At 37.3% G+C, this 72,089-nt stretch overlaps 3 non-coding genes across 3 annotated transcripts; all 3 read left to right on the top strand.

The window, feature by feature from the left end:
- The first annotated feature begins 690 nt into the window (after positions 1 to 690).
- Positions 691 to 797, top strand: LOC136201842 (small nucleolar RNA R71). The gene has a single exon (XR_010674181.1). It is a non-coding gene; the product is annotated as a small nucleolar RNA R71 (small nucleolar RNA).
- A 42,693-nt stretch (positions 798 to 43,490) lies between these two features.
- LOC136201616 (small nucleolar RNA R71) lies at positions 43,491 to 43,597 on the top strand. The gene has a single exon (XR_010673963.1). It is a non-coding gene; the product is annotated as a small nucleolar RNA R71 (small nucleolar RNA).
- A 23,032-nt stretch (positions 43,598 to 66,629) lies between these two features.
- LOC136201833 (small nucleolar RNA R71) lies at positions 66,630 to 66,736 on the top strand. The gene has a single exon (XR_010674172.1). It is a non-coding gene; the product is annotated as a small nucleolar RNA R71 (small nucleolar RNA).
- Positions 66,737 to 72,089: the final 5,353 nt, after the last annotated feature.

Here is a 72,089-nt window from a genome sequence, read left to right on the forward strand (position 1 = left end):
GCGAGTTGTCCAATTTGAATCTCCAAATTATGGATGCTAGATGATTGGTTTTTAATAAGCTGATCGAATTTATTCTCGATCCGTTTAAAACCATCGTCGTGATTACTTATTTTTCCGCTCATCGCATCAATGAATTTGTCGATTTTAGAAGATAAAGTGCTAATTGAATCTCTTGATTGATTTTGATAATTAGTAGTACGATTTTCATTAGCATTAACATTATTATTGTCTCTCCAGTTAAAGTTAGGATGATTTCTCCATCCAGGATTATATGTGTTGGAATAAGGGTTATTATTTTGGTTTTGCCCTTGGACAAAATTTACCTGTTCAATTTCACTCATACCTTCGTAATCCACTTCCGTTTGGATTGGTTGACCATTAGGATCACACGGTGCCATAAACCTATCAATTTTGTGCGACAAGGCAGAAAATTGGGCTTGCAACATCGCTACTGGATCAAGATTCACTATACCTTTAACTGATGATTTAGTTGAGGATGATGGTTTCGCTACTGGTATGTGTCCACGTTCCGCGGGCCACATATTGCTGTTGATTGCCATTTCCTCTAAAAGTTCTCTTGCTTGGGCAGATGTTTTCTTCATGAATAACCCTCCAGACATAGCGTCCAATGAACCTCTAGTTGTAGGATTTAGTCCATTATAAAATGTTTGCATTAAAAGTTCAGCGGGCAATTGGTGGTGTGGGCATAAACGTTGAAGTTCTTTAAAACGTTCCCAAGCCTCATAAAGAGTTTCACTATCATTTTGAGAAAAAGATGTTAACTCTTTAATGACTCTTGCGGTTTTTGCTAAAGGGAAAAATTTTGATAAAAATGCTTGGGCTAATTGCTCCCAAGTCTCAATTGATGCGGCTGGCATAGAAGTTAACCATTATTTGGCTCGATCCTTCAAAGTAAAAGGAAAAAGGCGAAGTTTGATTGCTTCTGCAGTTACATCAGTAATTTTAAAAGTGTCACAAATTTCTAAGAAATTTGTCAAATGGGTATTAGGATTTTCGTTAGGTAACCCGTAAAACGTTACATTATTTTCCAACATATTAAGCAACGCAGGCTTAATTCTTTCAATTTCTGGGTCAATAGGATCTGGTGACATGCCCGAACTTCGAGAACTGCGCATGAACTTGAAATTTCGCACGAACCGAAACTACCTACAAAACAGAATTTGAAAAATAAATATGTTAGTAATTGAAAATAATTAAAAATATAAAATTTTGAATAAGTATGAATACACCTAGATTCGTAATAAAACACGAAAAATTTAAAATTTTGTCAAAAAATTTGGCGTTCCCCGGCAACGGCGCCAAAAAACTTGTTGAGCGATTTCCACAAGTGCACGGTATACGCGTGTAGTAATAAAAGATATCGATCCCACAGGGAACGTTTTTTTAACAAAACTTATTTATAATCGGTTAAATTTACTTTTAGGTTTATAATATGGGAAAATCGTTTTAATCGGTTTTGGTTTTGAAATTGCTAGAATGAGAATTAGATTAGAATGTGAAGATGTTAGAAAATATCTGATTTAAGAATGAATTTGCAAAACAGGAACGTTTTAGTACTTTAGAAAAGTAAACAAGTATATTTGTTTGCATTAAGCAAAGAAAACAACTTTAAACTTTGTACGAATTATAGAGATGAAATAAATGACGGAACCTCTAATTAATTGGCTTTGAACGCGATAAAACCCTTTCGGGATAGTTGCCCTTAATCAAATTAAAACTCTTTCGAGATAATAATTTGCCTAAGTGTTCAACAAAGTTTCCTTGTAAAGATTTTGAATTAAACTACGTTTTAATGAAAACACCAGCAGTCACTTTAGTGGATTGGTTACCATAAGTGCTGCATAAAGATCTATCGAATAGAACAGACTTTATTAGATGAAATATAAATTGATACAAGTTTACAGAGAACATGGAGCATTGAATTCTTCGACGGCGTGCAAGTGAACGGGTTGTCAATCCTTTCCTTGGGTTTCGTTAGAGTTTGTCAGGCTCAGGGACGAATCCTCTACTCAATCTTCTCGTTGAATCGTCGTAATAGAGACTGGGTCGGTCCACTACCAAAATGAAAACTAAACTGGAACAATGTCTAAACGTTACTGAATTTGTTATTATTTAGTAAACAATGTGTGTACATCATATTGCTTTTGAACAGAATCGAAATCTAACTTCTGAATCACTTGATTCGGAATTTCTGCATAAATTCTACACTAATCTCTTTCTTCTACGCATATATCATTATATCTTCAACTTCTCCATCAACTCTTTATTTATAGATGTTGAAGAGTCTTGATTGAAGTGTCGTGTCCGTTGTGAAGGATCGTGTCTGCTGCGAAAGGACGTCTTTATCCACCCGAACGATCGCGTTTCGTCAAAAACGAAAGTGTGTAACTAGGCTTCTAAAATCTCCTACTCGTACCGAGAATATTAAATTCTCTACCGAGAATGGGGGAGCAACAATTTGTACTTCAGACAAAGGGAAGGAGAGGCTGAGGGACGCGTGTCGCGACCGTGAATATTGGGGGCCGCGGTCGCGGCACGGAGCATTTTTCACTTCTTTGGCTCTCGTTCGTGTCCTCGACTTAGCGTTATTAATTTTCGTCGTCTCCGACTCCTTTTGTAGGGCTTTTCTTTTATTTTTTGAGCTCTTTTTACTCCTTTTTGGATTTTACCAAATATTTATGTACCTTGCATGAAAGAAACATATTCGGGAGTAAAAGTATTCTAAATAGTTATAAATATCATAAATTCGTAGCAATATTGATGTAATTATTGATGATATTTTAGGTATATTTTGGGCTTAACAATGCAAAGCAGTACCTTTGGGATGATCCTTACCTATTCAAGGTTTGTGGCGACAACATCATCCGCCGGTGCATTCTAGAGGAGGAGATAACTTTTGTCCTTGCATTCTGTCATTCCAGAGCGGTAGGTGGCCACCATGGCACGGACAGAACTACAGCTAAGGTACTCCAGAGTGGGTTCTATTGGCCCACCATCTTCCATGACGCTTTTAATTTCGTTAAAAATTGTGATAAGTGTCAACGAACAGGTAACATTTCATAGAGACATGCCATGCCTATGAACCCAATTTTAGTCTGTGAAATCTTTGATGTTTGGGGGATAGATTTCATGGGACCTTTCCCGAAATCGTTCAATAATGAATACAGCCTTGTAGCCGTGGACTACGTTTCGAAATGGGTGGAGGCTATAGCCTTGCCTAGTAATGATGCGCGGGTTGTCATACGATTCTTGCAAAAGAATATTTTCACACGGTTCGGCACCCCCCGCACCATTATTAGTGATGGCAGGTCTCACTTTTGCAACCAAGTCTTTAAACAGGTCTTGCATAAATATGGGGTCACTCATAAAGTGGCTACCCCATATCATCCCCAGACTAGTGGCCAAGTAGAAGTATCCAATAGAGAGATCAAAACCATCCTCGAAAAAACAGTAAATTCCTCTAGGCATAACTGGTCACTCAAATTAGATGATGCTTTATGAGCATATAGGACCACGTTTAAGACACCAATTGGTATGTCCCCATTCAGATTAGTTTACGGTAAGACATGTCATCTCCCTGTGGAACTCGAACATAGAGCCTACTGGGCTATCCGTTTTCTAAATTTTGATACGCGAGTTGCAGGTGAGAAACGTTTATTGCAGCTTGATGCTTTGGAAGAGTTCAGGCTCGGTGCTTATGAGAATGCACGGATCTACAAGGAGAGGAAGAAAAGATAGCATGACAAGAGAATCATCAAACGCCATTTTGAGGTAGGGGATAAGGTTTTGCTGTACAATTCCAGGCATAGATTATTCCCTGGCAAGCTGAAGTCAATGTGGTATGGGCCGTTTGAGATCACCCAGTTATTCCCTTCCGGAGCAGTTGAGATCACCGACGGACACAATTCCCCTTTTAAGGTCAACAGTCAGCATCTTAAAATTTATGAAGATGACTTGGGGGCAGTGGAAACACTGTGCTACATAGATGCCCCTTGAGGGAGTTTTCCTATCCTATCTCTTTTCTTTCACTTTATGTTCAATTTCACAAATATGCATTTTTTGGGATTAAATGCATGATTTAGTGTGGGGGAGGAAGCAATAGGATAGGACATTATGTACATGTACCGATTGCATGATTTATACCACTGTTTTTGTGTGTTTTTGTGTGTTATGTTGCATGTTGTAGTTCTGATGTATTTTGCTTGATTGCCGTGTGGTTATTCTTAGTTTGTGTATTTTTAGAGTCTTTCCTGTCTGTTTTCAATTCTTAGGATTTCTGAGATTTTTCTTTTGCTTTCAGTTTTTAGAAATAAAAAAAAGAACCCTAGGCAGTTGAATTTAATGCATCTAGCAAACCTGACATTACAATTGAAATTATGCTTGAAAAGTCTGAACGCTCAAACGAAATTGATGCATGCAAAAACTTTTAAACAACGTTGAGTCTCCAAAGTGTATTATTTGCCTAAGATTGACATGGAATGAGACGGAAGGTGAGGCTAGGATTGATACAAATAACCCATAATTTGTGAGCTAGAGCCATAAAGATCAATATTTTAGACTCATTTTTAGGAACAATTGATCTCTTAGGCGTGGGATTACAATTATTGTCATTATGCTCATAGGAATTGCATCCAATACTGGTTGAATGTTGTTTTATAATTGAACTCGAAGTGATTAGGCAACCTAGGTATAGTCCTTTGTGAACTTGAGCCTATTTCTTGTTTAGCCAAAAACCCTTAATAAATCCACTAGATAAGCCCCTTTGAGCCTAAATATACCCTTTTTCTTTGATTAGCCTTGCTACAAGCCCTTAGCCTTCTTAAATAGACTCAATTTAGTTTGATAAATCCTTAGGCACACATCCTTCAAATTTCCGTTAGCTATCATTGAAAGGTTGTAATTTTAAATAGAAGAATAACCCAGTCGAAATTGACTCTTTGTCCCCTCTATTCAAAAGAAAAGAAAAAAAACATGGTTAGAAACCAAATCAAATAAATTGTTAGAGGAAAGGATAAAAGACATGCTTTAATTGCTTCCCGAACGCTTCATTGAAACACAAAACGACCTTGAGCTTAAACTATCTCACATATTGCGGAAAAAGTGCCCCTTTTTGCAAAAATTCTAACTAGTTGAGTCATTAACTTTTTGCCAAAAATTCCCTTTTTCCTACCCGAAACCTTTAGCCTATGTTACAACCCTTAAAAGACCTATGATCTTGTTTCATTGTAATGAGTAATATCGACCGGATGGATGATGCAATCCCAACATGACCATTTTGTGCAATAAAGTGTTTACCAAAAGAATCATCATTCACACCCAAACACTTGAGTGTTAGAGCGACCACCTGTTTTAACGAAGTGTTGGTCGATAAAACTAATTGGTCAATTTTGGAGACTCGTCTGAGGTTCACTTTGTTTTTAATTGCAACGTGAGTAATCCGAAATTGTAAAGATTATAAGAGTGCAATGGATCCTTGTCTGTGTACGGGAGCTATTTGTTGATTTTTTTCGCTGTTTTGGATTCTGTCTTGCTTGAGGACAAGCAAGATCCAAGTGTGGGGAGGTTGATAGCTCCCTATTTTATAGTGTTTTTAGGATTGTTTTAGATTGTTTTCGCTTTGCTTTCATTCGATTCCGCTATCGTTTTGTGGTTTTTAGTTAAATTCAGCATTTTCTGTTATTTATGGCATTTTCAGTATTTTCAGGGATTTTCAGGACTATTTGAGCATTTCCGAGCCAGACCCGAGCCAATTGGAGCACTTTCGGACTATAAAGGACCTTCGGAGCACTTTTGGGATTCGTCAGGGACCATTAGAGCGTATTTCGGAAGCCCGTCGACCTAAACAGACAAAAGCCGGAGAAAGCTGCCCCATTTGGGATATGTCTCGTCGAGACATTACCTGTCTCGTCGAGACAAGCCCTCGTCTCATCGAGACACAACCTGTCTCGACGAGACGAGGTGGTGTCGATGGTTCCCAAAGGGAACCATCGCGTGGTGTCTCGACGAGACGCTAATTGTCTCGTCGAGACACTTCTTGTCTCAACGAGACGAGACACTGGGAAGCAATTTCCTAGCATCTCCTTACCTCTAGGACGCGAATTTTGTCCTGGAAAATGCCCAAAATAACCCTAATATTGCTAGCACTATAAATAGAAGCTTACATCTTCTTTGTTAGGGTTCCTCCTTCCTTTTTCCTTCTCCTCTCCCCTTTTTCTTTTTCCCTGTATCAGTTTTTCTTATTTTATTTCTTCCATTGTAATTTGTTTATCTTCTTGAAGATTGGTAGAGGGGAGTTCTCTACCCTTTTGTAATCAGAATCAGACAAAACCGGGTTTTAGACTTCTAATTCCTTATTCTGTCTCTTACTTTTACTATTTCAAATTAATGATGATTCAAGTTGATAATCTGTGCTTTAATTATATGGTTGGTCTATTTATGAACTAATCCCCATCTAATCTGGGATGAGGATGAGATTGATTGTGTAACTATGTATGATTAGGGGTTTAGGCTTATGGAATTGTTTCCAATTGATTAGACTATGCATGCTTAATGTCCTAGATTTATCAGGAATATGATTATTGCTAGAATGAGATTCGATGATGATCAACTAGCCTGACATTCATTATGTGGAACCTAATGCCTTGAACCTGACAAATATAGGATTATAGATAGATAGTCACCTGACCAAGGAACTATCTAATCCGAACTAGTATAGTCTGACCTCGCTAGAGACCACTAGGAGTGCAGTCTAGTGGCTGGGCTACGGCTTTAGCCTTAATCACCATAGAACCTAATGATTTGCATGACCTAGGTTATATGCCTAATCAAGCCATCATCCGAATGCATGTGAATAGACTACATGAGACTGGCCATCTTCACGTTGTTAACTTGGTGATTACCGTCAATTATCATTAGGATATAAGCCTGAATCCCTGTAAGTCATACATGGAATCCAATTAAGGGAATCCCCATCTTAGATTGTTTCATCCATTAATTCGAATTCTCCCCTGTCAAGCGCTCTTATCTTTTATTTTAGGAATTTATTTACAAAATCACTCCACAAACTTATTCAACCTTCCGAACAATTACATTGGCTTCCTTAGGTCGACTAGTTGAGATAAATAGTCCTTGTGGTTCGATCTTGTGCTTAGCACTGTATTACTTGTTGCGATAGAATACACTTGTCCTATTAACTGCTATATAATTTACAAGCATCATTGCCCAAGCCCTCTGGATTAAGCAACAATTTGAAGATTTTGGATTAAAGACAAAGACTATTGAAGTCATGTGTGACAATAAAAGCATAATTGATCTATCCAAAAATCCTATCCAGCACAGCAGGATGAAGCATGTCAGCATAAGGCATCACTTCATCAGAGATCACGTACTTATAGAAGACATTAGGTTGATCTATGCACCTTCCGAAGAACAGGTTGCTGATATCTTCACCAAACCTCTGGAACGAGAACAGTTCTGCGCCTTAAGAGAGGCAATAGGTATGTGCAATCGTCTTCAATAAGCTTTGAGCTATAAATGTGCTTCTGAATGAAACTTGTTTGCTTCTGAATAAAATCTGTTTGTATGCTACGTGTCTCTTCCAAGTTGATACCACGTCTCCTAGGTTTTCAAATACATTTAACCTAGCAACTAGGATGGCATCACTCTCATCATTATAGCCAAAATGCATGCGCCGTCATTACATTAATGTCAGAATGTAGGTTATAAGTGGTTCAAATTTTGACCCTTAAACTCTGACCTCTCACCTAACACCATTTTCCTTATAAAAGGAAGAAAAACCCTTCGTCCCCATTTTTATTTAAGTTTTTCTCTCTTCTCTCTCAAATTTCTGGAATCAAAGTTCAACTTCAAGCTTTCTCTTGGAACGAAAATGTCTTCTGCTGGCGAAAGAACTTCCTCTAGCTCATCCGAAAGTATGAGGCATAACTCCTCAGACATTAATCCCTCATCACTTGAGTCACAACAGGTTGATTATGAGGATTCTCCCTCACACGAAACCCAGAACATCCAAGAACACCATGAAAGTGAAACCTAGGAACATCAAGAACATTCAGTTGAGGAAAACCCTAACCAAAATCCTAACAAGAACATTGTGGAAAATGCTTCTGAGCAAGACGCTGAAAAACAAGCTCAAAAGAAGAAGAAGAAGAAAAAGAAGAATCGGAAGGGAAAAGGGCCAGCATATAGTACACCCTTTAGACGGTCTATGAGAATCTGCACCAAATCAAAGATCTAGTAGTAAATGAATCCAGACATTTCACTCCGGACCTTTTGACTACTGTGAAACCCTTCTGTACATGGATCACCCAACAGCAATGGGATAAACTCTTTGCTCTTTCGAGCATCGTTTATCCACATCTGGTTTGAGAATTCTATCTCAACCCGAAGTCTGCTAAAGAAGATTGTGACTATCTCACCAGCAAGGTAAAAAATCAGGAGATAATCATAACTTTGAAAATTCTGGCAGACCTTCTGAATCTGAAGAATGAAGGCACCGAGCTTCGGAAGCTTGGTGATGAAAAGAAGGCTTTCCCAGAGTGATACTGCAAGCATCAAGGCTAGATCGGTGAACTCTTTGCCACCTTCATGACTCAGCCCCTCCGACAATGCCACTACATCATCACAAAATTCCTTTTCCCAAAATCTGGATCAGTAAACTCTGTGTCCAACTTTGAGCAGTGCATAATATGGCACATGGTTGAAAGCAAACTACTGAACATGCTAGTCTTTCTAGTCGGAGCCTTCCGAAGATGCAAAGTTCAGTTGAGCCTTGGCTCACTCATCACCGAGATTCTCCAGCACTACAATGTCAACTTTAAAAAAGAGGAGATTTGTACTGGAAAAGAGATAAACCTTGAGACTTTGAACTAAGTGGTTCACAGCAAGGTTCAAGATGCTGAGACAACTGCCAAGATTCTAGCTAAAGCTGCTGCTAAGAGCAAAAGATCTAAAGGAGAAACCTCTGACGCGACTCCTAAGAAAGAAAGAAAGAGGAGCAAAAGGAAGTCCTCTGAATCAAAACATTCCAAGTCTCCTGGAAAGGAAGCGACAAAGAAGGCTAGAGTCATTACCTCTAAGACTGACTCTGAGCAGGAAACGACTGCTACTGGAAAGCAGAGCTCCGAGGCAATTCCAACCACTGTAAAAACTAGTAAGTCCTCCAAAAGAGCTGGTTCCAAGATTCCGGCTGATGAACAGCCTCCCAAAAAGAAGACTAACAAAGTCCAGGGAATCTCAGCCTCTCCTCTGATGGTTACAATTTCGAAGGATGCACATTTTTTGAAACATCAACAGAAAGGTGAGATATTCGGCAAAGGAACCCCTTTCGTTCCTACTGAAGTAAGCCCTCCTGACCAAAATCTCAGTCCTCCACCATCACCTATCATTCCCCCATCTGAGCCAGCCACTTCTCCTAAATCCAAATCTCCTCCTACTGAGCCAAAGAAATGGTACAAAGTCAAGAGTGCCAAACTTCAAGTCAGCTTTGCTGAACCTAACGCCTCTGACTCAAACTCTGAAGTGGACCCCAGACTCACTTGACCTTACTTTTCCCACCTTTACCCCTTCAGAACCTCTGGCTCCTGAGTCAAAAACAGAAAATCAAGATTTTGTTCCTAATTCTAGGGAACAAGCCACTACTAAAGCCAACAAGGGCCCAACCTCCGAAATTCAAGCCTTTACTCAAGACCCTCAAACTACATCTGAGCAAGCTTCTGAGCACACTGATGCTTAAGACTTTGTACTAGATACAACTCCCATTGTACCTCCAACTTCCTCCGCAAATCCACCAGAACAAACCAAGGCACCTGCTTCTAAGACTATAACAGAACCAATCCAGTCTCAGCCATCCACTAATGAAAACCAACAGCAAGCTTCATCTTCTACTTTCACATACGCAACTGCTGAAGGCCAACATCTTCTGAAAGCTGCCTATGACCTTATCTCTGATATGGCTAAGTCTAAAGCCTCCACTTCCACCTCTGCACCCTCTACTGAGTCAAATACTTTGACTGAAACAATGCAGCTATTGACTGAGCTTAACAACATCAAAACACTCCTCAACACTATAGCTGTTTTGGTCTCCCAGCAAGACAATCATGTCTTTGCTGAAAGAATGGCGACACTCCAACTCTTGATGATCCAACACATGGATCTTCTGGAAGCCAAAATTCAGGATCTGCCTCAGAATGTGCCATCTACTGAACAACTCTCTTCATGCCTTGCCATTGAATTCAAGTAGATGAACTTCGAGCTCAACAAGATCTAGCAGTCTATTGAAACGACTCTGTCCTCTGTTGTTGATAAAATCGCGGAATCCATCTGTCTTCTGAACATCAACAGAATGACAATGGAAACATTGGACCAGAAGGCCTCAACAATCTTCCAACAGAACAATGACACATTTCGTCAAGTTCAGACTTTGGCCAATCAAAATCGTATACTGGATGATGCGTTGCTGAATATCCATCAAAAGTATACGTCTGCTCTTGCTGAGTGCGTTGTCTGGCATACCAAAGCCTTTCAATTCGTCATCACTTGCATGAGCAATTCTGGTGGTGTCCCTCCATCGCAACACCAAAACGGCCAATTATTGTTTGCTAGATTGAACACTAGCTCCAAGAAGCTAACAGAGTACACTCAATAGCTTAATTCCAGACACCTCGGGAGCCACTCAAGCCCTTCAGGCACCTTCCCCATCATTGATGATGGCAAAAGGGGGAGAACGCTAAAGCCAAAGTCTCTGAGGGTGAACACAATTCCAAATCTGACAAGGCCGCAACTTCTGGACAAGCCACTGTGACTTCCTCTCAGTAACAACAAAGTCAACAACAATCTACCAAGTCTAAGCCAAAGTCCAACCCATCCGAGCCAATATCAAACATTGATAGATAGTGACTAGTACTGTTTAAGATTGCTTAGATTGCTGTGCTTATAGACTATTTAGGATTGCTTAGATTGCTTCCATGTCTATTGATTAACTGTCTTATCCTCTAATCTTACTATTGAACTCTGAACTCATTATGCTAACTCATAAGCTATTGACTTAAATCAAACAATACGTGAACTAAAACAAATCAAAGATAAATATGTTAAGTATGATCCTCTGAGCTTTGAACTAAACTCCAAACATTTAATCACATTACCTCCGAGAATCATTCACCCATAAAGCTCTGATACAGACTTTGATACATGAACAATTCAAAGACGTTAACAACAAGACTCCGAACAATGTTTTGACCTAAGTTTTGTTTAGCGTAGGTTATATCTAAGTATCAGCATCCGTCTTTGATATGTTTCACCTCTGATCAAACATGCTTCTGACTCTAAACTTAATTCTTACTATTGAACTCTAACGACTATTTTTCTGTCTAAGTAAAATTATCTTTCAGAAGCTCAACCCTTATGGGGGAGAACTCAGAAGCTAAGTAAGTTCAACAATTATGGGGGAGCTTATTATTGTGTTCCAATTTTATATTTTTGCCAACATCAAAATGGGGGAGTTTGTTGAAACACAATTTCCACATTAATTTTGATTATGGAAAAAATATTACATTAAATTAATATCTCCATAATTAATAACACATTAAATTTAAATATTGATTTATTTATACTAATGTGTTTGTTGAAGTGTTTGATGATTTAAGCATTTAGTTCAAAGTAATTATAAAAGGCCTTAAGCCTTAAAACCAAGCCCATTTCACAAAGGCTTGTGAACAAAGCTCCAACCCAGCAATAAGAAGGATCCAGATGTTGGTGAGCTGTCTCAAAGATAAGATCAATCTGGAAGACAAAGATCAAGCCACGTTGGACAGAATCAACCACGATGTACAAGATAAAGAGTTGACTTCTGCGCAACTGACAATGCCTTACCAGACAAAGAAAGATTCAGAACCAACAAACGGTTTGTCTCTTGGTCAACCTGAGAACTTTGCCTGATTTGGTTAGACCAAACAGTCTGCCTCCGACCAACTCTGATGCACATCGCAATATACAAAACCAATGGTAAAAGATAGAAGACTATTGGCTGTTGTCACTAGCTTCTGAGGAGTGAAAATGATAGTTGAACGTTTCCCTCTCAACGGTTATTTTGAATTTCGAAATGATCTCAGCCTCAAGTGTCAACTATAAAAGGCCTCTCATTTGCAACATTGGAACTTGATCTTCAATGCAAAAAAAAAAAAACTCTGAGTGAAGCATTCTTTGAAGTTCCAAGCAAATCAAAAGTAAAGCAAAGCAAGAACTGTTACACAAACTTTCATATATCTTATGTGTAATCTTTTCTTTAGTACTTTCGAAGTGTTCTTAGTTTAGAAATTTTTTTATCAATCTTATACATTAGTTTGGAAGCTCTGTTTGTTCGATATTTAGCAAAGAGAGTTAGATAGTTCAGAGTGTAGGATTATAGAGGAAGGTACTCTATAATTGCTCAACAACTACTGTAAGGGTTGAAGGAAAATAGGCAATCATAGGGCAGCAGAAATACAATTTTTTTTTACCTATTTCCTTAAACCAAGATCTGTTAATCGTTATTTCATACAAAGAAGGATAGAAGGAAATACCTTATATGACGAACTATCTACCGTTGCTAACGAAGTGCCCTCAACTCTAGTTCCGAGTTCACGAGCACAAAGAAAACACAAGATCAAATAAGTCAGAATCTCAACCAAAAGAAAACAATCAATAAAGATTGTCTCTAATAAATCAACATAAGATCAAAGAGAAAAAGGAAGAGATAAAATTAATCGAATGGAAGCAAGCGGAGCGATTTCGTCCTCTACGGTAGGGGGTCGAAATTCTCTCATGACCTCCCAAGGCATAAGTAAGCTCTCAACCACTAGGCTAAGAGCTTCACCACACATTAATGAGGGTATAAATAACCTCTTGTGTCTAAACCCTAGTTAGATAGAATTAGGTTACTTATTAAGAGTTTTATTCTAAATAATACTCTATTAATATTATCTATAATTATATCTAAATATAAAGATAATATTAAGTTATTTGATAGAATAATAATTAGAAGAAATTTAATCACATTAAACCTTCTAACTTAATTATCCTATAATTAATTTAACCACAATTATAATCTAATTACAATTGTCTAAAATAAATTAATTCCCACATGTATTTTACTACATGTATTTCGCCCCCCTCATTTAATGGGCCTTAATGGACTAAGTTGGGCTTCCATCTATTAATTACTATCCATTCCTCTTTTTGGTTCTAAGCCTTATGTGTGACGCATTAGGTTCTTATTACTACTAGCCGTATACAACCATTAAATTAATTTCTCAAAATTACATTTAATCTTTGTATAACGGAATGAGTGCGAGGACTCTGAATAGCAGAACCGTAAACATTCCCCTAGAGCTATAAGAAGACAGATTGATTCCGTCGTTGACCTTTCCGTATTAGTTACAGTATAATTCGATCATTTATCAACTACACCTTGAACTGAATCTTATGACTATGGATTATGTCAAGTCATATATAGCGAGACGTTCGTTTTACTTGTACAGGCCGAGTTAACTCTGAATAGATAGGTTAAGTGAAATCTCTATTTCAATTCTTAAGCTATCACATTGCAAGGATTTAGAGTCAAGTCTGCCACAAGCGATCCTTGGACATATCTCCCATTTATCAGGAGTGACAAATGCTCAATCCAATGTTAACTATTCTGCCATTACTTCCTGTGATACCCAACGCCTGCCCGCACACACCCTAGAGTTATCTCTGTTATGGATCGTGTTCGAAACAGAGTCAAAGTATCACATTCCATAATCCAGAATCACTAATTAACATTCCTTTGAGTCTGAGGATTACTTATACCTATTAATACCAATGTGGTGAACAAGTGACACAGGATAAATCCATCCATCCTATTATCTCAAGTCGGGTCCCCAATCCTAATGAACTCCTTTACTGGATTCATGTAACTGTCCAGATATCCACATATCTGAAGCTTGTGAGATCAGCTTTCTGTCTCGACAGAAAACATTGTTACATGCAAGTCTCTACAGTATTATGTCAATCCTTATTCAAACATATTACTTGACTTGGGGTACTTTTAAGTTTATTAGTTTATTATAATGTTTTGTCTCACTTCATGCTTGTATGAACACTTTATAATCACTTTAAATAAACTCAGGGATTTCCTTTTATTAGACTTATTTAGTTTTCAAAAGTAATTGACTTTATACAGTTGAAAACCATATCTTATTAAAGCAAATGATATAAAAGAACAATTCATTTACAGCTGGTTTATATCCTAGAACAATTGACTATAGGACACTAAACCCCAACAAGGGTTTGTGCTCTACCAGAAAGAGCTCGGTAATGGATTAAAGCTCGGAAGACGAATTCCAGGGACTGGATGTAGGCAGGAGGCCGAACCAAGATAAATCTATTGAGTATCATTTTCTAACTCTTACTCCTTATAACTGGTTGCTTTTAAATCGGAACCATTAACCTGTCAAAGTTATATCTTAAATGTGCTAAGTTCGGAAGTCTCCTTAAGCGTTATCTTTCAAACTAAGGACAAAAGCAATCTTAGTTGTTGATCAACTAAAGTTGCCTCTGAACCTTTACTATTTGCACTCAGAATCGTGCTGTTGTGCTATGAGAAACGTTTTAGACTTGGCTAAATTTTTAAATCTTAAATAGTTCCATTAACCCCCACCCCCCTCTAGAACTAATTCTCACATAACTAAGGGACCAATATATTCCTTCACAGACGTGAAATCCAGTTACCATCAGATCCAGATGGAGCCCAAGGATAGGATCAAGACCTCATTCGTCACACATTAGGCTACATATTGCTTCAAAGTAATGCCCTTTGGGCTGAAGAATGCAAGTGCTATATACTAGAGAATGATGAACAAGATATTTAAGGATAAAAATGGCGATAATTTCTCCGTGTATGTGGATGATATGATCATCAAGAGCACCACAATGGAAAAGCATGCAGCAGACATCAAGGAAGTCCTAGAGGTGCTTCATAAGTATAATATCAAACTCAATCCTAAAAATGTACATTTGGAGCAACTTTAGGAAAGTTCATTGGCTATGTTATTAGACAAAAAGGAGTTGGTGCCAATCTAGATAAATTAAAAGATGTGCTAGAGATGAAAGCACCTCAGAATGTGAGGGAAGCACAACGTTTGAATGGGCGGATCATTGCTTTGGGAAGGTTTATATCATGTTCCGCCAGGAGATGTATTCCCTTCTATGAGGTATTCAAAAAGAAAAACCATTTGAATGGGATGAAGATTTCCAACAGGCCTTCCAAGGGATAAAACAGTTCTTGATAGAACCACCCTTAATGAGCAGACCAATCAAGGGAGAAGACCTGTATCTGTATGTGTCTGTTACGAATAGAGCCATATGCACTGTGATCATCTGAGAAGAAGAAGGGCAACAATATCCTATCTATTACATAAGTAAGGTGCTAAAAGATGCCGAGACGAGATATTCCAAACTGGATAAAATGGCCCTGGGAGTTGTTACAACGTCAATTCGCCTCTGGCCATATTTCTAGGCTCACACAGTCGTAGTTCGAACTGGAATTCCCATGAGAAAGGTGTTGCAAAAACCAGAAACATCAGACAGGTTGATGGAATGGTCTATACACCTCAACGAGTTTGACATTCGGTATGAAGGAAGAACCATACTCAAAAGTCAAGTCTTGGCGGAATTCATCAATGAGTTCACAAAAGAGTTCGCTGATTCGCCAAAGATCGAACCAGAAGAATGGACCATGTACACTGATGGAGCGTCATCCGCTGAAGGAGCAGGGGTAGGTGTCATGATCAAAGGCTAAAAATACATCAAAATACATTATACAGCAAAGTTAGATTTCCCAGAAACTAATAATGCAACAGAATATGAAGCCTTGATCCTTGGGTTACGCCTATTAAAAGAAATCACACCAGAACACGTGTGGTGATATATAGCGATTCAAAGCTAATGGTGAACCAAGTCATTAAGAACTTCAATGTAAAGGATGCGATCCTATTGAAATACGTGGAAGAAGTGAAACAGATCTTTACCATTCTGGAAAATAAAAAAAGTCAAATGGGAAATGGTTCATGTCCTACGAGGTTCAAACACTAAAGCAGATCACTTGACAAAACTGGCATTAAGCAAAGATCAATGGGAAGACCTCACCTGCCCATTTGAAATAAAAACAAAGGCGAAATTCACCCAAGAAATGGTTACAGTGAGAACATCCGCCTCAGATGACTAGTGGACCCCCTTGATCTAGTACCTGACAGAAGGAGTCTTGCCTAAAGACAAAGATAATGCAAGCAGTATGGTGAAAAAAAGCAGCCTACTATGAATTCATAAATGACCAACTATACCAAAAATTATTCAGTCAACCATTGCTGAAATGTGTGGCAACAGAAGAAGGTTAGGAGATCCTAAGGGAATTGCATAAAGGCATATGTGGAGCCCATGAAGCATCCGTCAACATATTCAAAAGGCAAGATTAATGGGTTATTTCTGGCCCAATGTAGAACAGGACACGAAAACGGGTAGAGACATGTCACAATTGCCAAGTCCATGTGAATGACAGTCATGTACCTAAAGCCCTCCAAAGACTTATTGTTGAAGGATTCCTTTCGCCACTTGAGGGATCGACATAGTCGGACCATTCCCTCCCACAAAAAAAACAACGCAAATTTGTAGTGTTAGCGATCGACCACTTCACAAAATGTGCAGAGGCAAAAGCTATCTCTACCATCACTACAGGACAAATGGTCGATTTTGTCCATGATAACATCATTGCAAGGTTTGGGGTTCCCTATACGATCATCACTCACAATGGAACTCAATTCAACTGTGAAGAATTCAAGTTCTTTTGCAAAGATTGGGGCATCACAAACAAATTCTTATTGATATATTATCCTCAGTCCAATAGTATGATAGAAGTCACGAACAGAACCATAGTCAAAGGTATCAAAAAGAGGTTGGGTGAACGCAAGAAGTGCTGGGCGAATGAGCTAATGAGTGTCCTATGGGCGCACCGAACCACCCCTAGAGTTAGCACGGGAGAAATGCCTTTTGCCCTCACTTATGGGACATAAGAAGTTATCCCAATAGAAATACAAACCCCAAGTGACAGTGTCTCCTATTACTATGAGCAGAAAAATGAGAAGAGGCTTAGGGAAAAGTTAGATAGTCTTGAAGAGAAAAGGGATAAGGCTTACATCCGGATAACCGCCTACAAGCAGTGAATCACAACTTACCATAACAGAAATCCCAAACTGGTGGAATTTAATGAAGGAGATCTGGTGTTATGCAATGCGGATAAAATTCAGTCCACGGATGGGAAAGGCAAACTAGGCATAACCTGGATAGGACCATATTGCATTGCCACCAAGATTGGACGAGCCACTTTCAAACTAGAAGATATGGATGGACAGAAAATGTCGGGGACCTGGAACATCTAGAATCTCCGTAAATATTTCAAGAAGTAAATGTAATTAAAGGTCTCAAGCACTCTTTTTCCTTGAATGTGGCTTTTCCCACTGGGTTTTTCCTATTAGAGGTTTTCATGAGGCTCGCAAAGAGACTGTTATCCATTGTAATAAAGACAAGAACACCGTCATATTAATAAATTTATCTTTATTATCATAATCTTGTTTATAGAGTTTATTAGCAACATAAATATCTTCTTACAAAAGGAGAGGGGCAACAATGCAAAAAATTCCCCAATAAAGTCCCACAGGCGGATCAACCACCTCAAAAATAGGACAATTGATCCCTGTTGTCGCCCGTTTTCATAGTAAAATCGAGTCATAATTTCGTCCATTTTGTTGTCTTTATTATCACTTTAGTGTTAATTTGTGTTAAAATTCACTTTAATTAACAATTTCACACATCGTCGCGTAATTTTTATTTAATTCAAGAGTTTTTAGTTAATTTTTACATCCTCACACACCCTCACTAGATTGAAAATTTACCCAAGTGAGTTACAGGGAAAGAACGAGGGAACGTTACGTGAAAAGACGACAAAATGGGTGGTTTTTTTGACAGTTGGGGCCTAATGCAACAGATTCGCACAAAAGCGTTGCAATTGGCTGGAAAGCATGCTGAAATCTGCCCAGAGGCAGGTCTCGGCGAGACCTGTTTTCTTCCGCAACTTGCACCAGGCGGCTCCTCTTCTCTATACAAGCCCATACCTCTCTTCCACTTGATTTCTCATGGACATTTAATGCATAACTTCAGTATTTTAGAGGCTACCAATCATCAAAATCAGAATTCCATCTTGATTGGAGCAAAATTTAGCCCATAAATAAAAGAGATTTTGGAGAAGAAGCTACACCTTTTACTTCCTAATGCATATAAACTCCATGTTGTTGTAGCCAAGCTTTGGGCATTTGTCATTACTCTTGTTTTAGTTGATTTTTGTAGTTCTTAATTACAATTTCTTGTTTCAAAGTCATTTCCTTTTAGTTTTGTAAGTTGATTTCATATTTATTCAAAGTGTGTTCATCTTCGATTTTCTTCATCTTCTACTTTCAATGAGTTTCACTTTGTTTCACTTTATTTCAAGTTTTGTTTCCTCAATGACCATGAACTAATTCTTCCCTACTAGGGATGGGGGAATCTTTCTAATGTTTTGAGTCAAGTTAGAAGTCTATTAGATAAACACCCGGAAAGAATTCGATTTAAAAGAACTAAGAATGTAAGCTTAATCCATATTTTAGTTAATCGCTTTTTACTCACCATAGTAACAAGAGGTTAATGCAAATCTACATTCTTAGACTCGATAGCAAATCGATGTGGTTTCTAGCATTACGTTGCTAGGATTTCTCATTGAACTTGACGCTTGCTTGTCGTATTTAAGTAACCATTGGCCCGGTTAAGTGAATAGGAGTGAAGAAATAGAACGAGGTGGTCTAAGGTCTTAACATTGAGTTTCTTTTAGAAATCACCATCTTTAAAATAACGAATTTCTCTTCGGTGTCTTATTTCAATAGATTTCAGTGACTCAAACTTAAGAAGTGAACCCGACTCCCTAGTGTTTTACTCTATTGCTTTAACAACAAAAGTTTTTCGTAGCTATAAACAACCCAACCTCTTTAATTCAATCGTTTAGACTTAAAAAACCTATGGATAGTTAATGATTGTGCGGAATCCCTGTGGGATCGATCTTTATACGTGAGTATACTGTATTACTTGGTACGATAGAGTGCACTTGCTCTAAAAAGTACGTATACATTTTATACGCATCATGTTTTTGGTGCCATTTTCGGGGATTAGAAATAGGTTAAACGGTTTAGAAGAATGGCGTCGACATCAAGACACATTCACTAGGGGTTTGGAAACAAATATTAATCAAGTCACAAAAACCTCAACCGAATGCCCTAGGGGATCCTTACCGAGTGACACCGAAACCAACCCACGAGAGCATGTCAAAGCCATTACACCCCGAAATGGTAAGGAAATCGCTCAACCATCCACCTCTAAGGATAAAGGTATAGTATAACCCGAGGTAAGCACATCCGATTCTCCACCTAAACTTTTAGCAGATCCCCTCGTGCAACCATATAAAGCGAAAATTCCATTTCCGCAAAGGTTGCACAAGGAGAAACAAGAAAAGCAATTTTCTAAATTCTTGGATATCTTTAAAAAGCTACATGTTAACATTCCGTTTGCGGAAGCTTTGGAAAATATGCCTGTTTATGCCAAGTTTTTAAAAGATATTTTGTCTAAAAAAAGGAAATTGGGAGAAAATGAAACCATTAAGTTAACCGAAGATTGTTTAGTTATCCTTTTAAGAAAAATACCACAAAAGCTAAAATATCCCGGAAGTTTTTCTATCCCGTGTTCAATCGGGAGTCTAACCTTTGAAAGGGCTTTATGCGATCTTGGTGCAAGCATCAATCTAATGCCCTTAAGCATCTTTCAAAGGCTAGGCTTAGGCGAACCTAAACCCACAAATGTTTCTCTTCAACTCGCCGACCGATCCTTGGCTTTCCCAAAGGGAATAATTGAAAACGTTCTAGTTAAGGTAGACAAGTTTATCTTCCCTGTAGATTTCATTGTGCTAGATATGGAAGAAGATACACGAGTACCAATCATCCTTGGTCGACCATTCCTAGCCACAGGTAGAACTTTGATTGATGTTGAACAAGGTAAACTCATTTTACGTCTACAAGACGAAGAAGTTATCTTCAATGTTTTTTATTCCCTGAAATACCCTATATCCCATGATTATTGCAATGTTATTGATGTCACTAATATAGCGGTTGATGAGGTGTTCCATGAGAATCTCTACGAAGACCCTTTTGACACGGTCATTGTCAACGGCCTTGGCCTAAATCTCGATGAACTCATAGTAGATCGAGAAGCCCAAACCATTGTAGTGACCCTAAATGAAGATGTTCAAGACTGTCTATAGGTCAAGGGTTACTATGAAAAAACTTGAGCTACCACTAAAAGGAAGGCCTAAGACGTTTTTAGAGGAGCCCCTATTCTCGATCTTAAACCTCTTTCTAATCATTTGAAATATGTGTTTTTGGGTGATGATTCAACCTTACCGGTTATTATTTCTTCTTCTTTGATAGTGCATATGGAGGCCCGACTTGTAGATATGTTGAAGAAGCACAAAAGGGCATTCGGATGGTCTCTAGCGGACATAAAGGGGATTACTCCTTCTTTGTGTACTCATAAAATTTTCATAGAATAAGAAGTCAAACTCGTCATCCAACCACAAAGGCGACTCAATCCGAGCATGAAGGAGTGGTGAAAAACGAAGTGATCAAATTGCTTGATGCAGGTATAATCTACCCCATCTATGATAGCCCATGGGTAAGTCCCATGCAAGTCGTTCCCAAGAAAGGTGGGATAACTGTGCAACCTAATAAGAAAGATGAAATGATTCCGGTAAGAAAGATCATCGGGTGGAGAATGTGTATTGATTATAGGAAACTAAATGATGCCACCCAGAAAGATCATTTTCCATTACCTTTTATTGATCAAATGCTTGAACGACTCTCAAGTAAAACGTTTATGTGTAATTTGGATGGTTTTTCAGGATATATGCAAATAACTGTTGACCCGAACGACCAAGAAAAAACCACTTTTACTTGCCCTTACGACATATTTGCTTATAGACGCATGCCTTTTGGATTATATAATGCACCCGCAACTTTTCAAAGGTGTATGATGGCAATCTTCGACGATATAGTCGAAGACTATATGGAAATCTTCATGGATGATTTCTCGGTCTTCAGCTTATCGTTCGAAAATTGCCTATACAACATGGAAAAGGTTTTACAATGATGCGAGGACACGAATTTAGTACTTAATTGGGAGAAATGTCATTTTATGGTAAACGAGTCTATAGTTTTGGGACACAAAATATCACAAGAGAGTATAGAAGGCTAAGGTGGATATAATCTCACGATTGCCCCCACCCAATTCAGTGAAAGCCGTAAGAAGCTTTCTAGGTCATGCCAAGTTCTATCGTCGTTTTATCAAAGACTTCTCAAAAATCGCTAAACCTCTAACGCAACTTTTGATGAAAGATGTTACCTTTGATTTTTCTAAAGAATACTTAGATGCCTATAATCTTTTGAAAGAAAAATTAACACATGCACCCATTATTGTAAGCCCGGATTGGACTTTACCTTTTGAACTTATGTGCGATGCAAGTGATATAGCGGTAGGAGCATGTCTAGGGCAGAGAAAGAATAAGATTTTTCATCCCATTTATTATGCTAGACGGACATTAAACTCGACTCAGCAACACTATACCACCACAGAAAAAGAACTATTAGCGATAGTGTTTGCTTTTGATAAGTTTCGTTCATATCTCATTTTGTCAAAAGTAATTGTGTACACTGATCATTCCGCCTTGACATATTTGTTGTCTAAATATGATGCTGAGCCGAGATTAATCCGATGGATCCTACTCCTCCAAGAGTTCAATCTAGAAATCAGAGATACAAAGGGAGTCGCCAATGTTGTGGCGGACAATCTTTCACGGTTAGAGTTTGAGTCCAAGGAAAATGTCAAGAAGGAAGATATCAAGGAGAAGTTTCCAATGAGTACCTCTTGTTCGTTACCACACTACCATGGTATGCGGATTTTGCCAATTTCCTCGTAGGTAATATCATCCCACACGACTTGACATATCAACAGAAGCGTAAGTTCTTTTCCGACGCTAAACACTATTTGTGGGAAGATCCTTATTTGTTCAAGGTTTGTGGTGACGATTTAATCCGTCATTGTGTTCCCGAAGAAGAAGTAACTCCTATCTTACACTTATGCCACACACGTGAACCCGGAGGCCATCACGGTCCAAATAGGACGGCCGCTAAAGTCCTTCAATGCGAATTTTATTAGCCTACTATTTTGAAGGATGCAAGGCTTTGTTAAAACTTGTGAAGCTTGTCAAAAGAAGAGGAACATTTCTCGACGAAATGAAATGCCTTAAAATATTTTAGTTTGTGAAATTTTCGATGTGGTCGAGATTGACTTCATGGGTCCGTTCCCAGGATCATTTGGAAATCAATTCATCTTGGTTGCCATTGATTATGTTTCTAAATGGATCAAAGCAATTGCATCGCCCACTAATGATGCTCGGGTAGTTACACAGTTCCTCAAAAAGAACATATTCACCTGTTTCGGAACTCACAGAGCTATCATTAGTGACGGCGGTACCCATTTCTGTAATAAAAAATTTGAGAACTTATTGATTAAATATGGGGTGACTCACAAGTTAACCACCCCATACCATCCTCAAGATAGTGACCAAGTTGAAATTTCAAATCGAGAAATTAAGAGCATTCTAGAAAAAACTGTCAATGCCTCACGAAAAGAATGGTCCACCAAACTCGATGATGCCCTATGGGCATATTGTACGGCTTTCAAAACCCCTATTGGCATGTCCCCATATAAATTAGTTTTTGGTAAAGCTTGTCACCTTCTTGTAAAACTCGAGCACAAGTCATATTGGGCTCTAAATTTTTTGAATTTTGATGTTGCTTCTACAGGTGATCACCGGTTGATGCAGTTGAATGAACTCAATGAGTTCCGACTCACCGCATATGAAAATGCCAAGCTCTATAAAGAACGCACCAAGAAATGGCATGACAAGCATATCCTCCGAAGGACGTTTCAGATTGGGGACAAAGTGCTTTTGTACAATGCTCAGATGCGGCTCTTTCCCAGAAAGCTCAAAAGTAAGTGGTACGGTCCATTCATCGTTACCGATGTCTTTCCATCAGGCGTCGTTGAAATCAAGAAAGAAGGTGGAGATCCGTTCAAGGTAAATGGGCAACGTATCAAGCACTTTGAGGAAGGCGTTTTGAACCTCAAAGCGATCATGGTAAAACTCCTAGATCCGCCCATGCCCGGATCTCAGTCATCTCGGTAAGTACATGTAATACGTCTAGCTACGAGACGTTAAAATGTAAGCGCTCATGGGAGGCACCCCACTTTGGTCTACGGTATTATTCTCGATATCTTATCTTGCTCTCGGGTCACTTTAATCCATTTTCACATCATATTCACCGTTATCCGTCCATACTCCCACCTATATATAATTATCCATATATGTTTACCCTTCATTCATTTATTTTTATCTATTTTATTTTCTCTCTATTTGATTTCCTTTTAATTTTTATTTTTCCTAATTTTATTCTTCTTCTTTTTTTGGCAGGCAAAGGAAAAGAAAAGAAAAAAAACCGAAAACCCTTAGCCTGGGAAAGCTAATCCCAACTAGATCAGCAGAGAGAAGCGGAAGGAGGAAGTCCGAAGGGGAAGAAAAGGTAAAGACGCCAAGCATCATCTCCTGGCCCTCGGCCGCCAGGCGGTCAGCAACCCTGTTTTGTTCCCTGAATATATGCCCAAAACTGATGGAGTCGAAGGAGGAACATAACCTCTTGATCCCTTTTAGCAAATTTTGGTTACCTAAGCAAAAGGACTTATTTTCAGAAATAGATCTGACTGCCTCAAGGTTGTCCGATTCCACAAGAACCCTTTTAAGACCCAGGTTTTTAGCAAGCCTAAGCCCAGAGAAAATTCCCCAAAGCTCAGCGGCGAAGGAAGATCCTACTCCAAGGTTTTGAGCGTAGCTAGACACATAGGAACCTCCAGCGTCTCTTAAGACTCCACCAACCGCAATCTTACCATTCGCAAGACAGGAACCATCCGTATTTACCTTTTCTTTAAAGCTGAACCAGGCGGTCAGCAACCCTGTTTTGTTCCCTGAATACAGTCCCTTCCCCAGGTTTATTCCATCCCAAAAGCTGAACCACTTTCCTCTGGCAAGCGAAAGGTAAACCCTCCTCTTTAAAGCTCTCAATAATGGAATTAATTTTTTTTTAGAAAAATAGGCCTGTAAATTAGGAAAGGAAGTTGTTCCCTCTCCAAAAATGTCCGCATTCCTCCACTGCCACAGCTGGTGACAAACAACAGCGAAGAGAATAGCACCATGCTCCAGGTCAGGAAGTAACAAACCTTTAACACCATCCGTGAACCAATCTTTACCAGGATAGGCAAAGAATTTAGGCAGCTCAGAGCCCGGAAGAACATCCCTCCAAACCTTATTACTCTTTTCACAGTCTCTAAGAGTATGGCAGATAGTCTCAGGCTGACCTCTGCATCTACTACAAGTATCAGCCTCCACTAAATGCCGTCTTTTCCTTTCTACGTTTGTGAGCAATCTGCTTGTAGCCCCAAGCCACATGAAACTCCTAATGCGGTAGGGAACCTTCAGGGCCCAAATGCTTTTCCAAGCAGCTGAGGGAGGATAGTCAGGATTAATATAGAAAGCCTCAAAAGCAGATCTACACGAAAAGGCCTCGTTATTTGTAAGGGACCAATAATGACTATCCCTATCATCCTCTTCCTTGCTCACCTTAACTCCCATGATCTTCAGGAGCGACTCCAGATTAAGGTAATCCTCAAACTTAGACCAAATCCACTCTCCCTCAAAGTCCACCACATCAGCAATACTCCAGTGACGGATCTCCATTGGAGGGGGAGGATTACACTCCTCCAATAAGGACTTTCCCCCCAGCCAAGTGTCGATCCAAAATCTAATAGATCTGCCATTGCCCACAAACTAACCAATCCTAGAGCAGAACTCGGAAAAGACTGCATTAACCCCTTTCCATAGGAAAGAACAATAAGGAACTCTATCCTTTGGCCCCCCAAAGACCTTATCTTTTCTATACTTAGCACATAACAAACGAACCCAAAGAGCCGATGGGGACTGCCACATTCTCCACAGAAGCTTCATCAACAAAACTTTATTGTTGTCTCTAGCTTGTCTAATTCCTAAACAACCCCTATCTTTAGGTTGGCAGACATCCTTCCAAGGAACTAGATGAATTTTATTACCTTCTTCCGAGTTCCCCCAAAGAAAACGACGATTGATTTTATCAAGGCCATTAAGAACAGGTTCAGGCAGCTTACAGGCTTGCATTAAATGATTTGGAGCCGCACAGTTCACAGACTGGATTAAAGAGAGCTGACCCGCCAGAGAAAGGGAGTTAGCTTTCCAATTCGCACACTTCTTATTAGTTCTATCAAAGATCTCTTTAAAAGAAGCCTTTGAAACCCTATCACTATGGAGAGGGACACCAAGGTAGTTACCAAAAGCCTTGGTAAGAGGGATACCAGAAATCTCACTCAACTTCTTACAGACCCTTAAGTCCATGTTTTTAGAGCACAACATTCTAGACTTCTGAATGTTGAGTTTTTGACCAGAAGCAGTGCAGAAGTTAGAAAGGATATCCATTATCACACCGATTTGCTCCTCACTACCATCCACAAAAATCATTACATCATCAGCAAAGAACAAATGAGTGATAGGAGGGCAGAACTTATTGATGGACACCGGGTGAAGCCTCCCAGAGCTAACAGCATCTTGGATAAGACGAGTCAGCCTTTCCATGGCAATGACGAATAAGAACGGGCTCATAGGATCCCCTTGGCGGATGCCCCTGGAAGGAGAAAACTCCTCAGACATATCCCCATTAATCAAGACTTGAAAAACAGGGGATGAGATGCAAGCCTCGATTAACTTCCTCCACCTATCCATAATCCCAGCTTTCTCTTAGCTATCCAGAAGAAAACCCCAGTTAATCCGATCATAAGCTTTCTCCAAATCCAACTTAAGAGCCACGATACCTCGCTTCCCTTTTTTGACCTTCATAGAATGGACCATCTCTTGAGCGACAACAATATTGTCCATCATCTGTCTTCCTGGGACAAAACTTCCTTGAATCTGGCTGATAATCTCAGGGAGAATACACCGAAGTCTATTAGCCATGATCTTGGTGACCACTTTATAAATTACATTACAAAGACTAATAGGTCTCATTTGAAGGAAAGAGGAAGGCTTCTCCACTTTGGGGATCAAGACCAGAAGAGTTTTATTCACCTGTCTAATATCCTCAGAGCCTTCAAAAACCCCTTTAATAAAGTTATAAACCCCCTCCTTAACAGTCTCCCAATGCTTATGATAAAAGCCAGCCGGAAGCCCATCAACCCTAGGAGCTTTAGAGGCACCAATGCTAAACACAGTCTGGCCAATCTCTCTCAGATCAATCGGGCGAAAAGCTTCACTAATCTTATCTCATCAACCATCGGAAACGAAGCAACAGAAAGAGCACAAGCTAAGTCCACCGGGTCTTCTTTGAATAACTCTTTATAGAAGTTGAGGGCCAACAGACGGATCTCCTCATCCTCATAGATCCAATTGCCATTCGAATCCTTGATAGCATCAATCTGATTCCTCTGTCTTCTTATAACCATAGAAAGATGGAAGTATCTTGTGTTACGATCTCCTTCCTTAATCCAGGTTTTCCTTGATTTCTGAAACCAAAGAAGCTCTTCTTGCTTAAGGACCGCTTCCAACTCATTCTAGAGGGATCTCAGAAGACAACTTAGACTATGATCAAACCTGATTTCTAAGCAACGTTGAATACCTTCCATCCTTCTCAGAATTTTCTGCTTTCTTCTTAAGATATGGCCAAAAACGTTCTTGTTCCAGCTAACCACTTTACTTCTGAAATCTTCAGCAGCTTGTAAAACATTGGAATGAGGCTCCCAATTATCGTGCACAAATTTTTTAAAATCCGGGTGAGGCTCCCATGCCACCAGATATCTGAAAGGTCTCTCCCCCCTCGGACGAGGACCTCTCACCAACCTGACCAGGATAGGGCAATGATCCGAATGACGGAAAGGGAGATTAACCATGGTCGCATATGGATAGCTACTCTGAGCCACAATGTTAGCATAGACTTTGTCCAGACGAACAAAGGTGATATTACGCTTCCAAGTAAACTTATGGCCAGCAGCCCCAAGGTCAGAGAGGCTACACAAATCCATATCCTTCTTGTGATTAAGGCACCTATCGATATAGTGATTCCCTCCTCCTCTTTGGTCACTCATAATAACAATATCATTAAAGTCGCCGGCAACAAACTAGGCCTCCACCATATTCGAACTATAGGAAGAAAGAGCCTCCCAAAGGCGTTTACGGTTGGACAGAATTGGATCAGCATAAATAATAGTGATAAAGAGAGGTTTATTACTAGGGAAGGCAACTGTACTATGAATAAATTGTTTATCAATCCTAACAATATCAATCTGAACCAGATTAGGCTTCCAGAAAAGCCAAATCCTACCAGCCCGACCAGTAGCCTCTGATCTAACGCACTTCCAATTTCTAAACACTCTAACCACCTCATCAGCTTTAACTCCACTGATTTTAGTTTCCAGTAGAGCAAAACAAGAAGGATTAAACTATTTAATTAAATCTTTGACATGGATGCGGGTAGCCTTGCTCGTCGCACCTCTAACATTCCAAACAAAAAAATCCATAAGACGGAAGACTACTGACCCCATGCCTAGAACCCTAGATTAGGTATTTATTAGGGGCTCCTAAGAGCCTAGAGGCGGTACCTGCCGGTCCCCTTTTATCCAACAGCTCCAGGTCGCTTTGTTTATTCTTATGATTACCCTTAGGTTTCTTCATATTTAACTTATTAACCCCCATGGTCATCTCATTTCTAGGTATAACACTGGATTTAGGGATACTAACCTCCTTGTTCTTTTCAAATAGTTGTGAGGTCTGGGCATGGGAGCGTGCCTGGGCCTCCATTTTGGGGTTGAAGAGAGGGTTATTTGACTCTACATTCTTTGTTGCCGGCTCAATAGACTCTAAACCCGGCATACTCGACTCAGGCTCCTCAATTAGACAGTTAGAGTCATGATCATCTTCAATGGTAAGAGCCCCAAATCTAGAACCTGAGCTGATGGCCGCAACCTTACTGGAAACTTCTTTCTCCTTAGGAGGAGGCCTCTCTTTATTCCTAGGACCATTCTGAGTCAGAACAGTGTCCTTTAATAAGTCAGGAGGACGGTTCTGGACCACAGGCGCCCGAGTCCTTCTTCTCCCAGTCCTCTTAGCAACCATCCAAGGGCCAAAATTCCTTCCATCCCCTCGGACTTCCTCTTCTCCAACCTTAACAACTTCGACTACCTCTTCCACCACCTTCTTCCTTTTAGGGCAACCTTCATACGTATGACCAAACATGCCACACTCATAACAGATGTTATGGATTCCTTCATACTCAATAAAATAAACAGTATTATGTAAGCTGAATTTAGATAAAAGGGGTTTAGCAAGGTCAATATCTATACAAACTCTTGCAAATTTGCCTCTAACTGCCCCAATAGTAGTCTTGTCCACATGGTGAACTTTGCCAACGAGCCCACCAATCTTCTTAAGAAAACTATCATTATAGTACTCAATAGGAAGACCCGAGAATCTAACCCAAGTCAAAATTCTATTCACCGAACAATCATGCGGATTAAAATTAGGGACCCAAGGTCTTAAGGCAAGAACATGATTAGAGATAATATAAGGGCCCCCATTTACCACGGCATTATAGTCTTCAGCCTGGGTAAAATTAATTACATAATAATCATTCTCTAAGTCAGTGATAGTGACTTCCCCTTTTTTAGCCCACTGTGCCTGGATTCTTTAGGCAAAATGGTTAAAGCTAATTCTTTTCCCAAGCACCGTCACTATTAAGGACAACTTCCATCTGGCACGGAGGTTACGTTTATCGGCTGAAGAAAGCCTAACTACAGGACATAAGGGGTCCTCCTTCTCCCCATCTTCTATATCTGAGTTAGAGAATTCATCCTCCAAATCACCATCCATCAGATCTTCTTTTAAAACTGTCTCCTCCTCGACAACTCCCATCACCGTATCTCTTGACGAAATATTTCCCAAACGTTGGTCCACGTTCTTCTTAAAAATTCCATTACCTTCAGACCTAGAAACCATATTTGAATCCAAGGGGGCTTTGATAGCCACCTCAGCCACATCGGCATGAATTTCTCCAATTCCAACAATCTCCGTGATCAACTCCAAAGACCTAGGGCTACCCGATCCCTGGCCAAAACACAAACCCTCCTTCCTAGCTCCTGTACCTGCCCTAGCGCCCCCCTCCCCAAAGCTGCGCACAGCCAAGGCGCCGCCCATGCCAAGCCCCCCTCCCTTGGCTACATCCGGCCATTCCTTCCCAGCCTGCGCCTCACCGCCTCCGACCCCTACCCACTCCCTCTCACAAGAGCGCTCCTTCACCCTGCCCTGGACATTGCCGCTCCCCTCAGGCGCCGCGGATTTGCCTTTGCTAATAAGTGCCGCCAGCCTGCCGCCAACACCCAACGCTGCCCCATCCAACGCGGCAGCCGGCCTCCCACCATTCACTTCGATGCCACTCCTACCGATCCCCTACCGATCGGATCCCCAATCCTCCCCCCATCTCCGGATCTGCGATCCCCAAGCCCTTCCCATCCGTCTCCCTCCAACCCCCTTCCTCCCAACGCCATCTCCCCAGCCACGCCTAGATCCGCACCGCGCCCCTCACCAACCACCAGATCCGGCTAGATCGACGCCGGCCGCCCCACTCCACCTTGCGCTGCCCTTTCCCTCAGCCTCTCCCTCACACATTCTCTCGCTGTCATGTTTTTCTCTTGATTCTAATTTTATTCTTCTTAATTTTGTTAGTTTAGTTTCATTTTTATTTTTTATTTTAATTTTAATTTTCCTAATTATATATATATAATCAAAATATAAAAAAAGGATGTTTTATTTTTTCAGGACCCCAGACCTGCTGAGGTCTCGGCCAGACCCTTATTGGTCTCGTTGAGATGGGGTCCTAGAACTTATTCCAGGGCCCTCTTGAGGGAGGTCTCGCCGAAACAGGGTCCTGGAACTTAATTCTAGGACCCGCCCGTAGCAGGTCTCGCCGAGACCTGTTCGAATCCCACTTAAAATTGGGATTCGAACAAGTCATCCCCCCTATTTCTTTTTGCTTCAGCTCTCTCTCCTCCCTCATTCTCACCATTTCGACCCCCATTCTCTCTCTCTCCTAAAACTCCTCCTTCCATCTCCAAACTCCATCATTTTTCCATCTCATTTCTTCCAATTGTTCCAAATTTCATCTCTCCCATCCCAATTTCTACCTACATTTTTCATTTCCCTCATCTTTCCTTCCCAAACTCCCCATTTCCTTCTTTTGAACTTCCATACCTCACTTCCTCTTTCTCACTCTAACCTCCATTAAATTTCTCACAATTTCTTCTAATTTCCTTCTCCATTTCACTTTCCCATCCTACATTTCCCATTCCCCCACCTTCTTCCTTCTTCAAATCCTTAATTTTTCATTTGAGCCTCCATACCCAACTTTCTTATCTCACTCTAAACTCCTCAATTTTCCTTCCATTTCTCCTCATTTCATCTTCCACACAATTTCACTTCCATTTCACCCATTTTCTCAATTTCCCACAATTTTCCACTTTTAGACTTAGGGATTTTGAAGCTTTATTTTTCAATTTTGTTCTTTACTTTTCACTACACACACATTTTGACTACACATTTTGCATATGTCAACTCGGAGTAGCAAGCGGCTCAAGAAGCTGGCAAAGAAACCCACATCCATCACACCGGTTGTCGAAAGCTCGGGTTCAGACAATATTTCGGTTCATCCTCACGCCACCCATGACTGACGCACAGGACGGGTCTTCACCATTGCTGAACGGTACAATTGTCCCTTTAAATTTTTTTCTGATGAGGAAGGCGAAAGGTATCGTATTATAAACTCTATGGGTATTGCTGAACCCCATTATTTTGATGTTAATGCATATGCTAAATTTGGGGTGTGGATGAATTATGTGCTGTTCTAGGTCATTTTGGTTGGACTCACTTGGCTTTCACCCGTTATGGTACTTTCCTAGTCCTTTTACGTGAATTTTATACCACACTTCACGTATTTGACACACCTGACCATGCTAAAACTATCAAATTTAATTTATGTGGTCGGGATTTCGAGGCTGATGAAAAACTGTTTTGCAATTGCTTTGAACTTAGTCCGGGGGGAGTTGATTCTCTCCCCACCAACGTTTAGCTAAAAATCCTCTCGTATTGTGGACCACACGCTCAAAATGGTCCACAAATTTAGCTGTTATGCCATCCAAGGTAAAAAAAATAGTGATAAAGTGACCAAGACATCACCATCCTTTGTACGTCATGAACCGTAAACGAGTGAATGTTGCCCGAATTGTCTATCGTGCCATGGACAAATGAATAACATCCATCACTTTTTCTCACTCTTAGGTTATAAACAAATCTTACTCTAAACAATCATGTCGAAAACCGATCTAAGAAATATCCTTACCGATAACAAACTGAATGGTTCAAACTTCGTCGACTGGTTTCGTAACCTCAAAATCAATTTGAAGTTCGAAAAGATAGGGTATGTATTGCATATGTCGATACCCGATGCTCTGGCTGATGATGGACCCATTAAAGAGATTGATGTTTATCAGAAGCATCGATCTGATGATGAACAAACGGGGTGCATCACACTTGCATCGATGACACCAGAACTACAGAGGCAACATGAGGAGATGGATGCCTATTCTATTGTCATGCACTTGAAAGAGCTGTTCGGGAAACAGACTCGTTGTGAACGTTTTGAGACATCAAAGCTGTTGTTTCGCTGCAGGATGCAAGAGGGCACATCTGTTATGACACATTGTGTCAAGATGATTGGCTATATTACCAAACTTTCTAATATTGGTTTTGCGATGGATCATGAACTAAGTGTCGACTTACTTCTTACATCCCTCCCAGAAAGTTATTCCTAGTTCATCATGAACTACCAAATGAATGACTTACAGACCTCTCTTGAAGAGCTCGCCAATATGCTCAAGACCGTTGAGCCCAATATAAAGAAAGATAAGGCAATACTCGCACTTGTCTTTGAGGGATCAAAGAAGAGGAAAGGGAATTTTCCCAATCCTAAATATCCCAAGAAGAACAAGGGAGCCAAACCAGCCCAAACCAAAGGAAAGCAAGTTAAGAAGCCTAAAAGGTAAAGACGGGCATTGAAGGAGAAATTGCAAGGAGTACCTAGCTTCTCTCAAGAAGGAAAAGAACGGTGCTTCAACTTCTGGTATGTTCTATATTGAAATTAACTCAATTTCACAGTCTGAATCTTAGGCATTGGATACCGGATGTGGATCTCATATTTGTACAAATATGCAGGAGCTAAGGAAGACTAGGGATTTGAAGAAAGGAGACGTAAATCTGCGAGTTGGAAATGGAGCAAGGGTTTCCGCACTCGCGATTGGAGATTATGTTCTACACCTACCATCAGGACTTGTAATAGAATGGAGGAACTATTTGTATGTTCCAGAGATGTCTCGTAACATTATTTCTATTAGCTGTCTTGTGGATGATGGTTTTCATGTTTCAATCAAGAACAACAATTGCGAATTTTATAGAAACAATATTTTCTATTTTTCAAGAATGTCATTGAATGAGATTTATATTTTGAATGATAAGATTTCTGCTTTCATAATTGATACCAACAAACTTAGACTATAGATAATTCAACTTACTTGTGGCATTGTGGTTTAGGCCATATAAACCAGACACGCATGCTTAAGCTACATCAAGATGGGCTTATAGACTCAATTGATTATGAATCAATGGGAACATGTGAGTCATGTTTAAAAGGAAAAATGACAAAGACACCCTTTAGCAATAAAGGTCAGCGTGTATCAGACATTCTAAGATTAATACATTCAGATGTATGTCGTACTATGTCAGTCCAAGCAAGAGGAGGATTCAGATACTTCATTAGCTCCATAGATGATCTTACTATATATGGTTATATCTATTTGATGAAGCACAAGTCAGAAGCTTTTGAGAAATTCAAATGCTTTAAGAATGAAGTTGAAAATCAAACTGGAAAGACTATTAAAATACTTCACTCTAATCGAGGTGGAGAATATCTTTGAGAAGATTTTATGAATTATCTAAATGAGTGAGGAATATGCTCACAATGGAGTGTCAAAGAGGAGAAATTGAACCTTATTGGATATGGTACGATCCATGATGAGCATTGCATCTCTTCCAAAATCATTCTGGGGCTATGCCTTAGAAACTGCCCTATTTACTTTGAACCGAGTTCCAACCAAATCCGCCAGCTCCACGCCATTCGAACTGTTCATTGGTAGAAAGCCCATCTTCTCTTTCATGAGAATATAGGGATGTTCAGCATATGTTAAACGCATTGTGTTAGATAAATTTGATCTCAAGTTTGACAAGTGTTTCTTCATTGGATCCCCAAAATAAACTGTGGGATATTACTTTTATCATCCAGATGATCAGAAAGTAATAGTACCCAAACACGCAGTGTTTCTAGAGAAAGAGTTTCTAGAAGAAACACAGAATGGAAGCGTAGTTGAACTTGAGGAAGTTCAAGAGGAAACACATGCTGAAACCGTCGAAGAGGAAGTGGAACCCGAACCTATTTCACTAGATGAAACACAAGTGTCATTTCCTACTCGTAGGTCTCAAAGAGTTCGTGAACTCCTAGTTAGATATGGTTTTCTAGTGGGAGATGACGAAGAGGTTCCCGTGTTAGACGACAAACCTGAAACCTACAAAGAGGCTCTTGTTAGTCCAGAATCTAAGGCATGGCTTGAAGCCATGAATTCTGAAATGGACTCCATGTATACCAACCAAATGTGGACTTTGGTTGATCCACCCGAAGGGATAAAAACCATTGGGTGCAGGTGGATCTTCAAGAAGAACACAAACATGGATGGAAATGTTAGTACCTACAAAGTTAGGTTAATAGCGAAAGGATATCGTCAAAAGCAAGGAGTTGACTATGACGAAACTTTCTCTCATGTAGCCATGTTCAAATCCATCAGAATATTGCTTGCAATTGCCGCTCATTTTGATTATGAGATTTGGCAAATGGATGTGAAAAAACCTTTCCTAAATGGAAACCTGCTTGAGGATGTATACATGATGCAACTTGAAGGTTTCACGTCGAAGGAGGCAACCAAGGTTTGCAAACTTCAAAGGTCCGTTTATGGACTCAAGCAAGCATCTAGAACCTGGAACAAACGTTTTGATGAAACCATAAAACAATTTGGTTTCGAACAAAATTCTGAAGAGGCTTGTGTTTACAAGAAGATAAGTGGGAGCTCAGTCGTTTTCTTAGTACTATATGTTGACGATATACTACTTATGGGAAACGAGGTTGCAATGTTGCAAACTGTTGAGAGTTTGGTTATCTGGTAATTTCTCCATGAAAGACTTGAGAGAAGCAGCTTACATCTTAGGGATGAAGATTTATAGGGATAGATTGAAAAGACTGCTTGGACTATCCCAATCTACTTATATTGACAAAGTCCTAAAGCGTTTTGACATGCATGAATCGAAAATGGGTAACTTGCTAATGGTCCATGGTGTCAAGTTATCAAATGATCAATGTCCTAAAACGGACGATGATAAGAAACACATTGGTATAATTCCTTACTCCAGTGAGGTTGGTTCGATCATGTATGCTATGCTTTGCACCAGACCTGATGTAGCATTCGCATTGAGTATGCCGAGCCGCTATCAAGGGAATCCAGGATTTGATCACTAGATTGCTGTCAAGAACATTCTTAAGTACCTGAGAATGACTAAAGACATGTTCCTCATATATGGACACGGAGAATTGAAAGTTGAAGGATATTCAGATGCTAGCCATCTGACTGATGAAAATGAGTATAGATCCTAATCAGGATACCAGTTTATCTTGAATGGAGGTTCAGTTAGTTGGAAGAGTTCCAAGCAAGGAAGTGTTGCTTTCTCATCGGCTGAATCAAAGTACATTGTAGCTGCAGAAGCGGCAAAGGAGGCAGTTCGGATTAGGAAGTTCATAACAGAACTAGGAGTGGTACCTGACATTGTGAATCCCATTACTTTGTACTGTGATAATAATGGAGCCATTGCACAAGCAAAGGAACCACGGTCTCATAATGCATCTGTTGAGCGATTTTCGCAAGTGCACGGTTTCGCTTGTAGTAATAAAAAGATATCGATCCCACAGGGAACGTTTTTTAATGAAAACTTATTTTTAATTTAGTTTGATTCACGTTTGAGGTTTATAATATGAAAAATCGTTTAATCTGATTTGGGTTTGAAATTGATAGAATAAGAATTAGATTAGAGTATGTAGAATGTTGGAAGTCAATTTTGTTTTTAGTATGAATTTACAAGACAGAAACGCTTAGTGTTTAGAAAAAGAGAATAAATGTTTTTGTTTGCATTAAGCAAAGAAAGCAACTTTAAACTTTGTATAAATTATAAAAATGTAATAACGTAAACTCTTTCAATTAAAAGGCTTTGAACCGCAGACAATCCTCCTACGGTCGGGTTAGATTGCTACCTTAACCAAATTAATACTCATATACTTAAGAATTAATTTGCCTAAGTGTTCAGCAAAGTTTCCTTGTAAAGATATTGAATTCAACTACGTTTTAATGAAAACACCAGAACTCACTTCGGATCAATTACAGAAGTGCTACATAAAAATCTATTGAATTGCATAAACTTTATTAGATGAAGTATGAATTTGATACAAGTTTACAGAGAACAAAAAGCATGAAAGTTTTCGTCGACTTTCAAATGAACGGGTTGTCAATCCTTTCCTTGAACCTCGATTAGAGTTTGTCAGGCTCCTGGGTCGAATCCTCTACTTATTCTTCTCGCTAAATCTTCGGAATAGAGACTGGTCTATCTACTACCAAAATGTAAACTAATATAAACTGATCTTAATCTAAATCTAAATGCTACTGAGTTTGTAATTATTTGATAAACAATGTGTGTACATCATATTGCTTTTACAAAATCGAACTTCTAACTCTGAATTGCTTGACTCAGAATTTCTGCATTAATTCTGTACTAAATCTTCTATTCAATATATCATATCAACTCTGAAATCAACTCTCTATTAATAGATGTTGAGGAGTCGGGTCTAAGGAATGTGTGTACTGCGAAGAGGCGTTCTTATCCAATCGAACGGACGCGTTTCTTTAAAAACGAACATGTGAATGTTGTGCTTCTTGAAAATTTGAACTTACCGAGAATATAAATTCTCGGCCGAGAATGGGGAAACAGATTTTCAACCTTCGAAATGAAAGGGAAAATGTCTATACGACGCGTGTCGCGACCGAGAATGGAGGATTCTCGGTCGCGACACGGGATTAATTTCCTCTGTCTTGGCCTCGTCCTCGTCCTCGTTTCGGTGCGTTTGATTTTCGTCGTCTTTGACTCTTTTTATAGGGTTTTTCCTTCGTTTTTAACCTCTTTTCGTTCCTATTTGGAATTTACCAAATATTAAGGTACCTTGCATAAAAGAAACATATTCGAACGTAAAAGTACTCTAAATAGATATAAACAGTACGATTTAATAGCAAAACTGATGTAAATATTAATGATAATTTAGGTATATTTTGGGCTTAACAAATCTCCACACTTAATCTTTTGCTAGTCTCGAGCAAAATTTCACTGAATTTATTCTTTAACTAATCTCTTTATGAAAATAAAACATATATCTTTGTATTTCTTTTTGAATTAGTTAAGCCGAAAAGACTAACTTCGCATGGCAAATTTATACGCAAAATATCAAACTAACTAATATAAAGGTGATATATCATTCGTCTTGTATTTTTCAATTTTTGAATTGAAGTATTCGGGACGATATAAGCACGCATGTTATTGAGTCTTTCGTCTCAAGGCATTTCAAAGCACAAAATTTCCTTTCCCAAGACCTAAACTATTATATGAATTATATTAAATGAATAAGTATTTGGGTTAATTATTTGCTTAGTTACGCCCAACATATGGGTGGTCTCGATCGTAACTTAATATGCATTTTATTTGCTTTGTGTTTGCTTAAGAGGTACCGACCATGCCATGGGTGGACGCAATCGTTACTTTAAACTTAAACACGCTTAATTTTTGTTTTTAAACGTTCCTTCCATACGTCGATTGTGATAAGGGTGGTCACAATCGTGGCCAAAAGTAAACGGTACTTAATTATTCTTCCCTTTCATACCTCGATTGTGATAACGTTGGTCTCAATCGTGGCCAAAAGTTAAGAATTTGACTACTTGATTTAATTAACATAAGTTGTAAAATTGTAACTTGGGAAAAAAAGAAAAAATAGCACATTCATCCTATACAACATGTATTATGGCTAAAGTTTCCTTAAAAACTTCAATTGGTGTTAATGTAAGACGAAAATCAAACCGAGCTAAAAATTTATTAGTTCAATTCAATGCCTATAAACCTAATTGAAAATTTAAAATACGATTTATTGTATCATAATTTCATGATATAAAATAGAGATTGAAATAAGAATTTATTTACTTAAATACATTTACTCGAGACGTTTTTACTTTAAAATCGTTTCGGAGATTTGTGAAAAATATGAAAAATGTTGCCCGTATAGAAATATCATTTCTAACGATAATGATAACCTAAAAATAATCATTTGGTGAAAATTGAACTTATGATTAATTTATAATTATATGAAAATGTAAAGTGTATGAAAAATAATGTTTAAATAAGTTGTGTTGCAATATATGTTGCATTTGCATAAAACAAGTGTTGCATTTATAAATGTTGCTTAAAAATTATTTTTATTCGTTGCATTCATTCGTACGTGTAATAAAACGATATATGCAATATCTCCTCCCACACTTAATTTGGACCATGTCCTCATTGGTGCAAAAATGGATAAAACACGAAAAATTAGTACGAAATAAATCATACGGATTAAGAAAGAAAAATTATCAAATCATCCATCATAAGATAAGCAAAATGTACTAAACATAATATAAAATAGAAACATTGTACCAAACTTTAATTCAAGATAACAAATCAAGATAAATAAAGGGAGAAAAGACTAGATAAAACCTAATCATGTGGAGGTGAATCCGTTGGAGACGGTGTGGTCTCAACGTTTTGTCGACGGAAAAATGAAAGCATCCGACGACGGGTAGACTTATGCTCCCTCCTTAAGTTGTTGAGGTTGTCATTCATCACCATATTGTTTTCCACCAAATCATCAATTCATAAATTCATTTGGCGATTTTGTGAATTGATTTGGTTCAAAATCCGTCTTAAATCAACCGGATCATCATCATGAGGTGCTTGGGGTTGTGGTTGTGCTTGTGGTGCATCTTCCGTTTCTTCCGCCTCTCCTCCTTCTTCGGGACCTACAAATTGTGAACTCGAAGCTCCTCCTCCAATATTACCACGAAGATGGGCAATACGTGACTCATAAGAAATAAAGACGGGAGGAACCGAAGTAAGCAATAAGTGAGCCCGCTCAAGAGCCGAAATATTCAAAATTGGCACATATCCATAGTAGGAAGACATAACATAATCAGCCAACTCTCCACGAGCACCCAAAACAATAGCGGTAATAAAATTACCGAGAGGGACTTGAATGGTGTGAGCCCTCGAACTAATCTTCATGAAATTTTGTTATGAACTCAATTTCCTTAATTGGAGCATTTTCATAATAAATTTTGCATAGTCGAATGTTTTAACGACTAAATACGGTCCTGTCCATCTGGACTTAAGTTTACCTGGAAACAATCGGAGTCGTGAATTAAATAACAGCACCTTATCTCCAATGCTAAAGCATTTGACTTTAATCTTGGCGTCGTGCCATTTTTTCACTTTTCTTTATATATTTTTGCATTTTCGTAAGATAAATGACGTAATTCATCCAACTCATTTAAGTTGAGCAAAATTTTCTTACCTGCTTGTTGCAAATCATAGTTAAGTGCTTTAATAGCCCAATAGGCTTTATGATCTAATTCTACTGGTAAATGACATGCTTTCCCATACACTAATCGGTATGGTGTCATTCCTATTGGTGTTTTAAATGCAGTACGGTATGACCATAATGCATTGTTAAGTTTACAAGACCAGTCTCTTCTTGAAGACGAAACTGTCTTCTCTATAATCCATTTAAGTTCTCTATTTGATATTTCCGCCTGACCATTCGATTGAGGATGGTATGGCGTAGATACGCGGTGGTGTACTCCATATTTTCTCATAAGTGTTTCAAAACTTCGGTTTATGAAATGGGGACCTCTATCACTTATCATGATTCTAGGGCATCCAAATCTACAAAATATATCTCCAAGAAACTTAAACAACAACCTTAGCATCATTTGTAGGGGTTGCAATTGCTTCAACCCACTTCGAAACATAATCTACGGCTACTAAAATATAAGTTTTACCAAAAGAAGGGGGAAAAGGACCCATGAAATCGATCCCCCACACGTCGAAGACTTCAACTTCTAACATGTTTGTGAGAGGCATCTCATCTTTCCTTCCTAAATTCCCGGTTCTTTGACATTTGTCACAACGAATAATAAATGAACGAACATCCTTAAACAATGTAGGCCAAAAGAATCCACATTCTAATATCCTAGCCACTGTTTTACTAACGCCGTTATGCCCTCCATAAGAGCTACTAGAATGACATTCTGACATTATAGACCCGTAATCATTTTCACTAACGCATCTCCTAATCATACCATCACCACAAGTTTTGAACAAGAAAGGATCTTCCCAAAGATACTGTCTAACATCAGAAAAGAATTTTTGCTTTTGCTGGAAATTTAACCCTTCTGGAACAACGTTAGCTGCGAGATAATTAGCTATATCCACATACCATGGTGACATGACACTTTTTATCTGATAGAGATATTCGTCAGGGAAATCATCTCGTATACCGATAGTTTCACCTATAGGACCGTTTTCATCTTCAAGTCTTGATAGATGATCAGCGACAAGGTTTTCTACTCCCTTTTTGTCTATAATTTCTATATCAAATTCTTGTAATAACAGAACCCATCTAATCAGACGCGGTTTTGCATCTTTTTTAGAAAATAGATACCTTAAAGCTGCGTGATCGGTATAAATAATAACTTTAGATCCTAGCAGGTATGACCTAAACTTATCACATGCAAAAACTACCGCTAGCATTTCTTTCTCGGTTGTGGTATAATTTAATTGTGCACCGGATAACGTGTGACTGGCATAATAAATAACATGAAGTTTCTTATCCATCTTTTGACCTAAAACACATCTGACGGCTAAGTCACTTGCATCACACATGATTTCAAAAGGTAAACCCCAATCGGGTTTAACAATTATGGTTGCACTGACTAAAGCCGCTTTCAATGTTTCGAAAGCTTTAACACAATCTTCATTGAAATCAAAGGTTGAGTCTTTCATGAGTAAATTAGTAAGTGGTTTGAAAATTACAAAGAAGTTTTTATAAATCGTCTATAAAAACCTGCATGTCCTAAAAATGACCTTACTCCCTTAACAATAGTTGGAGGGGGTAATTTTTCTATCACAGAAGTTTTTTGCTCTATCCACTTCTAATCCTTTTTCAGATATTTTATGACCCAAAACAATTCCTTCGTCAACCATGAAATGACATTTTTCCCAGTTTAAAACTAAATTCGTTTCTTCACATCTAGACAAAACTTTATCCAAATTTCCTAAACATGCATCGAAAGAATCTCTGTAAACTGAAAAATCATCCATAAAAACTTCCATGATTCAATGAAATCGTTAAAAATTTTAGTCATACAACGTTGAAATGTTGCTGGTGCATTACATAGACCAAATGGCATTCTCCTATATGCAAAGGTTCCATAAGGACATGTGAAGGTTGTTTTATCTTGGTCATCGGGGTAAATATAAATTTGAAAGAATCCGGAGTAACCATCTAGAAAACAATAGAAAGCATGACCTGCTATCCTTTCGATCATTTGATCGATGAAAGGTAGAGGAAAATGATCTTTCCTGGTTGCTTTGTTTAGGTTCCTATAATCTATGCAAACCCTCCAACCGGTGGTGGTTCGCGTAGGTATTAATTCACCTTCATCATTCCTTACAACAGTTATGGCTCCCTTTTTAGGTACACAATGGATTGGACTAACCCATTCACTATCTGAGATAGGATAAATGATTCCATTGTCTAAAAGTTTAGTAATCTCATTTTTTACTACTTCTTTCATGTTCGGATTTAAGCGTCTTTGCCTATCCGCTTTAGGTGGCTTATCTTTCTAAGTGAATTCTGTGCATTACAATACTAGGATTAATTCCTTTTAAGTCTGAAATTTGCCATCCGATACTTCCTATCCTATTTCTAACAACTTCTTTCAATTTTTCTTCTTGAACATTTGTTAATTTGTTAGAGATAATTATAGGTAGAGAATCGCCTTCGCCTAAGAAAACGTACCTCAAATGGTTTGGTAACTCTTTAAGTTCTAATTTAGGGGGTATTACAACTAAAGGCGGAACTAGTCCATCTTCTCGAATCAAAGGCTCTGGGTCCTTATCTTCTAATTCTTCACCCATTATAGGTTCTATTATTTCTTCTTTTTGAATAATGTCATTGACACATTTTTCAACTAAGTCAAGTTTCATACAAGCGAATTCCTCCATAGGATATTTCATCGCTTTGTTCATATCAAACTCGATCTTATCTTCTCCTATCCTTAACACTATTTTCCCTTCCGACACATCAACTAGAGCACGTCCCGTGATCATAAACGGTCTACCAAATATTAGTGGACAATTAACGTCATATGCAAAATCTAATATAACGAAATCGGTAGGAAAAATAAATTTGTCAACTTTAACTAAAACATCCTCAATTATACCATATGGTCTCTTAGTGGTTTGATCCGCTAATTGCAAAACCATATTGGTACGTTTGATGTCTTCTTCTAAACCTAACTTATTAAAAATAGACAACGGCTTTAAGTTTATACTCGCTCCTAAATCACAAAGACAACTTGGGAATTCAATATCTCCCAATTTACACGGAATAGTAAAACATCCGGGATCTTTGAGTTTAGTAGGCAAATTACTCGACACTATCGAACTACAGTCTTCAGTTAATGAAATGGATGAAATTCCTTCCCAACTAATTTTCTTTGAAATTAAATCTTTTAAGAACTTACCATAATTAGGAATTTGCGTAATCGCATCCATAAACGTCAAATTAATGTGCAAATTTTTAAGTTTATCTAAAAACTTTAAAAGTTGTTTGTCATAGTCCTTATTTTGGACTTTGTGTGGAAAAGGTGGTTTGGGTACAAAAGTTTTTGTACTTGAGTCAATTGGTGAACTTTTTGTATTTGATGTATCTTCTTTGGACTTTGGTAAATCAGTTCCTGGTAAAGTTGGATCTCCGGGCATTTCCGGACCTAAGTAATTTTTCCCTGAATGAAGAGTGATAGCCTTTACATGCTCTTTCGGATTTTCTTCCATATGGCTGGGAAGACTTCCCTCTTTTCGGGATGGAATTGATTTAGCAATTTGTCCAATTTGAACCTCCAAATTATGGATGCTAGATGAATGGTTTTTAATAAGCTGATCGAATTTATTCTCGATCCGTTTAAAACTATCGTCGTGATTACTTATTTTTCCACTCATAGCATCTATAAATTTATCGATTTTAGAAGATAAAGTGCTAATCGTATCTCTTGATTGATTTTGATAATTATTGGTACGATTTTGATTAGAATTTACATTATTATTATTATTATCTTTCCAGTTAAAGTTAGAATGATTTCTCCATCCAGGATTATAAGTATTAGAATAAGGGTTATTGGTTTGGTTTTGCCCTTGGACAAAATTTACATGTTCAATCTCGCTCATACCTTCATAATCCACATCTGTTTGGATTGGATTACCATTAGAATCGCATGGTGCCATAAACCTATCAATTTTGTGCGATAAGGCAGAAAATTAGGCTTGTAACATCGCAACTGGATCAAGATTCACTATACCTTTAACCGATGATGTGTTTGAGGATGATGGTTTCGCCACTGGTATATGTCCATGTTCCGCGGGCCACATACTGCTGTTGATTGCCATTTCCTCCAAAGGTTCTCTTGCTTGGGCTGATGTCTTCTTTATGAATAGCCCTCCCGACATAACATCTAATGAACCTCTAGTTGTAGGATTTAATCCATTATAAAATGTTTGCATTAAAAGTTCAGCGGGCAATTGGTGGTGTGGGCATAAACGTTGAAGTTCTTTAAAACGTTCCCAAGTTTCATAAAGAGTTTCATTATCATTTTGAGAAAAAGATGTTAACTCCTTTATGACTCTTGCGGTTTTTGCTAAAGGAAAATATTTCGATAAAAACGTTTGGGCAAATTGTTCCCAAGTTGCAAATGTTGCGACTGGCATCAAAGTTAACCATTCTTTGGCTCTGTCCTTCAAAGTGAAAGCAAAAAGGCGAAGTTTGATTGCTTCGGCAGTCACATCGGGTATTTTAAAAGTGTCACAAATTTCAAGAAAATTTGTCAAATGGGTGTTAGGATTTTCGTTAGGTAACCCATAAAATGTTACATTATCCATGGTTTTAATGTGATTGAAACTCTAATTAATTATCCCAAATAATAATTAAATAACTAATTGGATTAGTATTATTATCTAAATATAATTGGTTATTATATAGATAATAATAAGTGTTTATTTAATTATCTAATTAGTAATTCTATTCCGAATAAAATTCTAATTAATTAATTAACTAGTACAACTAGGGTTAGGGTTTTGAGAAGTCTATAAATAGACTCCCTATACCCCAAATTTCGAAACACTCAATACAAGGGCTAGAGGAATCGTTCCGAAACCGTCTCGGCTAATTTACATTCTTTCTTACTCTCTCTTTGATCTTGTATCGATTCTGTTAGAGGCAATCATTATGATTGCTAATTATTAAGGTTGATTACTAATAGTTATTGTTTTTCCGTGTTGAAAAAATCGTTCGTGGCTTACGAATTAAATATAAGAAGTTGTGGGCACTTCGTTTGCAACTGTAGATAGTTCGTCAAACAAGGTATTTCATTCTATCCCTCTTTATATGAAATAACAATTAACAGATCCTGGAAAAGGGTAATAAATAAAATAGATAAAATATTATTCCACTACGCCTAGGCTTGTCTATTTTCCTATATTGGTATCAGAGCCTATGTTAATCTGTTATTTCATATATGAAAATAAAAGTTTTTCAATCAGATTGAATGAATATTTATTGTTAGGTTAATTAATTAATTGGTTAGTTTAATTAATCTAAAGATAAATAAGTTTTGATTACTTGATAATTAAAACTGATTATGCAAAGTTCCTAATTAATTTGGTTGATAATCATTTAAACAAAACTAAAAGGTTTTATAGTTAGATAAATAAACGTTTTGGTTTTATTAAATCTAAAAGATAAAACAGATTTTCTAATATTCTGAAAATTGTTTTGAAACTGTTTAAAACAATTATATATATATATATATATATATATATATATATATATATATATATATATAGGGGTCGCTGTCGTGAGGTAGTAACCCCGAACCTGCTGTTGCGGGTTGCTGCCTCGCGGCAGCAACCAGCGACAGCAGGTCGCTGCTACCGCAAAGGCAAAAGCGCCTTGCTGCTGCCTTACGGTAGCAGCTGTTCGATGTGGGTCGGGCCGATTAAATCGGCCCGGTCCGATAGGAAACACGGTTTTAAAAGGTTTTTTAAACAGGTTCGTTTTAAATATATATATATATATATATATATGTATACGTTTCAGAATATAGAAGGGTTTTGTTCGATTATCAAAATAAAATGAATTTATTTAAAAGTTTGTTTTACCTAAATATTTGATATAAGTAATTCAAAACGTTAAATAAATTATACAAATTAATTGGGATATGCATAATATTGATTTTGTATAGTGTCACGACCCATCTCACGAACCGTGACCGGCGCTAGGGAACAGGTAAGCCCAAGCTACCGGAACCTGTAGCAAGCCTTAATATAATATATGATCAACCTTACTAATAGTGTTAACTTCATTTAATATTAAATCCTTCAAGAAAGACACAACATAATCCTCATATTGGTACTGCGGTCTAGAACATAAACTTTAACATAATTCTTAAATGTCCGTACATAACAAGATAGATGTGCTGCCCGGAGAAAGATATTGGGCTGCGACCGACTTCTAGTCACCTGAAAAATTAAAGGAGTCAAACCTCCCATTGTGAATTAATTATATGCAATGCATGAGTAATTTAACATTGATGTCACACATAATAATTATATATATATATATATATAATATAAGTAGGCACATAATATGCTTTTCAAAAAATTTTCTTGTAAATAAATAGATTGGTGGTTTAATACGTGTTGGACCCTAAACCTCAATATCCAATCTAATAATCCACCAATAATCACCATATCACTTTTATCCAATAACTGGGGGACCGAGAATAACTCAACCAACCACGCGCCCAGTTAGCTGGAGGACCGAGAATAACTCAACCGATTACGTACCCAGCCTCACTTAAAATCCAAAATCCACATATCATATAGCCCGAGAATACCTCAACCGAGCTTGTCCATATATCACAACATTCACCATATCATTATCATCAATATCCAATAACCCGATATTACCTGTGCGCACAAGGTCCTAATGCCGCTCACCAAGAAGCATGTCCATAACACGTATTTATCCACAAATAATTACGTATAAATTATTATAAATAATAATACACTTTTATAAGTGAAAATAATACTTTACTTGAAATCTCATGAAATAATTTATTATGAATGCAAATGCTAAATTAAAAATGCATAACATATAATTAACTCACTGGTGACTCCTAGCTGAGAATCCTAGCTCTCTGGTGGAGCTCCTCCTCCTATCGGATGTGTATCTAAAAGGTACAAAATATATTTAGAATCTATCTATGCTTAGAAAATATAATATTTGAATTAATTAATTGTGTTTTACGGAGATTCTACCAAAAATTCGGTAGAATCTCCTCTATAATACGGACATTCCCCCTAGTATTAACTAGGTCAACCCTGTAATAAAATACATTTCTATATTCGAAAAAATCCAGAGTCCAAACCGGGACTCCATAGACTGCAATTTATCAACCCAGTTGGACATCAATCATACGACAATTTTATAATTAATTATACATTATCAAACTAATTCATCATTAATAAAATCTCAACTTATAATTCTGAAATTTATGTAATTTAGACTCTAAATATAAATCTTCTAACATAACAACATAATTTCCTTAACCTCTAATTAACAAATTCACTTCTATAATTTATAGAGACCAAACAATGCATAATTTGATGATGGTCTAAGAATTAAAGTTGCTTTAAAAGCTATTTAGAGTGTTTTGGAATAAAAAGGAAAATTTTCTGTCAAACTTCATACCTCACCGGAGCCGGTCACCGGAATCCGTCGGTCGGGAAACTCGAGTTTAACAAATGAAGAAACCGGTTATGTCACCTTACTCCTTACACTATCCTTGACCTAGAAACACCTTTGAAACGTCTAATTTAACCGGAAAAGTTGAAAATTGGAGAAGATTGTTGGTTTCCGGCGAGTCTCCGATCAACAGAAAATCACCCTTGCATGCCCCAATTACTGACCTACCCAAAGGTTTTCTGACCTTCTAATTCCGTTTTTGGGGTCAGAATCGCGAAAAGAAGAGCAAAAAATGAAGAAAGAGGAGGGGCGGCCAAAGTGACGAATCTTCTTCCCTTGACTGCTCTTGAAACACATAAAATCACTTCCTAAAACTTACCTAAACTTGAACTAAATGATGAGAGAGTTAAGAATTGAGGGAGTTATGGTGATTTGAAGAATTGAAGAAGGTTAATGGGTTTGAGTTCAAGGAGGAAGAAGAAGAAGTCTGCCATTTATGTAGACACTTCTTCCTTAATATAAGCTAAAATGCTACCTAGTCCCTCCTTGATTAAAAATATAAAATTTGTTATCCAAACCTCATTATAACTTGCAATTTAGCCCCAAATTAAATCTTAATTTAGTTAAATCATACTTAAACTTAGATTCAATATATTGGGTATTACAATTCTTCCCCCCTTAAAGAAATTCGTCCTCGAATTTAAAATTGAAGGACTAACCTCATGTTTGAAATAGATATGGATATTTGTTCTTCATCTCCAATTCGGATTCCCAAGTGCACTCTTCCATGGAATGATTACTCCATAACACCTTCACCATTGGGATGACTTTTGATCGAAGTTGGCGAACTTGACGATCCATAATTGCCACTGGTTACTCCTCATAAGATAAATCTTCACTAACTTCTATCGTTTGAGGATGAAGAACATGAGAAGAATCAGGAACATATTTCCTTAGCATTGATAAATGGAAGACGGGATGAACCTGTGATAAGTTAGGAGGCAATGCTAGTTTATATGCAACTTCGCCTATTCTCTTCAAAATCTCAAATGGTCCGATATATCTAGGTGTCAACTTTCCTTTCTTTCCAAATCTCATGATTCCTTTCATTGGTGACACTTTGATGAAAACATAGTCTCCTTCCATGAATACCACGTCCTTTCTCTTTGGATCCACATAGCTTTTTTGCCTACTAAAGGCAGTTTGTAATCTTTGACGAATGATGGGAACCTTTTCAGAAGTTATTTGTATTATCTCGGGACCAGTGAGCTTCCTTTCACCAACTTCTTCCCAACATAAAGGAGATCTACACTTTCTACCATATAATGCTTCATAAGGAGCCATTTGAATGCTTGAGTGGTAACTATTATTATATGCAAATTCAATGAGAGGCAAATATGTATCCCAATGACCACTAAAGTCCAACACACACATTCTCAACATGTCTTCCAACGTTTGGATTGTTCTTTCAGATTGACCATCTGTTTGTGGATGAAAAGCTGTGCTAAAATTTAATCTTGTGCCCAAAGCACTTTGGAGTTTTTCCCAAAATTCTGAAGTAAACACCGAGCCTCTGTCTGACACAATAGGCACTGGTACTCCATGTAAGCAAACAATTTTATCCATGTACAACTGTGCCAATTTTGCCACTGAATATGTTGTCTTTACTGGAAGAAAATGCGCTGACTTGGTTAATCTATCAACTATGACCCAAATAGAATTATATCTGGTTAAAGCACGGGGTAATCCAACTACAAAATCCATGGTTACTCGCTCCCATTTCCATTCTGGAATAGGTAACTGTTGTAATAATCCTGAAGGCTTCTGATGTTCGAGTTTCACTTGTTGACAAGTCAAACATCGAGATACAAACTCTGCTACATCTCGTTTCATACCATTCCACCAATATAGCTTCTTAAGGTCTAGATGCATCTTTGTAGAGCCTGGATGCACATTATAAGCTGCAAAGTGTGATTCTTCCATTATCTCCTTTCTCAAATTATCTACATTCGGAACAGACAATCGTTCTCCATGCCGTAGACATCCACCATCATCAATTCTAAAATCTCGAGCCTCACTATCATTCAATTCATCTGCAATCTTACACAACTGAGGATCTCTTGATTGAGCTGCCTTGATTCTATCAAGTAACACCGATCTAACCTTAAAGTGAGCTAAGAATGTGCCATGATGATTCAACTCTAGTTGCACTCATAATCATACAGATCGTGCATTTCTTTAATCAAAGGCCTTCTTTCTGAGCTAATATGAGCTAGACTTCCTGAAGATTTCCTACTTAGAGCATCTGCCACGACATTAGCTTTACCAGGATGATATAAAATGGCACAATCATAATCTTTCAAAAGTTCCATCCAACGTCTCTGCCTTAAATTCAAATCCCTTTGCTGGAATATGTATTTAAGACTCTTGTGATCAGTGTAAATTTCACAAGCTTCTCCATACAGATAGTGTCTCCAGATCTTTAGTGCAAATACTACTGCTGCCATCTCTAAGTCGTGAGTTGGATAATTTTGTTCATGTTTCTTTAATTGTCTCGAAGCATAAGCTATAACCCTGCCATTTTGCATCAAAACACAGCCTAAGCCAACTCTAAAAGCATCACAATATACAGTGAGTACCGGTGCTGAAGTCAAACATTCCTTTAACTTTTGAAAACTGTTCTCACATGCTTCTGACCATACAAAAGGAATACTTTTCTGAGTTAGCCGAGTTAAAGGTGCTGCTATCTTGGAGAAATCTTGAACAAATCTCCTATAATAGCCGGCTAAACCCAGAAAACTACGAATTTCTGTCACTGTAGTAGGTCTCTTCCAATTGGTGATTGCTTCTACCTTTTTAGGATCTACTTGAACCATCTTTGGACACTACATGTCCTAAGAAGGCCACACTTTCCATCCAAAACTCACATTTAGAGAACTTAGCATAAAGTCGATATTCTCTCAAAGCATGCAATACCATTCTCAAACGGTTGGCATGTTCCTCCTCGCTCCGTGAATATATCAAGATATCATCAATGAACACAATCACAAAGCGGTCTAAGAATGGTTTGAAAACCCTATTCATTAGATCCATAAAGGCCGCTGGTGCATTGGTTAAGCCAAATGACATTACCAAAAATTCATAATGGTCATATCGTGTTCTAAATGCTGTCTTGGGTATATCTTCGCTCCTGATTCTCAACTGATGATACCCGGACCGCAAATCAATTTTAGAGAAGTGACACGCACCTTGCAACTGATCAAATAAATCATCAATTCGAGGAAGATGGTATTTGTTACGAATTGTCACCTTATTCAACTGTCTATAATCAATGCAAAGCCGAAGTGATTTGAAGAATTGAGGGAGTTATGGTGATTTGAAGAATTGAAGAAGGTTAATGGGTTGGAGTTCAAGGAGGAAGAAGAAGAAGTCTGCGATTTATGTAGACAATTCTTCCTTAATATAAGCTAAAATGCTACTTAGTCCCTCATTGATTAAAAATATAAAATTTGTTACCCAAAACTCATTATAACTTGCAATTTAGCCCCAAATTAAATCTTAATTTAGTTAAATCATACTCAAACTTAGATTCAACATATTGGGTATTACATATAGGTTATATTAATCTAATATGTACTTGCTACAAATTGATTAGATTAAATATAAAGGATATAAAATTAATGAAATTAAAATTGGATGTAAATTAACTTGAGTGGTTAATTCGATTAACTTAAATATTACATAAACAGTTTGTGTAATCAACCAATTAAATTTAATTTAATTGAGTCTTTGCATGTTTGGCGTTATGGACATATTAGACCCTCTATAATAGTTATTTAGTCTTTTGGTATTTTTGAAATAGGACCTGCGCGTCCTGCGTCTCTTACTCTCTATTGTATTTCTCTTCTCATCCAAATCCCTTCAAATAAATTGAAGTTTCTTAGAAATTGAATATTGTTGTAATTCAAGGCACCAAGGAGAGGATCCAAAGAGAAATATGTAATAGTTAGTATTTCCCGAGGGTTGACCTTTTATTCCGTTTCTGGCTCAACAGAATAAACTTATAAATATGTCCATAATTGTCAATGTTGAATGTATGCTATAGCAAATCTAGGTTGGATTATGAGACTTTAAAATATAAAACCCCTCACTAATCAAAAGTTAAGTCAAGAAACAAGTTATTGTAAAAATCGGTTGCCCCTCCCTAATATTATAATTCAGCCGGCAGTATCTGGGGACTTAGGGTTATTGAGCAAACTCAAGCTCGGGTCTTATGGGTAATACCTGAATTATTGAAAATTGTTTTCACGAATATAGGGTAACGACTTAAATTAGATTAGAATAATTAGATGAGCAAACTCATGTTGTTCTAACCTAATGGGCAATATGGTTGGGATTGATAAACAAAAGATATCAGTTACTAATGTGGTTAGTAACCCAATAACCTAGAAGTCACATGGTTGCTGTGATCGATTGCATGAATTACATAATAAATAAAACTAGCTTGTTGAGCAAACTCAAGGTGAAATTTTAGGAGTTAGGATTCTAGCTCACTAAAGAGTTTGTGAAATTCTTCGAATTAATATGGAGGGTTATTAATTTGGTAAAATAGTGGGAGCAATTTAAAACAAATAAAGTCTTACATATTTTAAATGAATAACATCCGTCATTTTTTCTCACTCTTAGGTTATAAACAAATATTACTTTAAACAATCATGTCGAAAACCGATCTAAGAAATATCCTTACCGATAACAAACTGAATGGTTCAAACTTCGTCGACTGGTTTCGTAACCTCAAAATCATTTTGAAGTTCGAAAAGATAGGGTATGTATTGCATATGTCGATACCCGATGCTCCGACTGATGATGCACCCATTAAAGAGATTGATGTTTATCAGAAGCATCGATCCGATGATGAACATACGGGGTGCATCACACTTGCATCAATGACACCAGAACTACAGAGGCAACATGAGGAGATGGATGCCTATTCTATTGTCATGCACTTGAAAGAGCTGTTCGGGAAACAGACTCATTGTGAACGTTTTGAGATATCAAAGCTGTTGTTTCGCTGCAGGATGCAAGAGGGCACATCTGTTATGACACATTGTGTCAAGATGATTGGCTATATTACCAAACTTTCTAATATTGGTTTTGCGATGGATCATGAATTAAGTGTCGACTTACTTCTTACATCCCTCCCAGAAAGTTATTCCTAGTTCATCATGAACTACCAAATGAATGACTTACAGACCTCTCTTGAAGAGCTCACCAATATGCTCAAGACCGTTGACCCCAATATAAAGAAAGATAAGGCAATACTTGCACTTGGCTTTGAGGGATCAAAGAAGAGGAAAGGGAATTTTCCCAATCCTAAATATCCCAAGAAGAACAAGGGAGCCAAACCAGCCCAAGCCAAAGGAAAGCAAGTCAAGAAGCCTAAAAGGTAAAGACGGGCATTGAAGGAGAAATTGTAAGGAGTACCTAGCTTCTCTCAAGAAGGAAAAGAATGGTGCTTCAACTTCTGGTATGTTCTATATTGAAATTAACTCAATTTCACAGTCTGAATCTTAGGCATTTGATACCGGATGTGGATCTCATATTTGTACAGATATGCAAGAGCTAAGGCAGACTAGGGATTTGAAGAAATGAGACGTAAATCTGCGAGTTGGAAATGGAGCAAGGGTTGCCGCACTCGCGATTGAAGATTATGTTCTACACCTACCATCAGGACTTATAATAGAATTGAGGAACTGTTTGTATGTTCCAGAGATGTCTCGTAACATTATTTCTATTAGCTGTCTTGTGGATGATGGTTTTCATGTTTCAATCAAGAACAACAATTGCGAATTTTATAGAAACAATATTTTCTAGTTTTTAAGAATATCATTGAATGGGATTTATATTTTGAATGATAAGATTTCTGCTTTCATAATTGATACCAACAGACTTAGACTAGATAATTCAACTTACTTGTGGCATTGTCGTTTAGGCCATATAAACCAGACACGCATGCTTAAGCTACATCAAGATGGGCTTATAGACTCAATTGATTATGAATCAATGGGAACATGTGAGTCATGTTTAAAAGGAAAAATGACAAAGACACCCTTTAGCAATAAAGGTCAGTGTGTATCAGACATTCTAAGATTAATAAATTCAGATGTATGTGGTACTATGTCAGTCCAAGCAAGAGGAGGATTCAGATACTTCATTAGCTCCATAGATGATCATACTATATATGGTTATATCTATTTGATGAAGCACAAGTTAGAAGCTTTTGAGAAATTCAAATGCTTTAAGAATGAAGTTGAAAATCAAACTGGAAAGATTATTAAAATACTTCACTCTAATCGAGGTGGAGAATATCTTTGAGAAGATTTTATGAATTATCTAAATGAAATTGGAATATGCTCACAATGGAGTGTCAAAGAGGAGAAATCGAACCTTATTGGATATGGTACGATCCATGATGAGCATTGCATCTCTTCCAAAATCATTCTGGGGCTATGCCTTAGAAACTGCCCTATTTACTTTGAACCGAGTTCCAACCAAATCCGCCAGCTCCACGCCATTCGAACTGTTCGTTGGTAGAAAGCCCATCTTCTATTTCATGAGAATATGAGGATGTTCAGCATATGTTAAACGCATTGTGTTAGATAAATTAGATCTCAAGTCTGACAAGTGTTTCTTCATTGGATACCCAAAAGAAACTGTGGGATATTACTTTTATCATCCAAACGATCAGAAAGTAATAGTACCCAAACACGCAGTGTTTCTAGAGAAAGAGTTTTTAGAAGAAACACAGAATGGAAGCGTAGTTGAACTTGAGGAAGTTCAAGAGGAAACACATGCTGAAACCGTCGAAGAGGAAGTGGAACCCGAACCTATTTCACTAGATGAAACACAAGTGTCATTTCCTACTCGTAGGTCTCAAAGAGTTCGTGAACTCCCAGTTATATATGATTTTCTAGTGGGAGATGACGAAGAGGTTCCCGTGTTAGACGACGAACCTGAAACCTACAAAGAGGCTCTTGCTAGTCCAGAATCTAAAGCATGGCTTGAAGCCATGAATTCTGAAATGGACTCCATGTATACCAACCAAGTGTGGACTTTGGTTGATCCACCCGAAGGGATAAAACCCATTGGGTGCAGGTGGATCTTCAAGAAGAACACAAACATGGATGGAAATGTTAGTACCTACAAAGCTAGGTTAGTAGCGAAAGGATATCATCAAAAGCAAGGAGTTGACTATGATGAAACTTTCTCTCATGTAGCCATGTTCAAATCCATCAGAATATTGCTTGCAATTGCCGCTCATTTGGATTATGAGATTTGGCAAATGGATGTGAAAACAACTTTCCTAAATGGAAACCTCCTTGAGGATGTATACATGATGCAACTTAAAGGTTTCACCTTGAAGGATGCAACCAAGGTTTGCAAACTTCAAAGGTCCATTTATGGACTCAATCAAGCATCTAGAACCTGGAACAAACGTTTTGATGAAACCATAAAACGATTTGGTTTCGAACAAAACTCTGAAGAGGCTTGTGTTTTCAAGAAGATAAGTGGGAGCTCAGTCGTTTTCTTAGTACTATATGTTGACGATATAATACTTATGGGAAACGAGGTTGCAATGTTGCAAACTGTGAGAGTTTGGTTATCTGGTAATTTCTCCATGAAAGACTTGAGAGAAGCAGCTTACATCTTATGGATGAAGATTTATAGGAATAGATCGAAAAGACTGCTTGGACTATCCCAGTCTACTTATATTGACAAAGTCCTAAAGCGTTTTGACATGCATGAATCGAAAAGGTAACTTGCTAATGGTCCAGGGTGTTAAGTTATCAAATGATCAATGTCCTAAAACGGACAATGATAAGAAACGCATGGCTGTAATTCCTTCCTCCAGTGCGGTTGGTTCGATCATGTATGCTATGCTTTGCACTAGACCTGATGTAGCGTTCGCATTGAGTATGCCGAGCCGCTATCAACGGAATCCAGGATTTGATCACTAGATTGCTGTCAAGAACATTCTTAAGTACCTGAGAATGACTAAAGACATGTTCCTCATATATAGACACAGAGAATTGAAAATTGAAGGATATTCAGATGCTAGCCATCTGACTGATGAAAATGATTATAGATCCCAATCAGGATACCAGTTTTTCTTGAATGGAGGTTCAGTTAGTTGGAAGAGTTCCAAGCAAGGAAGTGTTGCTTTCTCATCGGTTGAATCAAAGTACATCGTAGCTGCAGAAGCGGCAAAGGAGGCAGTTCGGATTAGGAAGTTCATAACAGAACTAGGAGTGGTACCTGACATTGTGAATCCCATTACTTTGTACTGTGATAATAATGGAGCCATTGCACAAGCAAAGGAACCACGGTCTCATAATGCATCTGTTGAGCGATTTCCGCAAGTGCACGGTTTCGCTTGTAGTAATAAAAAGATATCGATCCCACAGGGAACGTTTTTTAACGAAAACTTATTTTAATTCAGTTTGATTCACGTTTGAGGTTTATAATATGGAAAATCGTTTAATTGGATTTGGGTTTGAAATTGATAGAATAAGAATTAGATTAGAGTATGTAGAATGTTAGAAATCAATTTTGTTTTTAGTATGAATTTACAAGACAGAAACGCTTAGTGTTTAGAAAAAGAGAATAAATGTTTTCGTTTGCATTAAGCAAAGAAAGCAACTTTAAACTTTGTATAAATTATAAAAATGTAATAACGTAAACTCTTTCAATTAAAAGGCTTTGAACCGCAGACAATCCTCCTACGTCTGGGTTAGATTGCTACCTTAACCAAATTAATACTCATATACTTAAGAATTAATTTGCCTAAGTGTTCAACAAAGTTTCCTTGTAAAGATATTGAATTCAACTACGTTTTAATGAAAACACCAGAACTCACTTCGGATCAATTACAGAAGTGCTACATAAAAATCTATTGAATTGCATAAACTTTATTAGATGAAGCATTGATACAAGTTTACAGAGAACAAAAAGCATGGAAGCTTTCGTCGACTTTCAAGTGAACGGGTTGTCAATCCTTTCCTTGAACCTCGATTAGAGTTTGTCAGGCTCCTGGGTCGAATCCTCTACTTATTCTTCTCGCTGAATCTTCAGAATAGAGACTGGTCTATCTACTACCAAAATGTAAACTAATATAAACTGATCTTAATCTAAATCTAAATGCTACTGGGTTTGTAATTATTTGATAAACAATGTGTGTACATCATATTGCTTTTACAAAATCGAACTTCTAACTCTGAATTGCTTGACTCAAAATTTCTGCATTAATTCTGTACTAAATCTTCTCTTCAATATATCATATCAACTCTGAAATCAACTCTCTATTTATAAATGTTGAGGAGTCGGGTCTAAGGAACGTGTCTGCTGCGAAGAGGCGTTCTTATCCAATTGAACGGACACGTTTCTTTAAAAACGAACATGTGAATGTTGTGCTTCCTGAAAATCTGAACTTACCGAGAATATAAATTCTCGGCCGAGAATGGGGAAACAGATTTTCAGCCATCGAAATGAAAGGGAAATGTTTATACGACGCGTGTCGTGACTGAGAATGGAGGATTCTCGGTCGCGACACGGGATTAATTTCCTCCGTCTTGGCCTCATCCTCGTCCTCGTCCTCGTTTCGGTGCGTTTGATTTTCGTCGTCTTTGACTCTTTTTGTAGGGTTTTTCCTTCGTTTTTAACCTCTTTTCGTTCCTATTTGGAATTTACCAAATATTTAGGTACCTTGCATAAAAGAAATATATTCGAACGTAAAAGTACTCTAAATAGATATAAACAGTACGATTTAATAGCAAAACTGATGTAAATATTAATGATATTTTAGGTATATTCTAGGCTTAACAAATCTCCACACTTAATCTTTTGCTAGTCCCGAGCAAAATTTCACTGAATTTATTCTTTAATAATCTCTTTATGAAAATAAAACATATATCTTTGCATTTCTTTTTGAATTAGTTAAGCCGAAAAGACTAACTTCGCATGGCAAATTTATACGCAAAATATCAAACTAACTAATATAAAGGCGATATATCATTCGTCTTGTATTTTTCAATTTTTGAATTGAAGTATTTGGGACGATATAAGCACGCATGTTATTGAGTCTTTCGTCTCAAGGCATTTCAAAGCACAAAATTTCCTTTCCCAAGACCTAAACTATTATATGAATTATATTAAATGAATAAGTATTTGGGTTAATTATTTCCTTAGTTACGCCCAAGATAAGGGTGGTCTCGATCGTAACTTAATATGCATTTTATTTGCTTTGTGTTTGCTTAAGAGGTACCGACCAAGCCATGGGTGGACGCAATCGTTACTTTAAACTTAAACACGCTTAATTTTTGTTTTTAAACGTTACGTCCATACCTCGATTGTGATAAGGGTGGTCGCAATCGTGGCCAAAAGTAAACGATACTTAATTATTCTTCCCTTTCATACCTCGATTGTGATAAGGTTGGTCTCAATCGTGGCCAAAAGTTAAGAATTTGACTACTTGATTTAATTAACATAAGTTATAAAATTGTAACTTGGGAAAAAGAAAAAATAGCACATTCATCCTATATTGACTTAAAATTCAACATGTATTATGGCTAAAGTTTCCTTAAAAACTTCAATTGGTGTTAATGTAAGACGAAAATCAAACCGAGCTAAAAATTGTTAGTTCAATTCAATGCCTATAAACCTAATTGAAAATTTAAATAAGATTTATTGTATCATAATTTCATGATATAAAATAGAGATTGAAATAAAGAATTTATTCACTTAAATACATTTACTCGAGACGTTTTTACTTTAAAATCGTTTCGGAGATTTGTGAAAAATATGAAAAATGTTGCCCGTATATAAATATCATTTCTAACGATAATGATAACCTAAAAATAATCATTTGGTGAAAATTGAACTTATGATTAATTTATAATTATATGAAAATGTAAAGTATATGAAAAATAATGTTTAAATAAGTTGTGTTGCAATATATGTTGCATTTGCATAAAACAAGTGTTGCATTTATAAATGTTGCTTAAAAATTATTTTTATCTGTTGCATTCATTCGTACGTGTAATAAAACGATATATACAATATCTCCTCTCACACTTAATTTGGACCATGTCCTCATTGGTGCAAAAATGGATAAAACACAAAAAATTAGTACGAAATAAATCATACGGATTAAGAAAGAAAAATTATCAAATCATCCATCATAAGATAAGCAAAATGTACTAAACATAATATAAAATAGAAACATTGTACCAAACTTTAATTCAAGATAACAAATCAAGATAAATAAAGGGAAAATACTAGATAAAACCTAATCATATGGAGGTGAATCCGTTGGAGACGGTGTGGTCTCAACGTTTTGTCGACGGAAAAATGAAAGCATCCGACGACGGGTAGACTTGTGCTCCCTCCTTAAGTTGTTGAGGTTGTCATTCATCACCATATTGTTTTCCACCAAATCATCAATTCGTAAATTCATTTGGCGATTGTGTGAATTGATTTGGTTCAAAATCCGTCTTAAATCAACCGGATCATCATCATGAGGTGCTTGGGGTTGTGGTTGTGCTTGTGGTGCATCTTCTGTTTCTTCCGCCTCTCCTCCTTCTTCGGGACCTACAAATTGTGAACTCGAAGCTCCTCCTCCAATATTACCACGAAGATGGGCAATACGTGACTCATAAGAAATAAAGACGGGAGGAACCGAAGTAAGCAATAAGTGAGCCCGCTCAAGAGCCGAAATATTCAAAATTGGCACATATCCATAGTAGGAAGACATAGCATAATCGGCCAACTCTCCATGAGCACCCAAAACAATGGCGGTAATAAAATTACCGAGAGGGACTTGAATGGTGTGAGCCCTCGAAGCACGATACAAATTATCAAATAGCATACCAATGATATCAACCCTTAAACCTTTAAACAAGCAATCAAGAACGAATAAATCCCTAACTTGAATTTCGGAGCTCTCAACACGACCAAACAACGAAAAACTCAAGAATTTGTGAAAGAAAAACACACAATTATCCCTAATCATTTTACTTGAAGTGTTTTTCGAATTAAAGTATGCTTGACCCGAAAGAGTGTTCCAAATTGTGTCATTATCAAAATCCCTAGGCTTGTCATAGAAATCACTTGTAGGAAAACCAAACATATTTCCCATGGCTTCATAATCTATGGTGTAAGTCACACCATTATTTCGAAAAGTGATGGAAGTCTTCTTCTTATCAAGTTACAAGTAACCAAAAACTCCACAATATATTCCGTAATGCGAGGAAATCGCATTGAAACAAACGTTTCCCAACCTAAAGTCTCAATGAAAGCATTAATTCGAGTAGAGAAATTTAACTCTCTTACCGAATCTAAGTCAATGAAATGCATGTCCACAAACTCCCTTTTGGAATTAGAAAAATGAGTGAAACGATTCGCCTCTTCCTCAGAAGCTATGTCAAAATAAGCCCTGCAACGCACACGAAGGCGATTTGCTTCCGTAACTTGTGGCTTGTGACCGACACGCTTTGTTCTAGGCATGATTGTGGTGTTTAGGGTTTCAAAATAGAGAAGAAGAGATGAAGAGAGAAAAACCAAAGGTTGAAGATGAGTTGGGAATTGAAAGGTTTAATTGAATGAAAGAGAAGGTAGATGAAGGGGTAATTGATTGTGAATAGTGATGAATAAATTGGGAAGAGGTAAAGTAGTGTATTGGGAAGAGTTTAGAGTAAGGGATTGGGTATAATTTGAGGTGATGTGATGTTTGTGTAAGGAATAGATATTTATAGGGTTGAAATAGAGTGAATTATAGGTAGATTAGGAATAGGAATAGGCTTAATTTTGTGCAAAAATTCGGAATTCCCACGCCTACAGCACGCGTGTCGCGACCGAGAATCCGGATTCTCGGTCGCGACACGGCAATTTCAGAGAATGTTTCGCTCTGAAATTGGCCTGTTTTTGCTGAACTTACCGAGAATTAATAATTCTCGGCCGAGAATCGGCCCCTGGTGGCTTATATTCACACAATTTGACCCCGTTCGTGCAATTTCCTGAGCAATTATGTCCTGAACCTAATTAAAATTGTACCTGTACTTAAAAATATAAATGATAAAGCATTAATTACAAGGAAAACCAAAGGTTTATCCTTATTAATTGAAAAATAATGAGACATAAATACCTTAATGAGATTTAATGAATCATTAATGTACATTAAAGCATATAAGTGAAATGAATCATCTTAAATGAAATAAATACAAGTTCATGTATTTTATTTATTGATTTTAAAACCTTAATCTGTTAAACAAAATTAAATGGATTAAGTATGATTCAGATATATAATTTGATGAAATTATGGGTACATGTGTTAATTATTAAAGATCATATAAATTCATTAAAAACATTATCATCTTCATATAAGCAAGAATGATTAGAATTGATCAGCATGAAATGGATTTAATACAGAGTGACTCATTATCGCTTAAACAATGGAACAAATATATATAAACCAAAAATCAAACTAAGAAATGAACTAAAAATGAAGTGAAATTTTTATTGAACAACAATATATGTACAAAATGAAACAAAACATAAATACAAAGAAAAACTTAATATATACAAAACATACACATATTTACAAACTTAAAATCAAAACAAACTTAAACTACTCTAAATACTCATCCCTATCAATTGGGATTCGCCTAGCCCTATAACCTCTAATTTCAACTGCACGAAAGTTTGACGTTCTGGTGCAGAAAGAAAACGCGGGCCTGTCCTAAAGATACGTTTCACGAGGCCTTCATATTCCAAGAACTCATAGTCCAATGTTGGAAAGGATTCAGCATCGCTCCAAGGAACAGAAATAGTCCCCTTGGCCCCGAGAATTATCCCACATATGATATTGCCGAAACCAATCTTCTTATCCTTGGATCGAGAAGCGGCAACAAGACCTTCCATTAAAATTTTGGACGTATCACCTGTATTGCCTTGGAAAATATCTCCAAGGACATATAAATCCGTGTCTTTGACAACACTACTAAATGTGCGTCCGAACAAACTGTGACACAGAAATTTGTGTAAGTACAACATCGAATTGGAGTTGATGGATTGGTTGTAGGCGAGACGAGGATTGAAACGCCAAAATCCTCTTAGCATCCTCCATATATCTCTAGATGTCATATCTCTGCCAGGATGATGTTTGGTTGTATCCCTCGGGAGAAAACCAAACCAGACATGTAATTCAGGGTATCCAAACGTAAAAGTTTCGCCATCTCTACGAAAACTGAGACGCACCCGTCGCTTGTTCACAAAACGTACTGTACAGAAAAATTCGAGAATCCAGTCTCCGTTAATAGGAAACCTCATATGGGCGAACTTGGTCCATCCTAATCTCTCTAGATAGCGATTCATATCATCGCTGATCCCGAGTTCATCATTTAAGAACTCGTCCATATACAGCATGCCAACGAAGAACTTATAGCGAAGTCTGTAGTAGCGTCTGCCTTCGTCATGATTGTATATAGGAAATGGCGCACCGTAGCGTTCTGATAAGTCAGGACACTTATTGCGCGAAGCAGCAATCTGTTTGGAAGTTTTGTGTTTGGTAGTCATGGTTTTGAGGAACAAAAATGTTTCTGGAACTTTGTTTGAAAATGGTGTTTTGAGAATATCAGATATGTGTCTGACAGAGATGAATAGAAAAGTAGTAACAGAAATCTGACCCTCTTTGATTTATTTATAGGAATCATAGGACGAAAGAATGTGTCATTTTGATGCGAAAAGGCATAAAATCAGACCTTTTGGAGTTGAAGAAACTCACTTTTTCGAGTTTGAATGGATGTGTCTGCAGGAGGAAGAAGAAACAGGTCTGATGGTGCAGAAAACACTCGTGTCGCGACCGAGAATCCAGATTCTCGGTCGCAACACGCTGATTTCCTCTCGAAAATCAGGCGTCGAAACCCCAATTTTCTAATTCTCGACCGAGAATATAAATTCTCGGTAAGTTCAGAAAATCTCTTACCTTCTTGGACAAATTTGAAAGTGTGAATTCTCAACTGAAAATTCTAAATTCTCGACTGAGAATCACTGATTTTCTTCTAATTCGAACTATTAACCTAAAATCTGATTAAAAACATGACTTAAATATATTTTCACGTATCTAAAACTTAATATAAATTCATCTAATAACGAAAAATCATAAAAATGACATGTGTAAAAATAAAATAAAATAAAACTAAAAATCTAAACTAATAAAAATTCAAACAAAAACAAAAAGAAAGAAGTACACGAAAATTAACGAATTAATCTTCATGAAATTTTGTTATGAACTCAATTTCCTTAATTGGAGCATTTTCATAATAAATTTTGCATCTATTACCGTTAACCTTAAAGCGAACTCTGTTACGTCCTCAAGTTCTAAAGATCCATAGTCGAATGTTTTAACGACTAAATACGGTCCTGTCCATCTGGACTTAAGCTTACCTGGAAACAATCGGAGTCGTGAATTAAATAACAGCACCTTATCTCCAATGCTAAAGCATTTGACTTTAATCTTGGCGTCGTGCCATTTTTTCACTTTTTCTTTATATATTTTTGCATTTTCGTAAGATAAATGACGTAATTCATCCAACTCATTTAAGTTGAGCAAACGTTTCTTACCTGCTTGTTGCAAATCATAGTTAAGTGCTTTAATAGCCCAATAGGCTTTATGCTCTAATTCTACTGGTAAATGACATGCTTTTCCATACACTAATCGGTACGGTGTCATTCCTATTGGTGTTTTAAATGCAGTACGGTATGCCCATAATGCATTGTTAAGTTTACAAGACCAGTCTCTTCTTGAAGACGAAACTGTCTTCTCTAGAATCCATTTGAGTTCTCTATTTGATATTTCCGCCTGACCATTCGATTGAGGATGGTATGGCGTAGATACGCGGTGGTGTACTCCATATTTTCTCATAAGTGTTTCAAAACTTCGGTTTATGAAATGGGTACCTCCATCACTTATCATGATTCTAAGGCATCCAAATCTACAAAATATATCTTCAAGAAACTTAACAACAACCTTAGCATCATTTGTAGGGATTGTAATGGCTTCAACCCACTTCGAAACATAATCGACGGCTACTAAAATATAAGTTTTACCAAAAGAAGGGGGAAAAGGACCCATGAAATCAATCCCCCACACGTCGAAGACTTCAACTTCTAACATGTTTGTGAGAGGCATCTCATCTTTCCTTCATAAATTCCCGGTTCTTTGACATTTGTCACAACGAATATAAATGAACGAACATCCTTAAACAATGTAGGCCAAAAGAATCCACATTCTAATATCCTAGCCACTGTTTTACTAACGCCGTTATGCCCTCCATAAGAGCTAGAATGACATTCTGACATTATAGACCCGTAATCATTTTCACTAACGCATCTCCTAATCATACCATCACCACAAGTTTTGAACAAGAAAAGATCTTCCCAAAAATACTGTCTAACATCAGAAAAGAATTTTTGCTTTTGCTGGAAATTTAACCCTTCTGGAACAACGTTAGTTGCGAGATAATTAGCTATATCCGCATACCATGGTGACATGACACTTTTTATCTGATAGAGATATTCGTCAGGGAAATCATCTCGTATACCGATAGTTTCACCTATAGGACCGTTTTCATCTTCAAGTCTTGATAGATGATCAGCGACAAGGTTTTCTACTCCCTTTTTGTCTATAATTTCTATATCAAATTCTTGTAATAACAGAACCCATCTAATCAGATGCGGTTTTGCATCTTTTTTAGCAAATAGATACCTTAAAGCTGCGTGATCGGTATAAATAATAACTTTAGATCCTAGCAGGTATGACCTAAACTTATCACATGCAAAAACTACCGCTAGCATTTCTTTCTCGGTTGTGGTATAATTTAATTGTGCACCGGATAGCGTGTGACTGGCATAATAAATAACTTGAAGTTTCTTATCCTTCCTTTGACCTAAGTCACTTGCATCACACATGATTTCAAAAGGTAAATCCCAATCGGGTTTAGCAATTATGGGTGCACTGACTAAAGCTGCTTTCAATGTTTCGAAAGCTTTAACACAATCTTCATTGAAATCAAAGGTTGAGTCTTTCATGAGTAAATTAGTAAGTGGTTTGGAAATTACAGAGAAGTTTTTTATAAATCGTCTGTAAAAACCTGCATGTCCTAAAAATGACCTTACTCCCTTAACAGTAGTTGGAGGGGGTAATTTTTCTATCACTGAAGTTTTTGCTCTATCCACTTCTAATCCTTTTTTAGATATTTAATGACCTAAAACAATTCCTTCGTCAACCATGAAATGACATTTTTCCCAGTTTAAAACTAAATTCGTTTCTTCACATCTAGACAAAACTTTATCCAAATTTCCTAAACATGCATCGAAAGAATCTCCGTAAACTGAAAAATCATCCATAAAAACTTCCATGACATCTTCAATGAAATCGTTAAAAATTTTAGTCATACAACGTTGAAATGTTGTTGGTGCATTACATAGACCAAAGGGCATTCTCCTATATGCAAAGGTTCCATAAGGACATGTGAAGGTTGTTTTATCTTGGTCATCCGGGTAAATATAAATTTGAAAGAATCCTGAGTAACCATCTAGAAGACAATAGAAAGCATGACCTGCTATCCTTTCGATCATTTGATCGATGAAAGGTAGAGGAAAATGATCTTTCCTGGTTGCTTTGTTTAGGTTCCTATAATCTATGCAAACCCTCCAACCGGTGGTGGTTCGCGTAGGAATTAATTCACCTTCGTCATTCCTTACAACAGTTATGCCTCCCTTTTTAGGTACACAATGGATTGGACTAACCCATTCACTATCCGAGATAGGATAAATGATTCCATTGTCTAAAAGTTTAGTAATCTCATTTTTTACTACTTTTATCATGTTCGGATTTAAGCGTCTTTACCTATCCGCTTTAGGTGGCTTATCTTTTTCTAAGTGAATTCTGTGCATTACAATACTAGGATTAATTCCTTTTAAGTCTGAAATTTGCCATCCCATACTTCCTATCCTATTTCTAACAACTTCTTTCAATTTTTCTTCTTGAACATTTGTTAATTTGTTAGAGATAATTATAGGTAGAGAATCGCCTTCGCCTAAGAAAGCGTACCTCAAATGGTTTGGTAACTCTTTAAGTTCTAATTTAGGGGGTATTACAACTGAAGGCGGAACTGGTCCATCTTCTCGAATCAAAGGCTCTGGGTCCTTATCTTCTAATTCTTCACCCATTATAGGTTCTATTATTTCTTCTTTTTGAATAATGTCATTGACACATTTTTCAACTAAGTCAAGTTTCATACAAGCGAATTCCTCCATAGGATATTTCATCGCTTTGTTCATATCAAACTCGATCTTATCTTCTCCTATCCTTACTTTCCCTTCCGACACATCAACTAGAGCATGTCCCATGATCATAAACGGTCTACCAAATATTAGTGGACAATTAACGTCATATGCAAAATCTAATATAACGAAATCGGTAGGAAAAATAAATTTGTCAACTTTAACTAAAACATCCTCAATTATACCATATGGTCTTTTAGTGGTTTGATCCGCTAATTGCAAAACCATATTGGTACGTTTGATATCTTCTTCTAAACCTAACTTATTAAAAATAGACAACGACATTAAGTTTATACTCGCTCCTAAATCACAAAGACAACTTGGGAATTCAATATCTCCCAATTTACACGGAATAGTAAAACATCCGGGATCTTTGAGTTTAGTAGGCAAATTACTCGACACTATCGAACTACAGTCTTCAGTTAATGAAATGGATGAAATTCCTTCCCAACTAATTTTCTTTGAAATTAAATCTTTTAAGAACTTATCATAATTAGGAATTTGCGTAATCGCATCCATAAACGTCAAATTAATGTGCAAATTTTTAAGTTTATCTAAAAACTTTAAAAGTTGTTTGTCATAGTCCTTATTTCGGACTTTGTGTGGAAAATGTGGTTTGGGTACAAAAGTTTTTGTACTTGAGTCAATTGGTGAACTTTTTGTATTTGATGTATCTTCTTTGGACTTTGGTAAATCAGTTCCTGGTAAAGTTGGATCTCCGGGCATTTCCGGACCTAAGTAATTTTTCCCTGAATGAAGAGTGATAGCCTTTACATGCTCTTTCGGATTTTCTTCCGTATGGCTGGGAAGACTTCCCTCTTTTCGGGATGGAATTGATTTAGCAATTTGTCCAATTTGAACCTCCAAATTATGGATGCTAGATGAATGGTTTTTAGTAAGCTGATCGAATTTATTCTCGATCCATTTAAAACCATCGTCGTGATTACTTATTTTTCCACTCATAGCATCTATAAATTTGTCGATTTTAGAAGATAAAGTGCTAATCGTATCTCTTGATTGATTTTGATTAGCATTTACATTATTATTATTATTATCTTTCCAGTTAAAGTTAGGATGATTTCTCCATCCAGGATTATAAGTATTAGAATAAGGATTATTGGTTTGGTTTTGCCCTTGGACAAAATTTACCTGTTCAATCTCGCTCATACCTTCATAATCCATATCCGTTTGGATTGGATTACCATTAGAATCGCATGGTGCCATAAATCTATCAATTTTGTGCGATAAGGCAGAAAATTGGGCTTGTAACATCGCAACTGGATCAAGATTCACTATACCTTTAACCGATGATGTGTTTTAGGATGATGGTTTCGCCACTGGTATATGTCCACGTTCCGCGGGCCACATACTGCTGTTGATTGCCATTTCCTCCGAAAGTTCTCTTGCTTGGGCTGATGTCTTCTTCATGAATAGCCCTCCCGAAATAACATCTATGAACCTCTAGTTGTAGGATTTAATCCATTATAAAATGTTTGCATTAAAAGTTCAGCGGGCAATAGGTGGTGTGGGCATAACTGTTGAAGTTCTTTAAAACGTTCCCAAGTTTCATAAAGAGTTTCACTATCATTTTGAGAAAAAGATGTTAACTCCTTTATGACTCTTGCGGTTTTTGCTAAAGGAAAATATTTCGATAAAAACGCTTGGGCTAATTGTTCCCAAGTTGCAAATGTTGCACCTGGCATCGAAGTTAACCATTCTTTGGCTCTGTCCTTCAAAGTGAAAGGAAAAAGGCGAAGTTTGATTGCTTTGGCAGTCACATCGGGTATTTTAAAAGTGTCACAAATTTCAAGGAAATTTGTCAAATGGGTGTTAGGATTTTCGTTAGGTAACCCATAAAATGTTACATTATCCATGGTTTTAATATGATTGAAACTCTAATTAATTATCCCTAATAATAATTAAATAACTAATTGGATTAGTATTATTATCTAAATATAATTGGTTATTATTTAGATAATAATAAGTGTTTATTCAATTATCTAATTAGTAATTCTATTCCGAATAAAATTCTAATTAATTAATTAACTAATACAACTAGGGTTAGGGTTTTGAGAAGTCTATAAATAGACTCCCTATACCCCAAATTTCGAAACACTCAATACAAGGGCTAGAGGAATCGTTCCGAAACCGTCTCGGCTAATTTACATTCTTTCTTACTCTCTCTTTGATCTCGTATCGATTCTGTTAGAGGCAATCATTACGATTGCTAATTATTAAGGTTGATTACTAATAGTTATTGTTTTTCTGTGTTGAACAAATCGTTCGTGGCTCACGGATTAAATATAAGAAGTTGTGGGCACTTCATTTGCAACTGTAGATAGTTCGTCAAACAAGGCATTTCATTTTATCCATCTTTATATGAAATAACAATTAACAGATCTTGGAAAAGGAAAATAAATAAAATAGATAAAATATTATTCCACTACGCCTAGGCTTGTCTATTTTCCTATATTGGTATCAGAGCCTATGTTAATCTGTTATTTCATATATGAAAATAAAAGTTTTTCAATCAGATTGAATGAATATTTATTGTTAGGTTAATTAATTAATTGGTTAGTTTAATTAATCTAAAGATAAATAAGTTTTGATTACTTGATAATTAAAACTGATTATGCAAAGTTCCTAATTAATTTGGTTGATAATCATTTAAACAAAACTAAAAGGTTTTATAGTTAGATAAATAAACGTTTTGGTTTTATTAAATCTAAAAGATAAAACAGATTTTCTGATATTCTGAAAATTGTTTTGAAACTGTTTTAAAACAATTATATGTGTATATATATATATAATAATAATAACAGCAGTTCGGGGTCGCTGCCGCGAGGTAGCAACCCCGAGCCTGTTATTGCGGGTTGTTGCCTCGCGGCAGCAACCAGCGACAGCAGGTCGCTGCTGCCGCAAAGGCAGAAGCGCCCTGCTGCTTGCTGCTGCCTTACGGCAGCAGCTGTTCGACGTGGGTCGGGCCGATTAAATCAGCCCGGTACGATAGGAAACACGGTTTTAAAAGGTTTTTTAAACAGGTTCGTTTTAAATATATATATATATATATATATATGTATACGTTTCAGAATATAAAAGGGTTTTGTTTGATTAGCAAAATAAAATGAATTTATTTAAAAGTTTGTTTTACCTAAATATTTGATATAAGTAATTCAAAGCGTTAAATGAATTATACAAATTAATTGGGATATGCATAATATTGATTTTGTATAGTTTCACGATCCATCTCACGAACCATGATCGGCGCTAGGGAACAGGTAAGCCCAAGCTACCGGAACCCGTAGCAAGCCTTAATATAATATATGATCAACCTTACTAATAGTCTTAACTTCATTTAATATTAAATCCTTCAAGAAAGACACAACATAATCCTCATACTGGTACTGCGGTCTAGAACATAAACTTTAACATAATTCTTAAATGTCAGTACATAACAAGATAGATGTGCTGCCCGGAGAAAGATATTGGGCTGCGACCGACTTCTAGTCACCTGAAAAATTAAAGGAGTCAAACCTCCCATAGTGAATTAATTATATGCAATGCATGAGTAATTTAACATTGATGTCACACATAATAATTATATATATATATATATATATATATATATATATATAATATAAGTAGGCACACAATATGCTTTTCATAAAATTGTCTTGTAATCCACCAATAATCACCATATCACCAATAATCTAATAATCCACCAATAATCACCATATCACTTTTATCCAATAACTGGGGGACCGAGAATAACTCAACCGACCACACGCCCAGTTAGCTGGAGGACCGAGAAAAACTCAACCGATTACGTACCCAACCTCACTTAAAATCCAAAATCCACATATCATATGGCCCGAATATACCTCAACCGAGCTTGTCCATATATCACAACATTCACAATATCATTATCATCAATATCCAATAACCTGATATTACCTGTGCGCACAAGGTCCTGATGTCGCTCACCAAAAAGCATGTCCATAACACGTATTTATCCACAAATAATTACGTATAAATTATTATAAATAATAATACACTTTTATAAGTGAAAATAATACTTTACTTGAAATCTCATGAAATAATTTATTATGAATGCAAATGCTAAATTAAAAATGCATAACATATAATTAACCCACTAGTGACTCCTAGCTGACAATCCTAGCTCTCTGGTGGAGCTCCTCCTCTTATCGGATGTGTATCTAAAAGGTACAGAATATATTTAGAATCTATCTATGCTTAGAAAATATAATATTTGAATTAATTAATTGTGTTTTACGGAGATTCTACCAAAAATTTGGCAGAATCTCCTCTATAATACGGACATTCCCCCTAGTATTAACTAGGTCAACCCTGCAATAAAATACACTTCTATATTCGAAAAAATCTAGAGTCTAAACTGGGACTCCATAGACTGCAATTCATCAACCCAGTTGGACATCAATCATACGACAATTTTATAATTAATTATACATTATCAAACTAATTCATCATTAATAAAATCTCAACTTATAATTCTGAAATTTATGTAATTTAGACTCTAAACATAAATCTTCTAACATAACAACATAATTTCCTTAACCTCTAATTAACAAATTCACTTCTATAATTTATCGAGACCAAACAATGCATAATTTGATGATGGTCCAAGAATTAAAGTTGCTTTAAAAGCTATTTAGAGTGTTCTGGAATAAAAAGAAAAATTTTCTGTCAAACTTCATACCTCACCGGAGCTGGTCACCGGAATCCGTCGGTCGGGAAACTCGAGTTTAACAAAAACCGGTTATGTCACCTTACTCCTTACACTATCCTTGACCTAGAAACACCTTTGAAACGTCTAATTTAACCGGAAAAGTTGAAAATTGGAGAAGATTGTCGGTTTCCGGTGAGTCTCCGATCAACAGAAAATCACCCTTGCATGCCCCAATTACTGACCTACCCAAAGGTTTTCTGACCTTCTGATTCCGTTTTTGGGGTTAGAATCGCGAAAAGAAGAGCAGAAAATGAAGAAAGAGGAGGGGCAGCCAAAGTGACGAATCTTCTTCCCTTGACTGCTCTTGAAACACATAAAATCACTTCCTAAAACTTACCTAAACTTGAACTAAATGATGAGAGCTTCGTTTCGGTATATGGAACACAGAAAACGGTTAAGAATTGAGGGAATTATGGTGATTTGAAGAATTGAAGAAGGTTAATGGGTTTGAGTTCAAGGAGGAAGAAGAAGAAGTTTCGATTTATGTAGACACTTCTTCCTTAATATAAGCTAAAATGCTACCTAGTCCCTCCTTGATTAAAAATATAAAATTTGTTATCCAAACCTCATTATAACTTGCAATTTAGCCCCAAATTAAATCTTAATTTAGTTAAATCATACTCAAACTTAGATTCAATATATTGGGTATTACAATTCTTCTCCCCTTAAAGAAATTCGTCCTCGGATTTAAAATTGAAGGACTAACCTCATGTTTGAAATAGATATGGATAATTGTTCTTCATCTCCAATTCGGATTCCCAAGTGCACTCTTCCATGGAATGATTACTCCATAACACCTTCACCATTGGGATGACTTTTGTTCGAAGTTGGCGAACATGTTGATCCACAATTGCCACTGGTTGCTCCTCATAAGATAAATCTTCACTAACTTATATCGTTTGAGGATGAAGAACATGAGAAGGATCAGGAACATATTTCCTTAGCATTGATAAATGGAAGACGGGATGAACCTGTGATAAGTTAGGAGGCAATGCTAGTTGATATGCAACTTCGCCTATTCTCTTCAAAATCTCAAACGGTCCTATGTATCTAGGTGTCAACTTTCCTTTCTTTCCAAATCTCATGATTCCTTTCATTGGTGACACTTTGATGAAAACATAGTCTCCTTCCATGAATACCACGTCCTTTCTCTTTGGATCCACATAGCTTTTTTGCCTACTAAAGGCAGTTTGTAATCTTTGACGAATGATGGGAACCTTTTCAGAAGTTATTTGTATTATCTCGGGACCAGTGAGCTTCCTTTCACCAACTTCTTCCCAACATAAAGGAGATCTACACTTGCTACCATATAATGCTTCATAAGGAGCCATTTGAATGCTTGAGTGGTAACTATTATTATATGCAAATTCAATGAGAGGAAAATATGTATCCCAATGACCACCAAAGTCCAACACACACATTCTCAACATGTCTTCCAGCGTTTGGATTGTTCTTTCAGATTGACCATCTGTTTGTGGATGAAAAGCTGTGCTAAAATTTAATCTTGTGCCCAAAGCACTTTGGAGTTTTCCCCAAAATTTTGAAGTAAACACCGAGCCTCTGTCTGACACAATAGGCACTGGTATTCCATGTAAGCAAACAATTTATCCACGTACAACTGTGCCAATTTTGCCACTGAATATGTTGTCTTTACTGGAAGAAAATGCGCTGACTTGGTTAATCTATCAGCTATGACCCAAATAGAATTATATCCGGTTAAAGCACGGGGTAATCCAACTACAAAATCCATGGTTACTCGCTCCCATTTCCATTCTGGAATAGGTAACTGTTGTAATAATCCTGAAGGCTTCTGATGTTCGATTTTCACTTGTTGACAAGTCAAACATCGAGATACAAACTCTGCTACATCTCGTTTCATACCATTCCACCAATACAGCTTCTTAAGGTCTTGATGCATCTTTGTAGGACCTGGATGCACATTATAAGCTGCAAAGTGTGCTTCTTCCATTATCTCCTTTCTCAAATTATCTACATTCGGAACACACAATTGTTCTCCATGCCATAGACATCCACCATCATCAATTCTAAAATCTCGAGCCTCATTATCATTCAATTCATCTGCAATCTTACACAACTGAGGATCTCTTGATTGAGCTGGCTTGATTCTATCAAGTAACACCGATCTAACCTTAAAGTGAGCTAAGAATGTGCCATGATGATTCAACTCTAGTTGCATTCATAATCAT

The sequence above is a fragment of the Euphorbia lathyris genome, chromosome 7 (assembly GCF_963576675.1).
Source record: "Euphorbia lathyris chromosome 7, ddEupLath1.1, whole genome shotgun sequence".
Taxonomy (NCBI): Eukaryota; Viridiplantae; Streptophyta; class Magnoliopsida; order Malpighiales; family Euphorbiaceae; genus Euphorbia; species Euphorbia lathyris.